The sequence below is a fragment of the Herpailurus yagouaroundi genome, unplaced genomic scaffold (assembly GCF_014898765.1).
Source record: "Herpailurus yagouaroundi ecotype Mexico unplaced genomic scaffold, PumYag 161, whole genome shotgun sequence".
NCBI classification, from domain to species: Eukaryota; Metazoa; Chordata; class Mammalia; order Carnivora; family Felidae; genus Herpailurus; species Herpailurus yagouaroundi.
Genome location: NW_024412402.1, coordinates 13,786,116 through 13,858,204, shown reverse-complemented (window position 1 = coordinate 13,858,204; position 72,089 = coordinate 13,786,116). Strand labels below are relative to the sequence as shown.

The following is a 72,089-nucleotide window of genomic DNA, read 5'->3' as shown; positions in this document are numbered from 1 at the left end:
ATGGAGATTTGGTTTAATTGTTGTTTTAATTTTACATTCTATCGCAGGCACATGGGAAATTAAAAATGTTGGGAAGGCTAGAAAAATAAAGATTGCCAGACAAATACAAGCATGATAAATAAAGCATAGTCGTTGTGCATTTCAACTTTATTAAGAATGTGTTTTTGTGCCTTGAGCTACATTTATCAAGACAAATGAAGCATTGGGAGGAATCTCAATTTTTTAATAAAAAAGTCATTTCCTCGGGATTGTGTTGGCAAAGACCATGCTTTTAAGGAGTCTCCCCCTCCTCCCCCCAACCCCACCTCTGTGTTGTACAAACTTTTTATGCCTTCTCCATCAGGTGATACTTTGAATTGTCTATCCGGGACTAAAAATCAAACAGTTTTATTATTGTTGTTGATTTTTTTTTTAAATCAAATCTCCATAGATGACACTGGACATCCTCAATAAATATAGGGACAGTCAAGAGGTCTTACTTCCAGAGGACTTCGAGCTTCTCAGCTGATTACTTGCCCAACTTACTCTGGCATACACAGGTGAAAAGAATGTGGACATGAGATACCGAATAAGAAGGCAGATGACGAGACCCTGGTATTACCCATGAATTGTGTTCCTAAGCCAACTGGGTAAGCTTCAGGCCATTCGTTACTTTCCGGGGAAGTGTCTGGATGCTGATCCTTTCTGAGAAAAACGGGTAGTAGTGAGGAATTCTGTCTGGGGGCTGGATGATCAGTCCCTTCCATTGTGCTTTCTGCTTCCCCAGTCCTGATTTATCATTTGGAAGTCAGTTCTAGTTCAGCACTGAGGAGAAAGGCCATATAAACACAATGCATTACTCTCCGACAGCCTGTAACTGACTACACAATTGATTAGGTTGCTTATCCTTAAACGAAAGCATTTCTTAAGAGGTGATCATTTTTCTACGGGTTCTCTTCTATAGTATATGCTACAAGTTCCAGTAAGTCACTCCCAGCCCCCCACTGCGTCAAGTGAAGATATCTCTTAGGTCACTCCCACAATAAATTCAACATGAAATGTGGTGTATATTCCTCATCCCGCAGTCTTATGGTTTAAGGGAGAGTATCACTCTCCTGAACATAGCTCATTTTACTAACTTATCTCCGTTTGGTGTCTCATCACATTCTACCATGATTTATCTTTCCTCTCCATTACTTTCATAGCGCATGCTTTGAAATTACCCTAAAACTTAGATCCCCGCTGAGGGCCGTGTTCATGGTCGAAGATGCGTTTGTTTGGACTGTTGGTGTCCTCCGAAGTCTAGCTCAAAGGTCACCTTCTCTCTTTCTGTTTCCCACTCACCTCCCTCAGGCAACCCTTCCTTTTATGCTCAACTAACACTTTGTTCAAACAGTTAGCATACCATTATATGAGTGTTACGCACGTCTGTTTTACTGAGAGCTTTAGTGAATCCTTTGATGGGACAGACACCATTTCAATCACCCTTTTATTCCCAAGCAGACACATAATAGTTGCTTAATAAGTGTTGGCTCACTTGAACCAGATTTTCTTTTAGTAAACAATGTTGATAGGCCCGTGATTTAGGGAGTGGTAAACTCAGCTAACATTGGCACCCCACGTTTCCGTTCTATTTTGCATTCTGGAGCATCTAGGGATTTTTTTTTTTCTTTCATTCTGCTATTGTTTCAGTGCACAAGATTGACCCTGAAATACGTTTAATAGCCAAGTGAAAGTAGGATGCGTTTGAGGCTTGGCTTTTGAAAAGTTTCCTCAGAATATTGGGAGTTCTCAGAAATGTAAGTGTTCAGTAAACTGTGGCTGCATAGAATCAAGCCCAGTGCGAAACATTAATGCTTTTCAGAACGCGATTGACCAAATTTTATTACTTCATTTTTATTTCTGAGGAATCACATGCGATTTCCCTGCAATGGGGTGAAACTTCCAGGGGAGGAAATCTTCCTTGATGAAATCTACCCTTTTCTGCATTGTTTATTGAGTGCAAATAAAACCATCATGGTCATGAAGATGATGAATGGCTTTGCTTTGATGTTACTAACCTTCCACAGTTGTTGTAGCTTCCTACTGAGCCACATTTCTACTATAGTTTTTGAAGTTTTTTAAACTGAGGAATAGATTTTATGATGGTGGTGGTAGTGATAGTGGTGACGGTTATTTGTTTTGTTAGCATTCATTGTCCAAATGGAATAGACAGTAAATACTGAGTTACCTTTTGCACTTACCAAAATTAAAAAGTCTTTCCAATCAAGTGACATTCTGTTACGATGCCAACTGCGTCTAGCAATGTCTATTCAATTTAAGAATTCAGTGAATACATTTTAATACATCTCTCTGTCTGAAAGGATTTCAGTACAGCCCTGCCCAGAGAGTTGTGACGATAGTTAACCACTCATTGGTTTTCCCAACCAATTTCATTTCACTTTATCAAATAATTGTTAATCTACTGATCTTCTGTTCTCTTTTCTTTTATGTCTGTTTCAAGTTTTAATTTATCAATAGTTAATCCGTAATTAGCACCAATAATATGGGCCATTCACAATGTGTTGTATGTGCTCAATCTTCTCTGTTATACATAAGTTACATATATGTATATATGTGTGTGTGTGTGTGTATATATATATATATATATATATATCTCACATTCACTCATTCAGTTATTAAATAGTGCTTTATACTGAGCATTTATGCTAGGTGCTGTGGTAAATGCAAGGTAGATATGATATTTCCTGCCCTCAAAGATCTTGAAATGTAGTGAAGGGAATAATGTAATTACAAAATAATTACTTCACAAATATAAATGCATTACATACAATTCCAAAATGCTGCAGTGAGTCAGAGGAAGAGGATATTTCCAACTGTAGAATCAGTAGGAGGCTGCATGAAAGATACGTATATTGTGCTGGGCTTGACGAAGGGGTCAGATTTTGAGGAACAGAAATTAGGGACAAAATATTCCTGATGGAAAAAAATGTGAAGAAGGGGCTTAATTCGCAAGAAGTGGGACCTATTTGGGAATGGAAAGAGTCCATTTGGGCTTAGACGTAGTAGAAAGAAGAAAAGACTTTACAAGCAATCTGAAATCAGTTCACGGGAGGAGTTGAGTGCCATGTAAAGGTGTTTGGAATTTTGCCAGGTAGCTATAGGGAGCAGGTAGGTTGATTAACTGTCCACTTTAAGATGATTAATTAGCGTATAAAGTGGACAGGACAGGAAGTGGGGAGACTAGTTAAGAGCTTATTACCATAGACTCAGGTGATCCCTGTATCAGTCTGAACTAGAGTGTTGGCAACGTGTACAGAGAGGAGGGAATATTTGGCATATCCTGTCCGTGCAATGGGGATTCAACAGTAGATGAGTAAGAATAAGGATGACAAATACTTGCCAAAGGTTGATTAAGTAAATTAATTTATTTTGGATTTAAACAGTATGGTGTTGTGCATTTTTACAGCAGTATTTGGCAGGCCGGGATAGACGCAGAGGAAACAAATGGCGATACTCAAGATCAGAGTTTGGAAAATGAAAAGGTATAGAAGATCAGAAGATTAAGATCCTGGGGTTCTAGTGAAAGCATCACTGAAATGTCTTCACAAATGTTACTGACTAAATAGAGATAGTTTAAAGTACAGCTAGAAGACAGTGATTAACTGAGGGGATCAGAAGGAATTTTGAGGTTTCTTCTATCACACATAGAAATTAAATACATCCAACACAAGTGAGGAGTGGATGTGCAGTAAGTAAGAGATTTCCTGAGGGTGGGGCCATTCCAGATGATGATGAAGTTCAGGTTATTGCCATGTGTACTGTTGACTGTAGTCATGGAAATGAAAGGGGATAAATATCGTTAGACTTACTGAGGCCAGGGTACTAGAAAGGCCCTCAGACAGCAAGGAGGAAAAGGTAGTAAGCTGAAATAGAACTGAATTATAGAATTAAAACACCCCCAGACAGAATGGAAGTTCAGATAGAAATCTCACGAACTGTCTCCATCTCTAAGAAAATTGTGATGCTCAAACTGGGCAAGTCTTAGTGAAGAAGCCCCATTCTTTCTGCTGGGCTCTGATGATTGAAGAATCCTTAGTTGCTTTCTAATTTTTCAAGAATTCAATTTGTCATTTCAAATGCAACTGTTATACTCATTCTCTTATTCACTTAAGGCAGAGGTACATAAGTTCACAATCACTCGATATGTTTTAGGGTACAGTCGATGCTCACTTATGAATTCCATATTTGCAAGTTTGCCAACTCACTAAAATGTAGTTATTTGTAAACCCAAATTAATTACTAGCAATGCTTCTGTGGTCATTTGCAGACACACACAGAGCATCGAAAATTTATGTCACCCCATTCACATGTTCCAAGCTGAGGTCAAACAAGGTGACCTCCTTCTGCCTTCGTGTTTTGGCTCTCCTACTGTGTCCTTTTTGAGATCTATTTAGTGCCACGCTTTCCCCATTTGTGCACTTTCTGTTGATGATTTCAATGTTTAAAATGGCCCCCCAAGCCGCTGTGTAGGTCCTAAGCACAGAAAAGCTGTCACGTGCCTTTTGGGGAAAATACACGTGTTAGATAAGCTTCATTCAGTCATGAGTTATAGCTGTTGGCTGGGAGTTCAATGTTAATGAATCAACAATATATATTAAATAAGGTGTCTTTAAACAGAAACACACATAAATCAAGGTTATGTATTGATCGGCTGATGAAACCATGACCAGAAGCTTGCAGGAAACGCTCCCCGTACTTCCACTGGGAGCAGTTCTTCAGTATTCACTAATTCAGTGTTTGCGGCACCTCTACAGACATAACTACCGCAAAGAGCGAGAATCAACTGTACCTTGTTTGTGTTAAAGGTAGCGGTTTTAATTGTTTGGATCCCCACTCAAATTCTTTACCACTAATGACCATTTCCTCTTCACAGTGTATAAGCTTTTCATAGATGCTATTCTCTGGTTAATTGGTTGAAGAAAACCAAAATGTGATTTGCTTAAATGTTTTATTTCGAAGGAATTTTAGACTTACTAGACAACTTACAAAATAGTACAGCGTTTAATCTAAATTTCCCTAACGTTAACATTTTTTATAACCATCGTGTAATTGTCAAAACTTGGAAATCAACATTGTTTTAATAGTACTAACTAATCCATAGACTTTATTCGCATTTCTCAACTTTTCCCTTTAACGCCCTTTTCTTGGTCCAGACTCCACACTGCATTTAGTGTCACGTTTCCTCAGTGTCTTTCATGTTGTGAGAGGGGTTCAGTCTTTTCTTTGTCTTCTGTGACCCGGATATTTTTAATGGTTACTACTGGTCAGGTATTTTGTAGACTGTCCCTCAGTTTGGATGTTTTCTGATGATTAGATTGTGGTTACTTCTTTTTGGCAAGAAGTCCGCAGGATAGATGATGACATCATATCAGAGCCAATGATGCCTTCCTAGTCTTTCTAGTGATGTTAATTTTGATCACTTGGTTAAGGGAGTGTCTGCCATGTTTCTCCACTATAAAGTTACTATTTTTCTCTTTGTTACTGTGTTTCTCTTTGTAATAAGACTTTTTTTCTTAATGTTAAAATTTTCTAGAGTACGTTTCACTCAACCAGCAAGCACTCATCAGTTATCACTCATCAGTTCAGTGCCGAGCACAGTGATGAGTGGGTGGCTTAATTTTTAAACGGTATCCTTTTGTTCACTGGGGACTGACGTCTAGTTGGGGAGATAGGTATGGCGCTCATCAAACACACACAATACAAGGAAAGAAATGGAGAACTACATTCTGGCAAATAGTATGGCACAGAATAGAAAGCTGCAAGAGTAGGGGAGGTATCTTGTGGAAAGTGGGAACTCATGCCGGACTTTGAAGGGAGGATTTTCCTAGGTAGAAACTTACAATTGTTAATTCAGTGAAATATATTGAGTACCTTAGTTCCCTGGGAACTGTGCTAGAATCTGGAACTATATAGAACTTCGAGGAGTTCCCAGTCTAGTGAGAAGGACAAGGCAGAGGGAGGTCTGAGCGGAAAGCGTATATGATCAGTGTTGTATAGAGGTGGTGAGCGCAGTTCAGTTTGTTACCAGGGCTAGGGGGGAGCAACACTGCACCTCAGGGGTTAAAAATCTACAAACTTCAGGTTGTCTAGACTCTCCACACTCTAAGAATGTAAAAAAAAAAAAAAAAGTTCCTGCCTTGATGTCACTGTCTACTACTTGAACACCTTTAGTCATAGAAGTTAACTTCCGAAAATACATCTTATTCCACCAGTGGGTCCAGTTCGTCCCTCTGTTGCTGCAGGGAATAATTCTATTCCCTTTTTTAAAAATGTTTATTCCTTTTTGAGAGAGAGAGAGAGAGACCGAGCACCAGCAGGGGAGGGGCGGAAAGAGAGGGAGACACAGAATCTGAAGCAGGCTCCAGGCTCTGAGCTGTCAGCACAGAGCCCGACGCGGGGCTCGAACTCACGGACTGAGAGATCGTGACCTGAGCCGAAGTCGGACGCTTAACTGACTGAGCCACCCAGGCGCCCCCTATTCCCTGTTTTTTTAAGGATAGTCCTAAAAGAAAAGACATTACATCTTTTCTTTTTTTTTTTAAATGTTTTTTTTTTTTTAACGTTTATTTATTTTTGGGACAGAGAGAGACAGAGCATGAACGGGGGAGGAGCAGAGAGAGAGGGAGACACAGAATCGGAAACAGGCTCCAGGCTCTGAGCCATCAGCCCAGAGCCCGACGCGGGGCTCGAACTCACGGACCGCGAGATCGTGACCTGAGCTGAAGTCGGACGCCCAACCGACTGAGCCACCCAGGCGCCCCAGACATTACATCTTTTCTTAATGTCCTCTTTTCAAGAGAAACATGGATAAATCTACATACTCTATGCGATTTCTAGATCCTTCACAACTCAGTGTGTTGGCTGGGTTCGTATTTAAACCAAACCTTAAAAATAATCCATTCTCTTGTACCCTGTTCCTCACGTTCTCACCCTTATGCTGGTCTCCCCTGGAAATATTTTAAAAGAGTCGTTATGTGAGGTCTCCCCCACCCAGTTCAGTTGGAGTTTTGAATCTAGCATTCAAAACTTATTTATTTCTGTCATATTCGGTGCTCTTCATTTTGACCTCTTGCCGGAGTTCTCTTTGAACTTTGATCTTGTTGGCTGGCATAGCTTTTATTTCCCCTCACCTTTCATATCAGAAGATTTGATAAGAATATAATCTTTTTTTTTCCTTCAAGGATTTAATAAAATAAACAAGACAGGGTCAAGAACAGAGCTCATGGGCAAACCATGTATGTCTGGTCATTTCACCATATAAAAAGCTCCCACCTTCATTGTCAGGAAGCTTCCAGGTCTCCCTCTGCAGGGAACACGTGATAAAGGTCATGCTTGTTGGAAGCGTGGAGCCTGACCCAACTAGAGCCCAAGGTAACGTGTTGGCCAGCAGTTTCAAATCAGGTTACACTTCAAGGAAGATAGGTTACATTATGTCATGTCCTAAAAGCCAGGAAGAGTCATTATTGCTAATGACAGTGATTCTCTCGTGCTATGCTGCTTGTGAGGTTTTCTTAGATGCATGGTCTTACAGATACGAGATGGCATAAGTTGCCAATGAAGACTTTGGGTTAGAGAATGACACAATGAAAGCAGAACTTAAATGGAGCTCCAGGTGGACTGGAGGGGGAAGAAACTGGAGAGAGGGAGGCCAGTAGGGAATCGGCTGGAGTTACCCAGGAGGTGAGGAGGCGAAGAACTTGGTCAAAGACAATAGTGCGAAGTGGAGAGGAAGGAACAAATAAAAGACCCAGGTTCACAGAAGAGCGACAGACTTTGTAACTTTCGTAAAAAGCGATTTGGGGGGGGGGGGGGTGGGAGGGGGGGCGGGGGCCAATCGAAGATAACTTTCACACTTTAAATCTGGGAGAATGATGGCTGGAACCAATAAGGAGAATCCTGTTTAGGGGAAAGTTGGGTTTCCTGTTTTTGTGTGACTCAGTGGTGATGAGAGGCAAGAGTATCTCAGACGGGAGCCTAAGACTATAGAGTCATCATCCACTAGCATGGAGAGAAGGGTTTCTGTGGAATGCTTCCTTTGTGGTATGGCAGAATCATAGGACCACAGTAGCTGTCAACTCCCCTTGGTTTTCTGGCTCATCGGTGGATGGTTGCGAAAGCACCAAATACCGTTTCTGATTAAAACAAGGATCCTTTAATTTTGCAGATCCTCTTAATATGTTGCAAATGGTAAATGCGGTTATGAACATCTTGGAAATGGAAGTGTGCGATGATAGATTATGTCCACGTCATAGAATGAGTCCTGGGAATAAAATCTTGGAAATCCTATTCTTTAACCATCAGCAAATATTCTAACAAAGCAATCCACATACTTCCAAATCGAACATTCTGCTTTCTTCTTTCAATGAATGTTCAATTTGTCATCTCTCTACACCCACTGAAGTACGAGTGCCAAGAGAGACTGAAATCATATTAACTTGAAGCCCCATTAATCAGCCTTTAGAGAAGACCCTGTTATTAAGTTCTTGCTCATCATCGTCACCAGACATTCATTAAGCACCTGACTGTGCTTATGCACGGGGCCAAAGTCACATAGGCTTGCCCTCCCTGGAGACCCTACACGCAAGAGCAAGGGAGAAAAAAAGGTAAGCTGGCCCCATAAAAGGGCTAAATGAGCCCTTCGCCAATTATATCAGCAATTCCTCAGCTACCTGATTTTATGAAGGAACAAGGTCTGCCGCGGAAGTAAATTTTTATAAGAATAAAAGCTTACCTACCTGGGCACCACAACACTCTTGCCTGCTTAGCCTTTTAAAGCAGTTTTCTGCCCCTAACCCACTTGGTGGCTAAGGGTCACCCCTTAACAGAATGGGCCATTGTTGAATTCCACACTCTCATCAGGTCTTTCTTCGCTTTTTGCTTTTTAGTCGTCTTAGTATTGACGGTTGGCAGTTGCCCCTCCTGCTCTCTTGTGCTTGCCTTTCAACTGCTTCCCCATGCCACCTGCAGCTCGTTTCTCTGAAACATAGTCGGGCCTGGCGAAACAGTTAACCAAAATGGCGGTACACTATAAGTGAAATGAGTCACCACGCAGTTACGAGGGGGCTCTAAAATCAAGGCGTAGTGTATTGTGGAGACATTCAGCTTGCCACGCTGAGTGTCCAAAAGTGGGTGATTGGCTCACTGCTGTCTCCCAGGGTGGGCGCCAGGAGGTCGAGGTTGACAACATACTGACCGACTCAGAACTGGTGGGCGGGGTGTGTGGCTCTAGGTACAGTATAGATTATTAGGTCACGAGTTAGTATGTGTTTTAGGGATGGAAAGCAAAGTCTCGTGTCTGCAAAGTGGAGAAAGGATAAACTTTTCTGTAATCAAGCAGCGGCAAGAAAAATTTAGCTTACCGTGGGATTATAAAAATAAAAATAAATATTACGCTGCCGTATTGGGTGTCTTCTTCCAAGTATACGCATATACACACACCATTTTGTCAATTTCACTGGTGGCCATTTTATTAAACCAGATAAAGTGTTGTTCGTTCACTGATGGGAATGCCGTTGTTTTCAATGCTTCTGAAGAGTATTGTCCCCGGTAACCATGGAACAGCGCTCTGAGAGCCAAGCACTGAAGAGTACGCTAGACACACAGCCCTAGGGCAGAGACAGAAAAGGGAAACAGTCACTTTGAAGATCACAATCTATATTTTATTATTGAAAGGTTACGAAACAGCACGATTAGCTCAGAGCTTCAGGTTTTGTGTTAAGCTTTTGAGGATTATTTGTGCGTCTTCCTAAGTACCTAGGTGGGGGGCACCTGGGGGGCTCAGTTGGTTAAGTGTCTGACTCCAGCTCAAGTCATGATCTCACAGTCTGTGAGTTTGAGCCCTGCATCAGGCTTCGTGCCCGCAGCCTGGAGCCTGCTTCGGATTCTGTCTCGTTGCTTTCTGCCCCTCCCCCACTCGTGCTCTCTCTCTCTCTCTTTGTCAAAAATAAGTAAACATTAAGAAAAAAATTTAAGTACCAAGGTGGGCTTTGCATATGTCAGGTGATATGTAGCATTCTTTTCTTTCTTTACTATTTTTAGCTTTTTCTAAAAATGAACATGTGGCCATACTCTTCTCTCTCATACTGTTTTAGAGGAAAAGTATTTTAAGTTTCAAATTTATGATAATTTCTGGATTGGCTATTTAAAAAAATTTTTTTTTAATGGTTATTTATTTTTTAGAGAGAGAGAGAGACAGAATGCGAGTGGGTTAGGGGCAGAGAGAGAGGGAGACACAGGATCAGAAGCAGGCTCCAGGCTCCGAGCTGTCAGCACAGAGCCCCACGCGGGGCTTGAACCCTCGATCCGTGAGATCATGACCTGAGCCGAAGTCGGACGTTCAACCGAATGAGCCACCGAGGCGCCCCAAGATTGGCTATTTTTTTAAGTTTATTTATTTTTGAGAGAGAAAGAACTCACAAGGCAGGGAGGAGCAAAGAGAGGAGGAGAGAGAGAATCTCAAGCAGGTTCTGCACCGTCAGTGCAGAGCCTGAAGCGGGGCTCAAACCCACACACTGTGAGATCATGACGTGAGCCAAAACCGAGAGTCAGACCCTTAACTGACTGAGCCACCTGGGCACCCCTAGATTGGCCATTTTAAACTGATGCAGAAATAGTTTGATTACAACCGTCATTTAGATTGCCTTTAGTAATATCAATATTAAGATAATCTGGGGGTGCCTGGGTGGCTCAGTCAGTTAAGCATCCAACTCTTGATTTTGGGTCAGGTCATGATATGACAGTTCCTGAGATTGAGCCCCACGTCTCTCTAACCCTCCCCCGTTCATGCTCTGTCTCTCTCTGTCTCAAAAATAAATAAACGTTAAAAAAAATTTTTTGAAATAAAAAAAAGAGAATCTGTTATGCTTGCAACTTTAGTGTTCGTATCTCCATTAGTGACCTTTCCACTTGTCTTTAGTAGATCTGTGCAGAGAACCTGAAAACATAGCATTCCCATTTTATACATGGTTGAACTGGAACCCAGAGAGGACTAAAGACCCAGGCTCACCCTGGGATATGGATAACATGAGACCGGTGCTGTCTGGAAGGAACCGGAGAAGAAGTTCAAAGAAGCAGGAAGGGTTTTCTGACAGCAGACTAAGGTTCAAGTACAGAGGAGTAATTCACAAAAGACGAACAAGCGGGAGCCAATAGAGTCTCAGGTTCTAAAGGTCAGGTGATAAACGAGGAGAAGTTAAGCAAAAATGAACATCAGTCTGAGGAATGGAAGGTGTCCTCTCTGTCCAGTTTTATGTTGTTTGCTGGCACAGGTGGTTCTGGGGCCTCAGAATTTAGTCATGGCCGGATAGAAGTCCGAGGATAAATCCTGCCCTTCAATGAGACAACAGAGAAACTCACATTGCCTCCTAGTTGGTTCTATGTAAGTGGCACCCTGAAACTGAACTTCTCTTTCTGAGTCCATTGCACAATTCCGTCCATAAACTTATGAGATGGGTGGCAATATTTGAAAAGCCTTCTCTCATCTTAGCAAAATGGTTTCAGGCAAGAGGGGGGAATTCCGTTTTAAAGAGGATCCCACTAACACCGTGAGAAGACAAGACTTTCTAGAGATCCTTTTAGAACAGCTCCCCTATTCTTGATATAACATCGATGCAGATGGTCCAGTATCCAGATCTAACGTTGCATTAGAACAGGAGGCCATCAGACTTTATCTAGATAGGGCCGGAGAGTAAATATTTTGGGCTTTGTTGGCCGTAGGGTCTGTGTTGCAACTACTCAATTCCACCATGGCGGAATCCCGCCATTTTTCATTGTAGTGAAAACCAGCCATATCAAGAGTAAGCAACGGGAGCAAGAAGATTCTAGTGCAACAGGAAGCAGGATGGATTTGGCTCAAAGCCTCTAGTTTGCTCACCCCTAAACTAAAAGAACAAAATTTGTGGGGCACCTGGGTGGCTCAGTCAGCTTAGCGTCCAACTTTGGCTCAAGTCGTGATCTTGAGGTTCATGAGTTCGAGCCCCGTGTGGGGCTCTGTGCTGACAGCTCAGAGCCTGGAGCCTGCTTCGCATTCTGCGTCTCCCTGTCTCCCTGCCCCTCGCCCGCTCGCACTCTGGCTTGCTCTCAAAAATAAATAAACACATAAAGAAAATTTTTTTAAAGAATGAAATTTGCTTACCAACAAAAACGTATTAAAAAGCAACCCACACCTCCCTGTATGTCATGAAGAGTGTACAACAGAACGTGGAGAAATAAAGCTCATCGGAGGTTTTCAATCTCAGAATTTCTCAATGAGTATGACTGCTCTCATCTATAATTTGCCATTTCTGTCAAACGGTCCTATGAATCAACCAGCCTTTGACAGTGTGATTATGTTATCCATTTTATTTTGGGGACAAGGGATGCCTGTATGCTCCTTACTAAAAGAGTCTGGTTACTTCTTAAAGACAATCTCCTAGCAGTTTGCCCCTTCTAAGCAACTGGGTTAAGGAGCCTCCTTCTGCCTTAATTTTCTTTAATCATATGACCTCGCTGTATCTATTATTCTAGTTTCTCCTTGAAACCTTCACACTGGGACCACATTTACCCATGACTTGTTTATCTTTTGTGTGTTTGGTTTTTGTTTAGACAACAGTTTGCTCTCCATTGACTGCAGTACTCAAAGCAGTGGCATAGAAAATCTAGAAACAATGCATAATCCCCAGTCACTTCTATTGTGGAATGCGTTATGTGATTTTTTTTTTTTTTTTTTTAAGGAACACATTTACTTTGGTAATTGTATCCTGCCCAATCTAATATTAAAATCAACTCTAGGGGCGCCTGGGTGGCTCAGTCGGTTAAGCATCCGACTTAAGCTCAGGTCATGATCTCATGGTTTGTGAGTTCAAGCCCTGCATGGGGTGATCTTGAACCCTGCTCCATCCAGGTGAGCCCTGCTTCTCTCTCCCTCTCTCTTTCCCCCTTTCTCTCTGCCCCTCGTGGGATTCTCTCTCTCTTCTCTCTCTCTGCCCCTCGCTCCCCTACACCCTCTCTCTCCCATAAATCAATAGATAGATAGAGAGGTAGAGAGAGAAAATCAAGTCTAATTTCTGGAGTACTTCATTGACCAAAGTGACGTAAAAGTACGTCTCTGACTGGGAGAATCGTTTGACATAGAAAACACGTATGCAGATAATAAGAGATTTGAGTATGTGAACAGGCAAATAACAGTCGGGATGTCAATCAACAAATATGTTTGGAAGCCCCACTGTTTCATGCATATGTAGCATGTACTGGAATATTCCTGGGGACTCTCGTAGGTATTATTTTAATCTTTACAACAACTGTATTGTGGGGATATTGTTACGTTCATTACGCAGGTTTGGCTTTGAGAGGTGAAATGACTTCCGCGGGTCTCAGCAGGATAAAGGACTGGGATTTCTACCTAGTCTTCTGGTAGTCGACCTGTAGCACTCTCAAAACAGCTGCCTGTGGGCATATATTGAATAATTCCATGCAACTCAGATGCATCGTTACCCTCCTTATTTCTGGACACCGAGAGGACCGTGGATAAAATACAAGACAGGGTTGCTGCCTGGAGGGAATGTGTAAACTATTTTCCGAGATAAGGCGTAGATGTCTTCTATGTGCCTTGTTCCTATGCTTCTCTCTGAATGCCCTGTCTTCCCCCCTGTCCAGCTGCTATCTTTCTACTCCGTATGTGTAGCAAATTTATTGAGATATAATTTACACGCAGCAAATTGTATCCATTTAAAATATACAGCCAATGAGTTTTGACAGACTCACATCCACAACACAGCCATGACAATCAAAATCCAGAACATCTTCATCACTTCCAAAAGTTTCTGTGTGTCCCTTTGCGGTCTTTCTCTCACCCTGGCCCTAGGCAAACTCTGATCTGCTTTTTGTCTCTATAGATTAGTTGGCAATGTCTACAATTTTACAGAAATGGAATCAATATAGTATATACTCTTTTGTTTCTGGTTTCTTCCATTCAGTATAAAGATTTTGAGACACACCCATACTGTTACATGTGTAAGTCATTTGTTCCTTCTTATCAGTGAATTTTTTTTTTTAATTTTTTTTTTCAACGTTTATTTATTTTTGGGACAGAGAGAGACAGAGCATGAACGGGCGAGGGGCAGAGAGAGAGGGAGACACAGAATCGGAAACAGGCTCCAGGCTCTGAGCCATCAGCCCAGAGCCCGACGCGGGGCTCGAACTCACGGACCGTGAGATCGTGACCTGGTTGAAGTCGGACGCTTAACCGACTGCGCCACCCAGGCGCCCCTTATCAGTGAATGAATTAATTTCCACACAGAGCCCGATGCAGGGCTCGAACTCACGAACCACAGAGCCCGATGCAGGGCTCGAACTCACGAACCACAGAGCCCGATGCAGGGCTCAAACTCACGAACCACAGAGCCCGATGCAGGGCTCGATCTCACGAACCACAGAGCCCGATGCAGGGCTCGATCTCACGAACCACAGAGCCCGATGCAGGGCTCGAACTCACGAACCGTGAGATCGTGACCTGAGCCAAAGTCAGATGCTTAACCAACTGAGCCACCCAGGTGCCCCCCTTCTGGACTCTTGAAGGGAGAGTCTGTCCTATGCCTAGCTTCTGGAGTCTCCTAGGTGTTCCTCAGCCAACCTTCCTGCCTATGTCTTCACATGGCCGTCTCCTTCTAGGTCTCAGTGCTGTCTCCTTTTCCGTCTCTTATAAGGACTCTGTCATTGGACTTAGGGGACAGCCTGTTGCAGGATGACCTCATCTCAAGATCTTTACCGTAATTACATCTTTAAAGGCCCCTTTTCCAAACTAGGTCACATTCTGAGGTTCCAGGTAGACATATCTTTTGGAAGTCACGATTGAACTCACTCTACGCATATTTTGGAAAATTTCCTCCTAAATATTGTGTTTTATGATGCTGTTATAAATGGTTTAAAATTCTTCGTTTCTAATGATTTGCTGCTAGTGCCTAAAAATATAATTGACTTGGATATGTTAATCTTGTATTTGCTAGATAATAATTTGCCAAATGCAATTATTCTGGGCATTGTTACAGAGATTATTTTAGGATTTCCTACTTAAACGAGCCCACCAATTACAAAAAGTTACATCAGTTACAAAAAAAAAAAAAAAGCCCTGTTGGTTTTTCTAGTTATGCCTTTTCTTTTTCTTGCTTTATTACAATTACTAAGATAGATGTCCAGTGAAATGGTGACTAGAAGTAATTCGAGCAGGCCTTTTCCCAATATTATGGGGAAATGATTTTATAATTAAGCATTAGGGATTTTGTTTATAATAAGTTTTTGTAGGATGTGTTACCAGATTGAAAAAATTCCTTTTTTATTCCTAATATGAGAGGTTTTTTAATAAAAAAAAGAATATGAATTTTTTTCAAATGATTTTTCTGCACCTATGGAAATAATGGTGCTTTTTCCCATATATCCTACTAATAAGATGAATTACTTTGATTATTAGATATAAATCCATCTTATGTTTCTGGAATAAATCCTAGTGGGAGACAATGCTCTTTAATATGTTGCAAGATTGGATTTGTTACAATTTTGTTAAGGATTTTTGCGTTTATGTTGATCAGGTATATTGGTCTGTGATTGCCTTATAATTTATTTGCCCAATTTTGATTTAAAAAAAAAATCAGTGAGGGAAGTATTCCCTGTTCTTCTATTTTCTGGAAGAGTTTTGTAAGATTAGCGTTATTTCTTACTTGGATATTTGATAGGAATCACCAGTCATACCACGTGGACCCGGAATTTTCTCTGTGGGAAAGTTTAGATGATGAATTTAATTGCTCTTAGAGATACGAGGCCATTTAGATTTTCTGTTTCATCGGTGTCCATTTGAGTAAGTTGTATTTTTTAAGGCATTTGTCCATTTTATCGAAGTTCTGACCTCGTTATTTTTAATATGTCTACCCTAGATATCTTCTCCTCTTGAAACTTTCCCTGACCCTCCCAACAGAAGTGATTTCACATTCTTCGTGCCATTACTTTATCTAGTAGCCCTTGTACTCCCCACTTTCCTATGCGGCTGTGTGCCCATATGTCTCTTCTTATGCTAAGTGAAGGGCCTTAAAGTTTCACGATTGCATCCTCTTTATCTCTGAGTCTCTGAGCACCTTGTATGGTGCTTGGCACATAATAGATACCATCTACCGCCAATGTTTCGTCAACCTGTTCCACTTATCCTGGTCTGATTTGTAGCTACACATGCATGTTTCTGACTTCCTCAGTAGATTAGGAGCATCTTTTGCAAAAATGGCAAGTACCAGTCCATGTTCATATTCCTTCCATGTGTTAGATTTAGAATAATTTAACCTCTAAAATAACACTACACTTACAAAACCCTTCCAGAAAATAGAAGAACAAGGAACACTGCCCCACTCACTTAAAAAAAAAAAGTTTATTTATTTTTGAAGGAGAGAGAGACAGAGCATGAACTGAGGAGGGGCAGAGAGAGAGGGAGACACAGAATCTGAAGCGGGCTCCAGGCTTTTAGCTGTCAACACAGAGCCCGACGAAGGCCTTGAACTCATGAACCCCAAGATCATGACCTGAGCCAAAGTTGGACGCTTAACTGACTGAGCCACCCCAGGGTTTCTTCCCTCACTCATTTTTAATCAAAATTGGACTATTAAATCAATCAAACTGTATAGAAAGTCAGTGTTCTATAAATGCACAAAATAGGTTAAATGGAAATCAGGAAAGCATGCATCAAAAAAGAGAGAGGGGGCGCCTGGGTGGCGCAGTCGGTTAAGCGTCCGACTTCAGCCAGGTCACGATCTCGCGGTCCGTGGGTTCGAGCCCCGCGTCAGGCTCTGGGCTGATGGCTCGGAGCCTGGAGCCTGTTTCCGATGCTGTGTCTCCCTCTCTCTCTGCCCCTCCCCCGTTCATGCTCTGTTTCTCTCTGTCCCAAAAATAAAAAAATAAAAAAAATAAAAAAAAAAGAGAGAGAAATAAGGAAACTAACATTGTTGAGTGCTTACTATAAGCCGGACATTGTGATAAACAATTTATATTCCTTATCTCATTTAACCTCAAAATAAATAGGCATAGAAAATCCAGTCATCCCCAATTTTGCACGTCAGGAATCTGAGTTTCCAAAAAGTGAAGTACTTTGCCCAAGTCCACAGAGTTATTAAGTGGCAGATCTGGGCTTCAGATCCAAGCCTGAATGATTCCATTATCCATCTTATTGGTTTCAATTATGCTTTTGCCCATTTGATTTTCTACAAGGCACTTGATGGATTTTTTTCCCAGGTTACCTCTAAATTTTGCCAGAGTAGAATATTATGTGCCCCCCACTTCCAACTGAGTGTTGGAATTACTGTAAGTTTAGAAAAACACCCAAGTATTCCCTGAATACTTGTTCATATATATATATATATATATATATATATATATAAAATTTGTTTAATGTTTATTTATTTTGAGAGAGAGACAGATAGCGTGCAAGCCAAGGAGGGGCAGAGAGAGAGAAGGAAACACAGAATCAGAAGCAGGCTCCAGGCTCTGAGCTGTCAGCACAGAGCCCGACGTGGGGCTCGAACTCACAAACCGTGAGATCGTGACCTGGGCCGAGGTCAGACGCTCAGGAGCCACCCCGGCGCCCGTCTTGTTCAATATATCTTGATAGTAGATATATGAAACACCAGATCCAATCGCATAGCCTCTCTGCTATTGCTAACTAAGATGCTTCTACCTTAAGTCTCTCGGCTCTCAACACAATAGTACTCTACAAATCACCTAACCAGGGTTCTCATGATAATCAGGCTTTTCCCAATTAGAAATAATGACTAATGCACCATTTTCCCGATACACTTTAGCCAAAGAACTAGGAAGGGGAGGCAAGTTTTTCAACGATTCCAGCCTATCAGTCGAAGCAAGATGTTCTGAGGTCTTCCCAGTGTGGAAAACAACAACATAATGGCATTTGTTTATTTATTATTTGTGTACAATACCATGGTCAGGAACTTGCCGTTTCAGCAGGGAAATTATTGCAATACATCTTTGAGGAGATGACTTACTTCACACTGATCATTCCCTGTAGTCTGCCATGGGGAGGTTGATACTTTCATGCATTATAAGCACCAGACAAGGTAGCTGGATAAATTTTCTCTCTTGAAATTCTAGTCTCGGTTGGAATGACTCCCTCAGGCATCCACAGCTCTAGGTTCTTGCTGACTAAGAAATGAAGCAAATACTCCCAGGGCTGTTCACATTTGGGGAAAAAAAAAATCTAAAAAAAAGTATCCCTGCTGTTTAGATGTCAGAGATCAACATGGGGAGATTTCTTACCTTTAGGTAGAAGATGGAGCTTCTTTGTAGTCTGAGCATCAAACTTGAGAGGACATCATCAAGACTTCGTATTAATTAGTAATGTTTATTCACACAAACCTAGATCAAATGATATTCTAGGTGGAGGCAGGTTAGAAGAGGTTGGAATGAATATGTGAACCCTTGGAAGCTATTATCGGCTGAGGATTTTTGATGAGTTGCCACTTGAAATCAAGGAAAATACCAAGGATAGTAGGAATTGAGAAGAAGAGAAGGGCAGGATGTAATCTTTCTTCTTCCACTTAACATTGTGCGTAAGGAGAGCCCAGTCTATATGAGCTGCCCTATAGAAACTTGCTGAATGAATGAATGAATGAATGAGTGTTTGATTCTGAACTTTATTTTTTTTTTTTATTTTTATTTTTCAACGTTTATTTATTTTTGGGACAGGGAGAGACAGAGCATGAACGGGGGAGGGTCAGAGAGAGAGGGAGACAGAGAATCGGAAACAGGCTCCAGGCTCTGAGCCATCAGCCCAAAGCCTGACACGGGGCTCGAACTCACGGACCGCAAGATCGTGACCTGGCTGAAGTCAGACGCTTAACCGACTGCGCCACCCAGGCGCCCCTGATTCTGAACTTTCTTACACTGTAACTTAAAATTATGGTGGATGCGTTGTGTTCCATTTGGGTGTTGCAGGAAGCCAGGAGGGACCTTTCTATTTGATCTTGGAAACTGAGAGTGACTTTGTACTGCCTGGTTAGAACAAGCTTCTGGCCATTATTCCATTTATCCAGAGGCAGAAGGGACCCTCTTGCCTGTCACTAGGACACAGTTGCCAGTTTCAACAAAGAGCCTATATTGTATTGCCTAAGGAAACAGTGTTTCCTCTTACAAGGTACAATCTTGGCTCCTCTGCCACGAGGGGGGGTGTTCTTGAAAATGTGCTCCAGAGACCTTCCTATTTAACCAGGATGCAAATTGCATTGCTACATAATTCCCCCTGCTGAGGCCCTATGAAAGGAGGAAGTTGGGACAGATACAGCAAGATATTAGGGCAGATTTTCCCCCATTCTTCCTGCTCTACTACATAGAAGTGAACTTGATTTCAACAAGATGACCCAATTCTTAGCATGCTTTTCTACCCACTTTTACCCATAACGCTTCCAAATCACTGTCTGATTCACATTGTGCAGAGAAACCAAATGGAAAAGAAAAGATAAACTGGCCACTAAAAAGTAAAATGGCATTTAATTAAAACTAAGCTTCCAAGTTAATGAGGGGGGGGGGGGGAGTGGGAAATGGTATTTTGTTAAAAAAACACACACCCACAAAACAAAACAAAAGCTCTGTGATTAAACCCCAGGACAGCATAGCACATCACTACCCTTTTGTGGTTTTGAGTGCCTTTTATTTGTGCACTGGAGGCAGATATTTGTCATGTTGTTAATAATTGCTCTACTAAATTGTACCCAACAGTGTACATCACTGTAACCTTGTTTATTCGCAGGCCTTTCATTTTCTTCCTGTACTTTCCTTAAGCTTGTTTCTGACGGGTGATGCGTTCACATGCGTTTTCAATTTTAAAGAACACAATCCGTTCATTTCACTAGGCATCTTTATTTGCTTAAAGTGGGGGAGGAATCAGATCGCAGTTACGTTGTAAAGAAGTCCATCCGCTTCCTCCCCTTTGCAGGAAAAGCTGGGGGTGACGGCAAAGAGAGCCCAAAGAAATAGAAATTCTGCTAGGTTTTTATGAACTCAGGCCTTAGAGCAAATAGAACTAAATCTGTGGAGTTGGTGGAGGGAAGTGACAGAAATGCAAACGGTGTTTTGTTAGAGCTTTTACTCTAAGGCATTCCAGTATTTCCCTTCTCTTCCTTCCACTACCCTGACCCCACTCCAGCCCCATGGTCAGAATCGAGGGCACGGGGCGCTTCCGAAGCCAAAAGGACAATAAGAATGAGGCTCTGGGTTCATCTGTCCGGGTCACCGTGAGAGGTGCAAGCAGAAAGGTAGCCGAGAGGGCTTCGTCTTTTGACCTCTCTAAAGCTGCCATCAGAGAAACTCCTAACGAACTTTCTGATTTTTAAAATACTGAATCCTAAAAAAAATTCTTTTTTTCAACTTTTTTTTTTTTTTACTTTTGGGACAGAGAGAGACAGAGCATGAACGGGGGAGGGGCAGAGAGAGAGGGAGACACAGAATCGGAAACAGGCTCCAGGCTCCGAGCCATCAGCCCAGAGCCCGACGCGGGGCTCGAACTCCCGGACCGCGAGATCGTGACCTGGCTGAAGTCGGACGCTTAACCGACTGCGCCACCCAGGCGCCCCCAAAAAATCCTTTTAATTAAATAAGATACTTAATCTTGTTGCGAATCTTTTGAGGTAGGAAAATCTGATGAGAAATAAACGTTCGCTATATTCCTATGCACTGGGTAGGCTCCTGGAAACATTGGAGGGATTGTTCGCCAGAAAGCCTTGGCAGTTTTCAGAGCTGGCTGGCCAAGTCATGAGAGACGAGGAGAAGTGGTTTGTGTAGCATTGAGTCCAGCATTGTGTGCAAAACACAGGTTTCGATGTAAAGAAATCTGTTGCACAAAAACCTTGGAGAACCTAATCCTCCCTTGTCTTTACAAGTACTCTCTCCTTCTTCAAAAAAAATCTTTTTTAGAAAATCTGAAAAAAATATAAGAGAATCAACGTGGTCCTAAAGGAAGCGAATCTCTTTGTTTTAATTTTCTTTTCTTTTTGCTTTTACATTTAAGAGTTAAGACAACATTTCAGCAGAGAAATGTGGAGAAGGGTAAAGGGAAATCAATAAAGTTATTCTGTGACTTTTCCCAGGAGGCGGCTGTGTTAATCGAGAAAGGCCTGCTTGGCTATATATCAAGTCCGAGGAGAGAGCAGGAGTTGATTTTGAAACAGATTTTCCCAGCTAGACTGAAGGAGATATATATATATATAATATACATATATGTACATACATACATGTGTGATGTTTACAAGAATGGCATGTATCTGCATTACACTATTCTATACATTCTAACATATATGAAAAGTAGATTTAAAATTTAATTTAAAAAGTAGATAAAAATAATTGCTTTAGATAATGAGTGATACCGATACCAAAAATTCCTCTAACCATCGTTTCTGCATAGTGATCTAGGATCGTTTTACACTTTATGAGTTTCTCTAGTAAGTTCTTCGACTCCCAAAGAAGGAACGTGATGTACAAAAGCCTAAGGTGACAGATGGAAGGGATGGAAACCGGATAGATTTCCTGACGCAAGGCCAGTGGAAGTGTCGTTGACCGTAGGGAAACTTCTAAAGAGTCTCTCTGGGTTATTCATGTGGTCACTTTCTCTAGTGATCGGTGCTATAGCAGGTGTGATTTCAGCAGAGCTTTTGAAAGCCAAGTTGGCCAGGACAGTACCCAGTTACGCTGGGTCACAGCACCACATTCTCGCGGTCACTGGAAGCAATGGCGGGTTCTTTCTGAACAGATTTGGGCAACATAATTGGGTGGGAGGCAGGATACCTGAGTGTCAGGCCTGACTTCATCTTCACAGTGACCTTGAGTGAATTACCTCTCCTTTCTGGATGTCAGTTTCCCTTTGTATGAAATGGGATGGATAATTCTTGCCTCTTCTGGACAACTTCCTTATTGCCTAAGAATCTTGTCAAAACTTCTTTGATCCAGGCAATGCTCAGGAGATTTGGGAGACCGTTAAATGGGGATCTCCTTTTCATGACCCGATCTGCTGTGATCAATTCCTCCATTCTGAGACTCTTCACGTTTTTCTTCTTTCATTTTGGATGTTCGGATTCTATATTGTTTTTAACATCAGCTGAGATGCTCTATTTATTTTCAAAAGACAAATTCCGTCTGTATCATAACTGTTAAGAAAATAGTTTTGTAAGAAAATGGAATCTAGACAGAGAGAGGGACTGTGCAGTTCTAGAATTTTCCTGGAGGGGATTTAAAAGTTCATCTAGTCTCATCCTCTCATTTTATATTCAAGGAGGAAGCTAATGATCCGAGAGGAAAAATGTCTTGTCCAAGGTTGCTATGACAACATTTTTTTTAACTTTTTAAAAAAATTAATTATTTTTTAATTTACATCTAAATTGGTTAGCATATAGTGAAACAATGATTTCAGGAGTAGATTCCTTAGTGCCCCTTACCCATTTAGCCCATCCCCCCTCCCACACCCCCTCCAGCAACCCTCAGTTTGTTCTCCATATTTATGAGTCTCTTCTGTTCTGTCCCCCTCCCTGTTTTTATATTATTTTTGTTTCCCTTCCCTTATGTTCCTCTGTTTTGCCTCTTAAAGTCCTCGTATGAGTGAAGTCATATGATATTTGTCTTTCTCTGACTGACTAATTTCACTTCACATCATACCCTCCAGTTCCATCCACGTAGTTGCAAATGGCAAGATTTCATTCTTTTGGATTGCTGAGTAATACTCCATTGTATAAACATACCACATCTTTACCTGTTCATCCATGCTGTGACAGAATTAAGCGGAGAACCCACGTCTCTTTAACTTTCAGTTCTATATTGTTTCCATTGGTTCATGTGCCTTGAGACCACTATAATTAGAAATAGTACCTGAAGTTCAAATAAGCAGTCCGGACCAAGATTTGTCAACCTTTGGCTTTCCCCAGGGCCATATTCTAATTCTCTGTGCATAACCTGACCAACATGGCATTAGCATCCTCATGGAGGATGGATTCATGGTTGCCAGAGCCTCTTCTTTGTCCCCTCCTGTCCCATAAGACCCAGCCTAGACTCTGGATCTAATTGAACTCCTACTTTTCCAAGCTTACTGTGGACATGGTTGCATTTGCACTTTATCTGACCGCTCTTAAATTTTATCTTTAAGTTGACTTTACATATTTTTTTAAGTTTTTATGTTTATTTATTTTTGAGAGAGAGAGAGAAACAGAGCATGAGCGGGGGAGGGTCAGAGAGAGAGGGAGACACAGAATCCAAAGCAGGATCCAGGCTCCGAGCTGAACTGTCAGCACAGAGCCCCAGGCAGGGCTCAAACCCACAGACCGTGAGATCATGACCTGAGCCGAAGTCGAATGCTTAATCTACGGAGCCACTCTTGTGCCCCAACTTTACACATTTTTTATTCGACATTTACTGAGAGTTTACTGTGTGCCAGTCATGGGCAGTGGGCCGGAGATACAGAGCTGGATCCCACAGTCTCTTAAGTACAATCACGGTGTAATAGGTCCTGCATGAGATATGCTCATACGAGATGTGCTGTGTGGCGGCGGGAAGCGATGAAGAAGGAGAGCCTGGGGTCATCTGGAGAAGTCCAAGAAGATGTTAGATCTGGTGATAATTGCCTTTACTCTCTCCTCTCCTTCTTTATCAGAGCCAAGAAGCTAATTTTAGACAATAGTGTTTTCCAGAGCCATCTCTGCCTTGTGTTCAGCAAAAGAGAAGTAGCATGTAGGATTTTTCTTTTACTTCCTGTCTTAAATATTCTCACCTTCCTCCATAAATTCTCTGAACAAAGCAGGTTTCCTGATACTTCAGTCAATTCCTCCTGTGCTACAGAAAGCAAGTCCTCTGGGCCCAGGGATGCACACATATGTAGATTCGTTGGGGGAAGAAGATGTTATTCGCCAATCATTTCCTCTCCAACTTTAATTTTTAAATCAGTTTTCTTTATTTACTTTGTTTTTAAAAAGACCTTGACAGGTTGACACCTAGGTGCTTACTAGAAACACCCAACAGCTCTGTTAACGTTTTATAACAGAGCCCTAGCCAGATTTTGTTTGTTTTATTTTCAAAGTGCGTCTCCTCCTTCCTTACCTTAGAGCTGGTCTCATTTTCCCATCAATTTGAAGACATGGATTTGGAGTAATTGAGCACATGGGAGGAGAGGAAAATCTTCAATTGAAGATTGCTTGCCTATGCGTAATCCGTTGGTTGGTCTGTGTTCACAACACTGTGACCCTAGGTTATATTAAATTCCCAGCAGAGGACAGAAAGAACAATAATTTGTAAAGCACCTATCATGCGGCAGGCACAGCGCTAACCATAGTAAAATCATAATCAGCACACTTCACGCAGGAGGTATTAAGTATCACGCAGAGCTAAGAGACCCACGGGCCCATGACCTGAACAATTTTCCAGACTTGCGGTAGGTCGTCATAATATCACGGTGAATCTTTGAAGACTTAAGAATGCCAGAAAGTTCACTTAACCTCCCTTCATTTGGGGGTGCAGGTTGGTTGCAAACTCCAGTTGGTTTACTCTGTACCTGCCTGGATTGGAGAGTGTGCACTCCAACATTCCTGAAGGGCAAAGCATCGGACCCCGGAAGGCTAGCGTGGCTCCCTGTGACGGAGTTCCCTGTGGTCTTCCTGTCATTGCTGTTTGCAGCACGGAGAGACTCTTTGATGAGGGTTGAGTGCGCCACATTTAAAATCTCTGAGTTAGCAGTTTCCACCTTGAGAATATTCCTGGGTTTCTCCCCCAGAGTGCTCCCCATGCATCTATCTCCGTTTGAATCTTAGCGGGAAGTCCAGGGCTGCCTCGGCACCTCAGTCCCCAAAATGTGTCTCAAACAGTGTTTCTGTGTTCTTTGAAGTTTATTAATTCTGCACACTCAGTGCTTTTGAAACTCCTCTATTTCACAAACACTCAAGTAAATGTAATCGTATCTTTTTGAAGCTCTTCCTTACTGTGCTGTCATTAGTAAATAATGGGGGAAACCAGGGGGCATAGGGTATGATTATTAGTAACAATACTTTGGATTTGCACAAACTCACTCTCAATGAACCCTAGGCGGTTCCTACACATAGCTCATTTTTCCTCACCACAGCTGGGCCGGGAGACCTAGATTCTATTCTTGGTGCTTCAACAACCTTCTTGGGAAAAGTATTTAGCCACGAATTGCCTCAGTTCCCAACTATGAAGAGGGAATAATGATATTAGGATATTTGCCTCTCCCTGTCTTTATCCTAGACCTTTAGAACCTAACTAGTAAAAAAAAAAAAATGTTTTTAATCTGAAGAGCCTAAAAAGTCTAAAAGAGAAGGAGTGTGGCTTGACTTTATTTCCATTAATGAAAAGGTGAGATACAGTCTTAGGAGTTTGACTGGAAAGCTTGAAATCTGAATTGTAATCCAGTATCTGCTTCATGATAGACCATTGCCTTGGATACCTCTCTCCTTTATATTGGAAAGCACTTAGCGATCCAGCAATGGTGAATACTATAAAAGGGGACTGATCTTCTAAGGAGCATTAATTTGGTCAGCAAAGATGTCTCTATGAACCATGGCATCAATAAGACTGAATTTAAGATGAGAACACTCTTGGCTTCCAAAGCCTTCCCCTCCCCCCACCTCTCTCCTTCTCCTCACAACCTCCTGGCTGTGTAGCTGTTTCAAATATATAGACAAATAACTCCAGCCCAAGTCCCTGGCCTATATCTTTGGTCTCCTATCATCTCTAGACTCTTGGCCTGGCAATCTCCATCTTCAAAAGTTCCAGGGGCAGAAATAAGCCTTTTTGCTTGCCAGCCTAAACCTAATGACTGAATGGCAGGGAACCTAGACCAAAATAGAACTTGGCTCTTAGATGATATGCGTCAGCCAAGAATAATGCTTCTTTTTTAACGTCAGGCTCCATTCTATTAGTGCACAGGTAATAGGGATCTCATCCTTTAGGAGGCCCTTGATTTTCTCTATTTTTCACTCTCAGTTTACCCATTTATTGTATAGGAGTGAAAGCTTCTCTCTTTTACCTGCCTACATCCAAAAGGCTTTTGAAATGTACTACTTACAAATTGGTCAAGTCAGGCCCCAAGGCAGTGGGCCATAGAGTACCTTCCAGAGGGCTTCGTAGACAACATGGGCTCGTCAGATAAGTGACAGTCCCTTGTATGGAGTTAATCTAGAAGCCAAGAAAAGTCCTCTGAAGCTCACCCAATGAAGCATAAGGAGGCAACAGAATTAGTATACATATTCATATCAAAAAATATTATTAAATAATATGCTGAAGACTTCTCTCACCATTGATTTCCCCCCACTAGCCTAAAAGGCTAAGGAAAGCGAAATAATGTTTTTTTCTTTTTTACTAGGCAAAAATTCAAGTCTTTAGCCTGACATTACTTAACCTGACACTTGGAACTCTTACAGATTTGGGGTATAAAATCTGCCAGATGACTCCTTTGGAGACCACTGGAGCTTCAGACTGCTTGCACCAAACGCTGCTCCCTACTGGCTCAAAGTCTCGTTGCTTCAGGAAAATGGTTTTGCTGATCAATGCAGAAGGAAGCTTCGTCTTCCTCCCCTTCCTGGGAATATCTTTTTGTCAGTTAATGAGGGACTCTTGCTGAGGGAATTTAGATCTTTCCCATCTAAAGTATGTTTAGAGTTTAGGGGCTGGAGTCGGGGGGGACTGTGGTTATGCATCCAGCTGTCCCTTGAGAGTCACGGTCAGCCACCAAGGATGCATCTTTAGAAACTTGAGTGGTGTCAAAACTCTGAATGTGCATCAATGCCTGTCAAAGGACGGATTGAGCGCCATCATATTCTCCCTGCCCGCCCCTATCGCCCGGATGAGGTCTCGGATGGAAGCTAGCCTGCCAAGGATACCACTTGTACACGCTTCAGTGCTCTTTCCTTAGGCAAATAAGGACTTGTGTAACCTTTTTTCAGAATACATATTATGAAACTCTGGAGCCTTTCGGTCATATGGTCACGAACGATTTCTAGCTTCTCAACCTCTTTTTTTCTGAAATGAGGGCATCTGAGCTCGGTTGCTTATCTCAGATCTGGACTTACCCACACACTTTAAAGTGCAAGAGATCTCCCTCCCTCCCTGCGTGTAGCCCAGAATAGGCCTTCACAGCCACGTCATCCTGGACACTTTATCACTTGATATTACCTCCTAATCCACAGATCAGTGAGATTTCAGACAGAATCTGTCTGGCTCTCAAACAGAAACAGCATGACTTCAGAACATTTAGAATGAATTAAGCAGACCAATTTGTTATTTTTCAGAAACACAAAGGTGGCTATAAGTGGGACCTCAGCCAGAGTATGGTCTTAGAAAATAAGGTTGCAGTTCACCCTTTATTAAATGTTATTTTATGTGGCATCGTACTAAGCGTTCTTCCAAGGGTTATTTAGACATGAGCTCTGATCACTCAAAAAGTTACAATCAAAGCCACATCAGCATAAACATTTATTAAAAACTTTTGCTATGGGGGTACCTGGGTGGCTCAGTCCGTTCGTTAGGCATCCAACTTCGGCTCCGGTCATGATCTCATGGTTTGGTTTGTGGGGTCATGCCCCACGTAGGGCTCTGTGCTGATGGCTCAGAGCCTGGAACCTGCTTCGGATTCTGTGTCTTCTTCTCTCTCTGCCCCTCTCCTGCTCGCACTCTGTCTCTCTCTGCCTCTCAAAAATAAATAAATGTTAAAAAAAAAAAACTTTTGCTATATACCAGGTGCTGAGCTATATACCAGAAACACAATAGCAATCATGTGACAACCAAAGCTCCGCATTCATCTTGGAATTTGGAGCTAGAGACAACATAGTCTATGGATAGTGCCAACACCAGAACATCGAGTTCTTTCCTCTAGCTAACGGACTTATACTGCCGAGCACAGTGCCTGACATACAGTCAAGTACTCAATAAATATTCCTTGGCTAAAATGAGCTAATGAAAAGAATGAATACATGTTAAAGTGGAGTAAGTATAGACTGCTATGGAAACCACATCGGAGGAGAAACCAGGCTCGTGGGAGGGGATGAACTGTGTGGAAAGTGTCATTTACACGGAGACAAGAGTCAACACAATGATCTAAAGGAAAGACCGGGCTCATGGAGTTCGATCTGGTTCGGATCCTAGCGCTGCGGTCAGAGCTGGGCAGTTCCAACTATCCCAAACCTTTGAAAACACTGATGATGGCTTTGGAAGACAAAATGAGATATTATTTGCCTGTAAGTGTCTGTCACATCGAAGAACTCAAGAGCAGCTAGTAAAGGAGTAACAGAGAACAGAACTGCAACGTTAAAGCAATAAAGACCTGAGGAGTAAGGTTAAGAGCACAAACACTTTGAGGGATGGATGGCAATGACGAGCTTAATTTAAAGTCACGGTGGCAGCAGGGAGAGGTGCTCCCGAAGTTCTTAGCTTCTAAGCCCAGACAAGGCTGGGGGGAGGGTAGGTGTCTTACGGGATTTATCTTCCTCTTCCAATCCGTCTGAAGGCTTTCAAATTCAGCTTTTAGCTGCAAAACCACGTGGGCCCTGCCCGTCACTGTTTACGGTATGGTAAATGCCCTTTTCAGATCATCAGATCCTCTTAAAATATTGTGACGTGTTGAAGCTCGAGACAGACCATGTATGTGTATATGTTTATATACAGAGACATAGAAATACACACATAAAAATATAACCCTTTTCTCTAGAAGGCCTTGCAATAATTAGCTTCTGTTGCTTTTATCTTAAATACCCACAAATATACCAGACCCCTTTCTTCTGTGCTTCCTTCCCTCCATGTCCATCAGGCCCTTTCCCACTGCGTTCATATAGTTGGATCAGCGCGCGCGCGCACACACACACACACACACACACACACACACACACACCTGTTATCTACCAGCTTCAGCTTGTTTTAGGTGAGCCTTTGGGAAGTGCCCTGATCTGAACTGGATTGTCAAATATGTTAATATGGGGGCGGGGGGGGGAGGGGCAGGAGAAGATGCTGGCAGCGGACTTTGGGTTTGGGTTTTGGGTCCATAACAGGAGATACAACTATAGTTTGACATTCCCCCCCCCCAAAAAAAAAATGTCAGACAAGAGAATGTGAGAGACCAAAGAAAGGGAAAGGTGGGGGCCAAAAATGAAAACAGCTGCTGGACAGGAGAACATTCTAGACCTAACAATTGGAGGAGGGGAGAACTAGAGGTGTTTCGAATGACAATGGGGGAGGGAAAGCAGTTGGTTGGGCCTTTGAAAAGGCGCCAGGAACCAAGAGCCAGGGGCAGTGGCAGAGGGGAAGGCCAGGTAGGACAATTAAAACATAAATCTGGCTCCTCACAGCGCAGCTTGAAGCGGGGCTACAGAATTTGCTGCAGTGGGAGGTGGGGCCAGTCTGGCACAGTCTGCGGGTTTGAAAGGAGCTGGGCGGGTTGGGGAATGCCAGTCAGCCTTTGTAGTTCTGGGCTTGGGGAGGGGGCGCCGAATCCTGGGCTTCAGGTCAGAAGCCTGGCTAGGGTGGCTTTGGAGAAATTTTCCCTCTGCTCCCAAACTCTTAAAATGCGCTCATCACTTCACTGGCCTCCAATCACAGCATAAACACGTGTCCTGGAGGCTGTCCTCCAGGAGAGGTTCCAGCTCTGGTACCTGTTGGCTGACTGATGGGGTCCCTCTCCTTTCCGATTTCCCTAGATACCCTAAACGGGGCTGAATACAATATCTCTACATATGTCCCTTCATCCTGCCCAAACGCTTCACATCTCCCAGACTCCTAGGGTTAATCCCAGGGACAACCTTGCTTTGAAAGAAAAAAATGTGGTGAGCCTACTAGAAGATGTGGAACTCAGAGGCCTCTGTCTGTCCCTGCTTCAGCCAGACCCCAGACAGCCGGCTCAAGGAGATGGACATTTACAGAGAAAGAAGCAGTAAGTTTATGTTTGTTGCTGTTTGTTTTCAAGGCTTGGTCTCTCTCCCCAGAATTAAGGTCCCTGAAAGCATGAGCTTTCTTTTTTCTTTTCTTTTCTTTTCTTTTCTTTTCTTTTCTTTTCTTTTTTCTTTTTTCTTTTCTTTTCTTTTCTTTCTTTTTTCTTTCCTTTCCTTTCCTTTTCTCTTTTTTCACCCCTCTCCTTTCGTTTCTTTTTCTTTTCTTTCTTTCTCAGCAGAAGTAAATGATATCCCCTTCCCATCTTGGGGGATGATTCAGAAAAGCAATCGAATTAGAAAGGGTTTCTTCACTGGTGTTCCTGTCTTGGGTTAAAAATATCTGAAGCTGATTTGTGCGTGCTTATTCTCAACACTGTAATATTTTAATGTATATCTGCATTTGTTCAAGTAATTTGTAGTGATTGTTCTTCTCCAGAATAAATACTATATATCTGGCTGATTGGTTGTAATTAGGATGAATTTGTCCCGGCACTTGCACGGATGTCTTCTTTGAGGATTTTTGCGCATATTTGCTGCTCATCAAAGGGAAGGCTAGAAGGACTTTGGAAGGAGGGTGTGGTCGGGCTGATTCAGCTTCCTTCCAGGCCCATCCCTGACTTCTCTCTGCTCCTCCCTCTCCCCATCTCCTACCCCGGCTCCACACATCTTTCCTGAGCCAGCTGTCAAGGAAATGGCATATACCTTTCTTTTCTATCACCGCCTGTGTTAGACGGCTAGGTAGGCGACCGGTCCCTGCAAACAAACTCACTGCATTTGTTATCTGAGCGTATTTTTCCAAAGCAAGACAGACACGGGACTATTGAATCTACTCCCTAAGCTCCTCTCACCCTGGGATTCTTAGCCAACACAGTAATAACAATAATAATACTGTATTTAGAAACTCTCCAGCACATTTCCTCTCTGAGAGTCTTACAGATGTTAACTAATTAATTTTCACAACGCTCCGTACGAGAGAGGTAAATATTATTAACCAGGATGGAATATACATATGTATATACGCGAAGGACAGCAAAACAGTTCACTTGCTTATCATGGTTCACTTGATATAGTAACTGGTATTTTTAAAACACCCATCATAGATACAATAATTAGAGATGTGCTTTTGTTAACAAAGCCACTACCCACTTCTAGCGTACCCTTGGGTACTAAATAATTACCCACTTTGTGTGGTTATCTAGCTCACTAATTACCCACAGAAATTGGGGTCAGGCGTTAACTGCTTGAAGTAAGGATCCTCCAAAGACATCGCTGAGTTGTGTAGAGAACACGATGTGTTCGTAGCAAAACTTTCGTAACTCATACATTTGTATATCTTTGTAAGCAGAGTGAATACAGACAGGGGCGGATTCGCTGGGCGTGTGACAAACCGCGCTGAACTGCGGCTGCACACAGAGAGAGGTTTAGGGGAGTCTCAGAATTCCATTCTCTGCTTACCTTTCCTTTCTGAAGATGGGGGCACTGACGTGATTCCCATAATCTGGCCTTCGTGTGCAAGCACACTGAGACAATTGACGACTCTGGTTAGGAATGATTCATCTTGGCGTTACAGGGAGGCACCCAGTGAGTCAAAGATTTTTTTCTTTGACAGCTCCACCCTTTATGATTATTCTAGCATGTCTTTTTTTCTCATCAGTCTAGTGCAAACACACTATTAGCCAAATCTGAAAAAGATTCTAACCCAGTCCCCAAGCCTGCCAACCATGTCTTTCTCCTTCCCAATAACGACACACACACACACACAAAGTATTAAAGGGAATCCAATGCTATGATTGTAAGTCTGTCTGGGTTTTTTTGTTTTTTTTTTTTTTTTGCCTCTGTTTGTTCTCCCTCCCCCCCCACCTCTCCCCTCCCCTCCCTTCTCCTCTCCTCTCTTCTCCTTTCCCTTCTTCCTCTCTCTGGGTCTCCTCATGTGTGCTTTTTCTTCTCCTTTTCCTTGGCATCCAGCTGCGTTTCTGCAGGTCTCCCAGTGAGAGACAAAGCACAATGTCTGAGTTGAGCACAAAGAAGCCACCTTTAAAAAACATCGATTAGAGGAAACCTGTGTCCTCAGATATCTCCCTCCCTTCCCTGCTATTTACGGAACCCAGCGTTATACTTAACACAGCACTGCCTGTTGTCTGCATGATTCCGGCCAGCAAACTCGGGTGGAGGTGGCAATATACCCACTGTGTGTGTAGATAGGTAGAGACCCCGATTTTCAGGAGCTACCTGCTTTCCAGGATCGATGTGTAGCCGAGCTCCGAAAACGTGTGCCACCAGAAATGATGGGAGACACTCCCCTACTCAACTCAGGATGTCTTTCATTTTTATCTTCTGCCACTTTTTTGTCATCTGAATTATTACTTATCATTACCAAGGGGCCGTAGGCTGATCAGTGGAGTGTGCGTGGATCTGATGGACATTGGAGGAGAAATACTTCAGAAAGAAGGAAAATGTCTGCGGTAGAAGTAAAGGGGTAGGAGAAGCCGCAGTGAGTGATGAGTCCATTGCAGAAGCCAAGTGGTAAATCAGTGCATATGGCAAAGATAGTCAAGGAGCAAAGCCTGCCGCTGGAAGGAAAGAGATTTTTAGCGTTGTCGTCATCTCATGCCTGAATAGAGTGCGTATTTTAAATAGGGCTTGGAATCTCTGCTCTTCGTGCCTCTAAATGCCGACTGCAAGGAAGTATTTGGGGGCTGTTGACTTTCTGTCCGTAAAGAAAACCCAGCAAGGCTCACAGAATTCTCCACCTGCACGCATACAGGCATAGGTGCCCTAAATGCCCGGTGGGATGCGGAACCATTAGGCGGAGAACTGCGCCCTGGTCTCCTCTTCTTCACTCCTTTCTCTCCCCCCCCCCCCCCCCTCCCCCCCTTTCTTTTACCCCTTCTAGAAAACGTGATACCTGATCTCTGGGTCTAGCAGGCTGAGGGTTGTTTTGTTTGTTTTTTGTTTTTTGTTTTTTGGTTTTTTTTCCTGTATTCGTATAATACAATGTCTGGCCTTCCCCCTGACCTGCTGGTGTATTTTTGGTCTCATTAGCAGTCAGGGAGATGCCTTAGTGCATCCGGGGCTGCGAGTCAGGGATGAGACACTACAACGGAGAGAGCGAGCGAGCGCGAGAGGATATTAGAAGGGAGGCTTGTCTCCAAGATATGGAAGGAAGTGAGAAATGACAGGACCGCAAGCTTTGTATGTAGGAGCCTGGCAGGGCGGGGGAGCGGCGGGGAAAGCCAAGTGGTTTCTCAGAAAAGGAGGGAAGCCGTAGATAGAGCTAACGGTGATTAGAGGGGGGATATTGATTCCTTATTCTGCCAGAGATTTAAGCAGGCATGCGAGGAATCTGCACCATGGTTGGCAAAAGGAGCCTCTGTAACCAGACACTCGGGCTTTCCAGGAGCCCAGGGAGAGAGCTGAGAAGAAAGGGGGCAGTGTGGTCTAGGAAAATTCAACTTGTCGCTGATTTGTGCCTGATGCTTGCTGTCCGTCAGCAGCCTCCCTTACAATCTTTTTTTCTCTCTCTCTCCCTTTTTTTCTTGCCTTCTCCTTCTTCACTGAAGCCTAGGGGAGCCAGCAAAGATTAAATGTGCTTTCTCAAAGGCGGCCACTTCACGCTGCTATGTCGAAAAGGCCATTATTATTATTATTTTTAATAGTAAAAGAAAAAGGGAGAGAGAGGTTGAGACAGGGAGAGAGGAGCAAGGTAGGTTGATGACGGACTGGCCTTTCTGAGAGGAAAAGGAAAGTGAGAGAGAAAGGAGAGACCCTGAACTGAACGGAGGATTGTGCCTGAGAAGAACCTACAGAGGTGAGAAAAAAAAAAAAAGTTGTCTTGGAGATGGGGGGGTGGGGGATGCTGAGTAGACCCTGTACAGAGGGGAAAGAGGCATCATTTAGCTGTCTTGCTGTTATGATTCTATTTTGGAAGAGTGGGGGAGAAGAGGGGAGAGCCTGGAGTTTTAACGGTTTCTAGTTGCATATGGAAACATCTACCAAATATTTAGCATTTTTACTAAATGCCCGGGGCCCCTCCAGTGTCTTCCTTGGAGGGGGCTGCTTTGTCATTCTCTTTGACTAGCCAGCCATCTACCTTGCTTAGGCTGGAATAAAGGAAAAAAAAAAAAAAGAGGAAGGAAGGAAGGGAGGGAGGGAGGGAGGAAGGGAGGAAGGAGAGAAAAAGAGAAAGAAAGAAAGAAAGAAAGAAAGAAAGAAAGAAAAAGAAAGACAGACAAGGAGGAAGAAAAATTTTAAGAGTCTTTCCACCCACTTCCCCTCCCTTTCCTTTCGGTTTTGGAGGCAGCACAAGAACCCCTGGCTTGGGGAAAACTCAGCTTCCAGGCAGATGGGAACAAGCGACTATCTCTCAGGTACAGAACCGGTAGCTTCTGCGACAAGAGAAGGCAATTATGCTTCTGATTCCTCTGAAATATTGGCAAGAGGCTCCAAAGGTTCGGCGGCGGCGGGAGTGGGGCGGGGGAGACGGATCTCCCCAGCCTGCACCCACCCCTTCCCCACCTCGCCTCCCAAATGACAGCCTGGTGCTGGCTCTGGGTGATTTGGCCTTGGCCTCAGCCAAGCAGCTGATGAAGACGAGGCCCCCGTTTGCAGGACTGGCAAAGTGCACGCTAAAGAAAGAAGCAAGGAATTTTTTAAAAGCAGCTCTTGGGAGGTTTCTCATTCTTAAAAAAAAAAAAAAGAGAGAGAGAGAGAGAGGGAAATAAAAAACTTTTTTTTTTCGCTGAATATTTTCAAAATTTGATCAGTCCCAGTCCCTCCCTCCACTTGCACCAAATTGCCTTTTTTTTTCTCCCTCGTCAAAGCATGAGCTACAGAGTTACAGTCTCGAGATTTGGTGTATCGCTTCCTGCCCCCGCCTCCCTCCCCGCCCCGATGTCGGTCCTCTGTTGAAACACCTCGCCCAGGCTAGCGCACTGCGAGCTCCCATTAACCCCCCTTGCTCGGAATGGTGTTGCACGAGGGCTGCAGCCCTGCTCCGCTTCCAATGGGTGAGTTTAAAACGCTATTCGTATTTGTACTTCCACGGCCTCCAAGCCCTGTGCCTTGGGTCTTCTCCCTCCGAAAACCTGATTTTCTATGATTTTGCATGCGGCATGCTTGCCCAGGGGGAAAGAGATGCCTATTTTCTTTACCGTCATTTGTGCTAGTTGTAAGTTAAAGCTCCAAAAGGACATTTGATCCTTCTTTTAGACCTTGGTTTTGAAGACAGGGGCGTTCCTGGGTCTATGCATATGATTTTCCTTGTAAAACTGGATTGCCCAAAGCGTCAAAGAGTTTTTTGTTTTGTTTTGTTTTTTTCTCTGATATGCTCGCGATCGTATGTTCAGGTACGTATATGTGTCCACAGAGAGTGCGTGTGTGCATATGAATGTATCGTATTTACGTGGGCTCTAAATTTTGTGACCTGAGGAAGCTTCGAGAGTGAGGGAATACCCTGCCACCTGTTTGTGGCCTTTTTGGTCATGAACCTGGAACAGAACCTGGCTGTGGTTCTTGCTTTGCCTTGCTTTGTCTCAAGAAAGAACAATTTTCCTGCGCTCCTCTCAATCCCTGAGACCCTAACTTGTGATGTTTACCGTTTAAATCCACGGGTTAGGCTCTTGGGAGCTGTGAGTCGTGCTTGTGCATCCTGGAAATTGGGTGGAACTTCTTTCTTTAAAGCAAAAACAAAAGAAAAGAAAGTTTGTCTGAACTGACGGAGCACGGCTCAGAGGTTTTCATTGTTAGATGGGGTCAGGTGAGCAGAAAGTGGCCGCTCTCCTGGATTTCTGGTGAAGGAGGTATACATTCTGTTAGAGGAGCGTGTTGGCTGCTGTGCGTACGAATGTGTATCGCTGATGCCCAAGGCTTGGGGAACTCATCTACCGTGGTCTGTTTCTTGAGAGCAACACGCAGTACTATCCGAGCGTAACAAGAACAGCTCAGTACCTGGTGCTTGACCTCAGAACATAGCAGCTGAAGTCCCAGCATGCCCCGTGCCTCCAACTTTGAAACTCAACAGTTAATCTGAAAATCACGTCCAATTAAAACGGGCATGTGGACATGTTACACACTCAGTCCTCACACGTATGTGTCACATATACGGCCGGACAGTGAGCACACAGACGCAGATGGGGGCAAACCAGGAGTTTGGGCTAAAATAGTAGTAGGCTAAAAATTCGACTCTTGCTACGCTACAGGGAGGATGAAATTGATGGTGTTCATGAAGATTACATCTGTGGTACTTTGCGAGATTTTAAAAATAAGAGAGACAGAGCCTGCGTGCTTGGCGTCCGTTTTAAAATGTTACACGCTGTGAGTTCAAGGGTAATAGGCATTGGAAATATATTTTCTGAATATGTGAAAGCAAAGAAATAGCAGCATGCACACAATATGCAATTATTGTATCTTTTAGGAGTAATCAAGGGGTGGAAAAATTTATCAGGATTTAAATGTAATCCAACAAAGTTACTTATAACACCAAACTGTACCTTTAAAATAACCTTAAGGTAATTTGTTAGCGTTACCTCGTCTGCAGTTTTCAGAAAAACGGAACTTTCTGTGACAGAATAATTTTAGTGATTTAGATCTATCTCCTAGTTGAAGAAGAGAAACGTTAACTTACCTTTTCTTTGTTGTGAAAAACTCCCATATACAATTTTATTTAGACAGTTTTGGTATTCGTGGGCCAACACTTGTCTTATATTTTTGGGAAACACCTAAATCACCCCTGACTTCAAATGCTTTCTTCTTTTAAAGACTTTGTATTGGCTGTAACCTCATTTTATACGTGTAGTCGAAGATTAAGGAAACTGTTCTTTTCCTGTGTGTGTGTGTGTGTGTGTGTGTGTGTGTGTGTGTATGTATGGGGTTTTTTTTTGAGTGTTTATTGCAATTTCAGTCATTGACTCCAAACTGTAGTCAAGAAACCATTTTGTATCAGAAAACTGAATCGAGAAAATGAAGCGTGCAACAATTGCACTACGTCTTTTGTTGCGACCTCTCGTGCAGTTGTACTATTTAAATATTACTTTCCAGCCTTGGGAAGCCTGAATGGGCTTCAGAGAAAAGAGTTATTTGATTTTCAAGTCACCTTCGGTTTCTCCACAATGGATTAATGATTTTTTTCCCCATCGTAAGCTGGTGTGTATGCATAGGTATTTGGAAATTATGGAAAGGGATCTATTTAACTTATGGATCTATATTACCACATGATGCATATCAAATATTTGCAAAACATTTGGTGCTTTACTAAGTCAAAATCTATCTGCAGTCAGTTCTATAAAGATAGACTCATGGGCCAATAAAAACATGCTGGATATCATTCTTCTATGATTTTAAATGGGAACAGGATAGTAATTTAATACAAGTGATACAGTTTGTATTCCAAGGCTCTCTTTTGGTTTTTGGTTTTTTTTTTTTTTTTTTTTTTTTTAACATGTTTTCAAGTGGATTGCTCATGCCCTGAGGTTGCCATCACAACTGATCACACGGGCATTTAGCAATGCACAACGACGCACAGGATTTTGAATTTCAGCAGGGGACTGCTCGAGTGTAAGGGCAGGTTTCTCAACACCCCTTCTTCCTCACCGAGCCCATCAGCAAAGTTCAGTGAAATGAATAACATAATTGGTGGTTGGTTCAATCACTACCAGTCTAGACTAGCCCAGACGCATCAATTAGAGAGAGCTGTCTTTTAAAGGGGGAGTGCAACCGAAACAAGCCGGGCATTATTGATACCGATCTTTAAAAGTGCAAATCCAGCTTGGCAGATAAAAAAAAAAAAAAATAAGGCGGGGAATTGGGGGGGGGCGGTTTGCGTTGCAGGAAGAAAAGAAAAAGACGTGAAGTGGAGCTTTCGGACACAGAAGGACAGGAAGCTTGAGAGAAAAGGAGCGGATAATGAGTGAAATGCAATGCAACACCTCGTTGGAACACACAGTTACAATTCAGTTCACAGGGCATCCTGGTTCACCATATTTTTAACTAGATTCTCCCCCTCCTCCTTTTTTTATTCCTTTTTTTTTTTTTTTTTTTTTTTTTTTTTTTTGCCTCTGTTTCCAAAGAAATGCCAGCTCTACACCAAGGCAGTTGGAAATTTAACAGCTTTAGGAAGCTCTACTGAGAAGAAGGCCAAGTAATACGAACCAGCCAAAACTCCTTTTGCAACATTTTTCCCCAAAAGAAAAACACACAAGATGTTTATTTTTGAGTCTCTAATTCTACCTTTAAAAAAAAAAAAGAAAAATCAACTGTACTAACGACCAGGACTCATTTTAAATCCTGCACCTGGGAACTAATTTTATGGGCAAGACACCTTTAGGTAAACAGCTCATAGTTTTCTGTTGAATACAGTAAAATGATGAAGAATGTAACAAAAGGCTTTGGTAATTTGGTGGGGGGGGGGGGGGTTGATGGATAAATACCAGATGATTTAGAAAGCGTTAGGAACACATCAAGCCCCAGGGAAAGAAAATGTTTGATTGGTATTAATTAAAACACTGCTAATATATTCTAATAAAATCAAATTTAACATTCTAAACTAATCCGCTTGGTAGGTCAAAGGAAAAGAAAAGTATTCTCTTATTTGCATCTCTGCCATCCAAACCTGCATTTGCTCATTCAGCAGAATTAATTTTTATCACCAGCCTGTTTAATCTCCTCACAGATTTAGTCAAACTTATTCTTTCAAACTAAAAGGGATCAGGGGAGGGAATCCATGGAAGGCATTGGGAAGACTAGCGACTGTATTTAGTACTGGCTTTATATTTTACCACATCCTTTCCTCTTCATTCCCTGTACTGGGGTGTGGAGGAACCCACGATGCTGCAGGGTGGGGAGGGGGGGTGAGGGATGGTTAATTTTCCTCCCTTTCTCTTCTACCTACTGGGTTTACTGGGGAATTTCAGTTGCCAGATTACTTGAGTGGCATTTATTTCCACGACCGATGTTGCTCCGTTGATTAAGATCTCATCTATTTCTAATTTCAGAATCTGTTTTGTTACAAATTCGTGATGCGTTGGGGCGGGGCCCAAAGGGGGGGGTGAGGAGAAAAGGCTTTTGCACTACATGCCAATTTCCTCTTCTCAATTCTTTGCAACTGTAGTCCTCCTAGGAGAAAGTGGGGAGGTGGATGTAAAATTCTATTTACTAAGAGCTGAGTTCTTTGTTTCCTTTTTAAGTCGGAATGTCTGCAGCAAAATGTATATTTTCCGAAACGGCGAGTTTTGTGCTCTTGATTGTTAAACTCTCACAATGGATAAAACTGTCCCCAAATGACATCACGGCCAAAATGTTTCTCCTCTCATTAGCCTCTCATGACTACGATATCCTATGGAAAGATGTGCCCAACACAAAAAAATGAATGAGCCGTAAATATGGAGGGCCGCGTTGGCGTCTTTCAAAAGTGGGGGATTTTGCCCACTTATCAAGGGGATGGAAACTACCAGACGACAGTCCTGATGATGCTGCCTTTTTTGCTCCATTGCCTTTTTCAGTTCTTCAACGCAAAAGAGCAGTCGCAGTTCGGTTTCACATGTATTGTTCTATAATCCAGGCAATAAATGCTAATTAGTAATGCTCAAGGATCCGACCATTCAGAGTAATTATCATAATTTACTTCTTCCTTGTTAAAGACATTCCTTGCTGATTAAAAAAAAAAAAAAAAAAGATTAAATCGTTTTACCATTGCACTGCAGTGGAAATGCAGTGGGGAGAGGTCCAAGGTATAGTAATACCATCCTGGCTGCGTTTGAAGTCGCCGACATGTGCCTTTTAACTTATTCCAAATGGAATTGCAACTTAATTGCTAAAAAGAGATTCATGTAAATGCATAAAGTTTTGCATGGGCACCAGGAATGTATGATTTTATTTTACAAACCCCAGGCTCCTCCTTCCCGGCCCACCCCCTTTCTAAAACCACTTACTGAGTAGAACAAAGGAAACTGGTAACTATAGAGGCATCATTAAGTGTGAACAGCAGTAGCATGATAAAGTATGTGATATGACAACATATTTCATTGCACAAAAGTGCAGATAATTAAATAATTCAATAGTAACCCTGACTAATTAGCAGAAAGATCTTCAAGGAGGAATCAAGAAAATGGATCCAATCAACTTGAATAATACGCTCCACTCTCCAAGATCACAAATGTATATTTGGTTATTCGATAACTGATTGATTCATACAGAAAGATGAGGACAAAAGCCTGTTCCTCAAAATGGAGCTTTGATCTGGCCTCCTTTTTCGGACAGATTAATCGTATGTTCTATAAGAGCGGAATTTAACGGAGGGCCCTCTGTTTTCAATCAAAGATATAATCCGCCATTCAGTTGCGTATTTCTCTTTTATCAGGTGTTCTAAAAAATCGTCACAGCCCCTTAGCTTTTTATATCATTGCCTCAGACTCTACATGGGAAACCTCCCCCACGTTTTGTAATGAGGATTGTGTTTAAGTTTGTTTCTTCTTGCTGGAAGCAAATAAGGATCCTATGCACAGAAGGCAGAGGATAAATAACCATGCTGAATATTATATTTGGTGGAATCTCCCCCCTCCCTTGCCTAATCTATCAAGGTAATATTCCCAGTTTCATTGTTCATTGGTCCTTTCAGGGAGAGCTTCAGCTTTTACTTGAGGGTTGTAAGCACATTAGAGGAATAATTCTCTCTGGATACTATGGAGAAGGAGCCACCTGCAAGATGTTGATGCTGTTATTGAAATCTCAAGTGGAGTCAGCTTTCAAAAAATTAGATATTAGATACATCCGATATAATTTGCAATGTGTAATTATACTAATGTGCGTATAGTTGTGTGTGGCTTTACATGTTGCCTACTTGAGATTCCCGCCTCCCCCCCCCCTTGGGTATTGCTCATCATTTGAAATGGCTCCTGACTAGAATGTTCTTAAAATCAGCTTTAAAAAAAATTCCTCGCTAATTGATCTAAGAGAAAAAGGGCTCCACGGTCTGTGTTCCCATGCAAGAATGAATGGATGTGTGTGACCTTGATGTTGGAAAGTAATGGTCTCTAAGAGGGTTATCATTGTGGACATTGGGACTAGTTGTAAAATATTTGCTACCCTTTACTGATTTACTCTTCATCCAGACTGTGGACAATTTGTGAAGTGAATGGAGAATATTAGAATGGTAAATCTTACTCGTAGGAAATCCATTTCCTTTACTGGGATGAGATAAAATGCCAGGGAAATGGCTTTAGGCAGAGATAATAATTTATTGATTTAATCAGAGTAACCAAAATCATAACGATAATAACTTCTTTTCCATTTTTCCTCCATTTTGCATGGCACACGATGCATAACTAAAACTCTGCCTTCGGTCATTTATGCACTAACCTCAACTTCCCTTTTGGTGTCTCGACGTGGTCTTCCGTTGGACTGAAGACCCCCTCCCCACCAAGGAGCTGACCCCCGAAGATCTAGCCATTAAGGAAAAAGCCAGACAGTGCAACAGTGAGTTTGGTCAGCCTGGTGCGAGGCACTTGCTCTACGCTCTGTAGGTGAAGGTGCTCTTGATGCAAATTTGGAGAATCATTACCATCAGATCACGGAGGGACCCTGAGCGAGGCTACGCAAACGTCCCGATTTATGCTTATATGTTCGGGAGACAAAAAGGAGTCCGAGGGAGGCTCATGTTGAGATGATACAAGAGATTACTCATTCCAATTAAGTAGGCAGAGGCCCCAAAGAAGGCTGATTTGTTAAACATTTGACTCATACTGGACACCAAAATACGGTGGCTCATATTTTTATACCATTTGTTCCTCAACAGTCATTTTAATAATGGGGCCCATATCATGAAGGAGGCACTCTGCATGGGCCATATCTATACAACACCAAAGCGATGCATTGTTTTACTTCTCGTTTGCTCATGTATACAAGGACTTGCCCTTATTAGCTACCCCCAAAACTGTGCCAAGCGTCCTTCTTGACTCTAATAGCGTTTTAATGTATTCACAAGTGAGTCCTGCACACGTGTGTCAGGGGCTTTGTGACCCCCGTCCCCAACGATGTTCACAAAACACTGAGTTCTAAAATACCTCTGTAAGATACATTTTTAATTACTCTTCCGGGATCAGTTGCATGCTTGCTCAGCACAGAAAAATACCTGTTAACAATATTTCATACAGGGTTATATTTCAGGTTTTAGGGGGAAAAAATATCGTCCCTGCTATCTAGAGACCCATCATCAACATATCCAAAGTGTTTAGGGCAGATATGTGGCAGTATATCAGCGATACGTGTTAGTGCATCTCTTTTGCCGTGCCTAACTCATTATGCACCTTCATTGTGCTGGCATAATGAAAAGGCTGACAGTAAGGGCTTTCGTTACATCAAAATCCACCTGCAAAGTATATCTCATTCATAATAACTTTTGCAGAATAAGAGAAACACGAATACAGCTCTTCCCGAATATCCTTATCTGCAAAATGAGTGGGTTGGATGAGTTGGTCTCTAAATGTTTTTGCAGCCTTAAGGATTTTTGAAGTTGCTCTAAAGTATAGAAATAGAAGAACAACCATTCCAGGACCCTGGAATCCGGAGTCTGTTTTTACCAACAGTTGTCCTTTAAAGTTATATTTGATTCCACCTCCAGGTACTTTATTTACTAACATCTTTTGCCTTGCTGCTAAAACAGTAAAGTCTGAAGTTCATTTTCAGGAAGGGCAGAGACAAAAAAGAGGAACAGCTGAAGAATGAAAAAAGCTACACAGTGGGAGAAGGAAATTCTTGATCTGACTTCTAAGCCCATGTCCTTCAGCATTAACACAGAAGAAACCCAGACAAGCACCTGTCTTTCTATTTTAAGACCATAGTCTTTGGTCCTTCTGCCGTCATTTAATTTCTTGCAGCATGGTTTTGTTTTACCCCATTGGGTTGACGGCTTTGAGTTTCACATTTCCCTTTCCATTCGATTTATCTGAATCATGTTAATGTTCCCTTCAAAACCCACAAAGTCACATTAACGCGCCACGTTTCCCAAATTAAATCTTAACATGTTCAGGACCTCCTGAAAATTGCCCTGCCCTATTTTCTAAAGCCACTCCGAATGTATAATCTCTCCTTGAATTAAGCAAGCCTGCTCTTCCTGGCTTCCTGGTCTTTGAATGAGCTCGCACACTGCTATTCCTCCCCGCACACTCTGCTCTCCACCACTGGTACCTTTCAGCAACCTTTCTCTTCTTTCTTTCTCTTTCTTTCTTTCTTTTTCTTTCTTTCTTTCTTTCTTTCTCTTTCCCTCCCTCCCTCCACCCTTTTTCTCTCTCTCTCCCTTCCTTCCTTCCCTCCTTCCTTCCTTCTTTTCTTCCTCCCTCCCTCCCTTCCTTCCTCCTTCCCTTCCTTCCTCCTTCCCTTCCTTCCTCCCTCCCTCCCTCCCTTCCTTCTTCAGTCTCCCCCTTCCTCCCTCCCTTTTGTTCTTCCTTTCCTCCTTTCTTTCAGTGGGCACCGTATGTCGTCCTCTGAGCCAGGCCCTAGAAATACAACCACAAGAAACTGACATTAACTCCTAACAATTTTCAGTGACTTCATTCACCCCTGCGTTGCTAAGCACTTGTGTATCCACAATTATTTTATTTTGCCTTTGGTCTTTAGATTTATTTGAATTTGTCCTTAATGTCCTGTGTTCTTTTGTTGTTTTCCTATGTGTCCTATTTCAGTAAGTTGCCTGTTGGATAACCCTGAAGCTTTTCTGACGGAGCTTTTTCTCCCAGAGTGATTAGCGTGGGGTTGCTCACACGCTCAAGCAATGCTGTTGCTTGACTGGTCCTTGAGCGACGTGAAGAGCGAGAAAGTGCTACGTCTTTCTGGTGATGCAGCATTTCACGTGGAGTTAGAAATAGCACGGCCCCTAAAGTATCGTTACGTTTACTTATTTTTATCGAAGAGTCAATGTGATAACTTTCTGTGACATGTTCTGTTACTTTTTTAGTTGTGTCGATGTTCCTTTCAGCTGGTCCTATAGCCCCCCTCCTCAGGAAGGTCTCCCCAGGAAAAGGACAAAAACTTCAGAGACACAGCTGCACTGATGGACGCTCAAGCCAACAATGGAGTTGAAACAAAGAAAGAGATCACCTGAAGACACCTTCCCTGCTAAGCAGCACACCCCAAATGGCGCAGTTGCAGGCAATAGAACTCTCAGAACAGGAGACCATGTTTTCAAGAACCAGACAAAATTTAACAGTGACATCTAGATTTCTAAAGAGCCAAGGACTTTCCCTTCCTTGTGTGTATTCCTCTGTTTGTATTTAAAATTCAGTGTGACATGCCTTTCTAAAATATTTTCCCGGGATGAGTATGCTCGTGAAGGCATTGATGTTTTTACAACAGAAAATTGCACACAGGTGTTCATGGGGTAAGGAACAAAATTAGTGCTATAAGAACATCGATTTTTAGCCACACACCGTTTGATCTTAAGAGTGACCTGAAGGAACATAAAGTACTTTCGAAATACCAAAGTAGTCAGAGGCAATCCAAAGGATAACATAGTGGACATTATCCCACCTGACACAGACCAGTCAACCATTCTTTTAATCCAGCAAAATAGGTTCGCTGAGACATGATCCCTGCCTCTAAAGAGTTTAAATTTAATGAGACCAAGAAACACAAACTTTTGAAAAGATAGTAACCAATCAGGTGCATGGATGTTAAGACCACAGTAAAACTCAAGAGATAATAAGCAAAGAGTTCAGAGGAGGTCACCATAGTCTGGGCAAACCTGGCCTGTTTAGGGAAGAAAGTTTCCAAAGGAGGAAAACACAAGATGAATCTTAAAGGATAGTAAGATTTAGGGGCACCTGGTTGGCTCCGTTGGTAGAGCATGCGACTCTTAATCTCAGGGTTGTGAGTTCAAGCCCCACATTGGGCGTGGAGCCTACTTACAAAAAAAGGGGGGAGAGGTATTAAATATTTAGATGAATGGAAAGGAAAGAGAGAATAGATTGCTTTAAATGAATGCAATGTGAGCAAAGCCATGGAGGAAGGAATCTATGTGGTGAATATTGGGAATTATGAGTATACGTGTCTAGTTGACATTGAATGCCAGCATACATAGACATATACGGTAAGGACTTCCCACACACACGTCCCCTCTCTCACCTTGGGTGTCACCTGGAAATACCATCTTATTTTCCACAAAAGCAAGTGGGAGTGATTGGTGGTAATATGAGAACTTACGATTTTTCTTTTCACTTAATAACAATTAGTATTTATCGAGGTCTTAATGTATGTTAAGCATTTGACGTATGAACGCGCTTAAGCCTACAGCTCAGAACAGCCCTGCAAGATAGGTACGATTATCCCTGTTTGGAAGCTAACAGTTAATGAGATTAAGTAACTTGCCAAACGCACAGGGTCCGCACTCAGAACTGTGACCGTAAATCTCATGATCTGAAGCACGAAGTCCCAATATTGTGGTCAGTGTTGCAGTGTTAGCACTTCCGTATTCCCCGATAGTTCTTTATGGTGAACAAATAGCTATGACATTCAGTTATCCCCTCAAATTTTTCAGTTTTCTGCTTAAATGACATTAGAACGATCGAAAGACTTTTCATAGGAGAAAACTGACAGAATTGGGGAAGAGAGCTTCTCAGCATTTTAGGCTTTTGTTTGTTTTTTTGCCAGACGTTGAGGAAACGGTTCGCCTTGTTCTGCACAAAATCTAAAATTCCTGAGGATTAATAAAGGAGGGGGGAAACTCAAAGGTCATCTGTTGCAACGTGCTTTTCTACAGACGGCAAATCAAAGTGTGAGTGGCTTACAGGAAGCTCACACATTTGAGTGTGGCAGAGCTAGGTCCAGAAACCAGGCTGCCCAGTCTCCTCTCTGAGGCTCTTGAACTACCCCACCCTGCCTACATGAAGTATGAACTTGAATTTGATCAAGGAAAGTGTTCTGTCTGGGTGATTCGGGGGGGGGGGGGGGACTGCGCCTAGCAGGTTGTTTCCACTTTGCACCTGTTTTGCTTCCCACCTCAACGTGAAAACTAGCCAGTTATGAACTGACATCTTCTGATGTAGACATTGTCAATGGTCCACCCCCAAAGAACACATAATGGCTCAAATTATGTGCACCATGTCTCCAATGCTATTCTTAAGTTATTTGGAATTCTTAGTTCACCTAAACCAATCGGGTCTTCTAATGAGCATTTCCTTACCCGATTTTATGCACAGTATGTATTTGTCAGTGCTTCTGCATGAATATTTATACACGACTGTTTCGATAGTCCTTATGTTTTTGAAAATATCAATGGTTATTTGCTATTTTAATCCTCACTTATCCATGTAACGAACTCAAGAATACTTCAGCCATAAAAAGCTAGAAGTGAGGAAATCTCACTCTTTTTCACCGGATCCTTCGCATTTAATTGGCATTTAGTAATGATTAATAAAGTGGTCAGCTGGATGACACAGTTCCCAAATGCAATTCTGTCTCGAAGGAGTCAGTTAAGCTGCATCTACTTAAGGACACACATCTAGACATTTGGAAGCACCTGAATATTTGTTGTAAATTTCCACTTCAAAATCTGGCATTGTCAGACCTAGACCTCCTTGTGGCTCAGGCCGTCCTGTTTTCAAAATGATGATTATTGGCCATATCCCACACAGTTCTCATTAAGTGAGTAGCCAAGCACAAAATGTGACTTTGTTGACATTTTCTGAGACTTTGTCGTATGTCCCTTGAATCCCCAAATAAAAGCAACGTTGCATCAACTGTGAACTCGTGTTGATTTCTTGGAAGAGCGTGCTCTCATAATTTGTTTGTTTTCACTAGTGTTTATCAAAGCTAGTTTCAGGATCCACGAGGAGCAATTAATCTGATGCGATGGGAAAACGTAAATTTAGAGACTGTTGCTAACAATCCCTTATTGCCTTTCAATAAACAGCCCTGTCATCTATCCAGGTCAGAAAGCAAGGTGTGGTCCTTGTCTTTTCTCCTTTCAACTGTCATGGCTAATCAATCAGGAAAGACATGTACCTTTTCCCTTCTTCTGTTTCCAAGTCCGTCTGCTTCTCTTCATCTTCTGCGCGACTGTAGTTAAGACAGCTCTCGTGTTTCACCTGGACGATGGCGGCATGCCTCCAGTTTTTCCCTCCACACCGCCAAGCAGCCGCCAGGGAAATCTCTCTAAACCACAAATATGGTCATATCACGCCACGGTTTCAAACTTTTCACGGCCTTCCCATTGCTCTTGGAATAGCGTGATACCTAAAGCCCTTCATGTTCTAGATCCTGGCCCCAACATTCCTCTCTGAACTCATTGAGTGACTGTCTCCCACTACTGTTCTAGGTTCTTGCCATACCTCTTTGCCATTTCTTAACATTCTCTTTACCTTCAGGGCTTCTCAAACACCTAAACCTTCTGCGTAGTACTTTTTCCGCTACACTTTCCAGATCCATCTCTTGTCCTGCTGGTCTCGTTCTGGAGGTCATTTCTTCTTGGAAATCTCCACCCCTGTCATCCACTCCCCTGACCTAGGGTGAGCGTCCTCAGGTAGGAGATTTCATAGCATTCTGTGCTCACTTCACCCAGATTATGATCATTTATGTGCCAGTCTCCTCCCTTTGGATGTGAAATGCTAGACCTGCCTTGTTGGGTAGTTGGATGCGGTAGCCGCTTGCCACATGTGGGCTACATCAATTTAAATGAACTAGCATTGAAGAAAATTCAAAATTAAAAATTCGGTTTCTCAGTTGCACTGGCCATATCTCAAGTGCTCGATAGTCAGATGTGGCCAGTGGCTACCCTGTTGAGCAGCACATATAGAACAGTTCAATCATTGATAAAGTTCTATTGGACAGTATGGTTCTGAAAGACAAGTATTGGGTTTTGTTTGTCATTTCATCGCCTAGACTTGCAGCCTTTTTAAACTTGTATTTGTTTAGGGGCGCCTGGTTGGCCCAGTAGGTTGAGTGTCCAACCTAGGCTCAGATCATGATCTCGCAGTTCGTGAGTTCCAGCCCCGTGTTGGCTCTGTGCTGACAGCTCAGAGCCTGGAGCCTGCTTCGGATTCTGTGTCTCCCTTTCTCTCTGCCCTTCCCCCCCTGCCCCCCCCGCCTCTGTCTCTATCTCTCTCTCTTTCTCAAAAATAAATAAACGTTAAAAAAAATAAACTTGAATTTGTTTAAAATTCATCTGAACCACAGAGCAAAAAATTGAGTGACTGTTTTTTCCCCAATTTTCCCAAGGATGATATGTAACTAAAATGATACTATATGCATAGGAGGGAAATTAATTCATGACATGTTAAGATGACCAGGATATAGAGATTTAATTCTAGCATAAAATCCTCATCGAGAAAGTTGATGACGGGCTATCCTAGTGCGTGGCGCAATGTAAGTACTTCATAAACATCTGTTGAATGAATGCATGACACATTTGGATTTTTAGACATCTCAATCTTACTCATTTTCACCTAGCTGCATGGACTCATGTAAGAGACACGTCTTTAGATTCCGGAGGGCCACTTCTCAGGAGGATGTGGTGATAGATGAGGTCCTCACTTTCATCTCAAGGAGAGTTGAACTGTAGCAGGGCCATGGGATTGCCCGTTATTTCGCTTTCCTTCATTGTTTACACCGGCAACCAGTAGTAAAGAATTGAGTTCCTAGTCAGTGAATAAGATCAAAGTGAAAATGCTCAAAGTAGATACCAAATTTGATAAGCCCTCTTTCTCTTAGGGATTGGCCAAAGGGCACTAAAAATGTTGATCCTTTCCTGAGCACCTACTATGTCTGAGACATTTTGTGAGGTCCCGAGGATACAGGAAGTGACAAGACAGACACCGTTCCTATGCTCAGAGTGAAGCATTAACGTTATTTCAGTTCCTCTCCCTGCCTTGTACCCAAAGCAGGAGTTCTCAACATTGACTGCGTATTGTAACCCCCTGGGGGGGGGGGTTTAAAAAATACCGATACCAGCGTCTTTCCCCCAAAAGGCTCTGAAATAACTGGTGTGGGGATGGCCTGGGAACCGGGAATTTCGTAGAGCTTCCCGGGTGACTGTCACGTGCAACCAAAGTTGAGAACTATTGATTTATCGGGACATAATCTTGGAGTGAGCTCAGAGATTAAGAGCTTTTGGTATTGATAATTAAAAGCCTATTTGAATCAAAAAGGGAAACTGTAAAGTCTTCTGCCTAACATATCTACATTCTACCTTTTATTGCTCAGAATATAAGCTGGTACTTAAGAGTCACTAAGTTGTCTGGGTCAAACAGCCAGTTTATGACTTAGGTAAGACCCGATCCCGTGCTCTTTGATAACACCATGCTCTTTCTGCTCCGCTGAGCTCTCTCAGGGAAACAGAAAATACCATCATCTTCAAGTCAAGAGACAACCAGCATCCACCACGGCCATAATTTTTTAAAGCAAGAATTGGAGTTGGACCAATTTGATCCCATGGACTCACAGCTTTCTGCTAATCAAAAGTCAGCACCATAGATTCATTTTGTTAGAGTGCAACATCTTTTTGGGGGGAAAGCATACAACATTCTATATATAATTGTAAAGAGAGAGTTCAGGTTCCCAGGGGCCATAACCACAGTCTCACAAATTCAGAAAATCAATATGCATGCGTTCAACTCCACATGTAACCAGGAAAGACATTTTGCCTTTAAACTTGAACTACTTAATGGCAAAAATGGTAGTAGGAGGAGAAAATAAGAGTGCATTGTGCTCCCACATTTTCTGTCTCCACCCACCTTGTCACAGGACATTCCACTGAGTTGAACGTTTCACAGCACAGGTAAAAACTTCCAGTCCGTCCCCATGAGAAAAGCTGACTTTAAGAAATAAGTACCATTAAAAAAAAAGTTACCCCTCTTAGCTACCACCCGGTTTTAGATTCGGCTCCCAGATCAAGAGAATCCAGGAACCAGAGTCCCCTCTTCTTCGTCCGTGGAAGACCACAGAGTGAAAAATGTGCCTCTCCATTTTTTAAGGTTGTCAAAATAAAACTCACGTTCCCATACATCCTTCGAAACATACTTCAGTGTTTGAGAGCCTACACAGTTGGGAAATTCTCTTTTATTTCGATCCCAAATCCCTCACGCTGTAGTTTAATCCCATTTTCTGTTGTTCCCTGTGGAGAGAAAGAACGGCTGGTCTCCGTTCTCTCTAAACTCAATTCCTTCAAGTCCTTAAAGACACCTACCACCCAGCCTTCTCTTCTCTGGAATAAATAATAACAGTTCCCATCAGGAAAATGTCTCTCTCGGATTGTGCATATTCGCTGCCATATCACATATATTCATGCTTCTCACATAATGTTCATAACCAAAACAAGCCAAGGCCAAGAGCAGAAACAAGCTAATGTATCATTGTTTTCATGAATGAAGTTACAGATCCAATAATAGATGATGAATACATAGCTGCGAACGATAATCTTGCAATAATTATGTGCCCAAATTATCATAATTTCTTTTAGAAAGTATTGGCGATCTGTTGCTTTTGGAGAGGTGAATTAAAAATTCGGTGATTAGGTTTCAATTTCTTTCATGCAAGTTCTCCCCATGCCCTGCAATGGAATATTCCATTCAGCATTCCACAGCAGGAGCCACCATTGCTTTGACAAAAATAGATACAGTATTGGAACGTTCAGTCAATGGAGTAATCCAATTGTCTGAACATTCTTTTCTGCTTTGTCATTTACATTTTAATAAATCCCAGAATATGTCAAGCCGTGTCGAGTTGTACCAAGTGTAGCTAATAACATGCAGTTACCAGATGCAATGAGGAAATCGTAACATGCAAGCCCTGAAATGCATCAACATTTGGTTTGTGTATATTTTTAGGTTCCGACATTTAAATAGGGACACTCTTAAAAATAAAAATGGATATTTAGCAAAATCCTTGCTATTATCAACATTCTGTTAGTATATTCACTTTTCATAAAGGAAGCTATAGGGAGGGGATGCTGTACTTAATTGATCTCGGAATGTTGGCATCTGTTAACCACAAGGGTGACCCCATATCACCAGCAGAATCTGGAATGTTAAATCGTCATCTTATGCCTATTTTTCTCCATTCAGGAGGCTCTCCATTCACTGCCTCTCCATTCAGGAGGCTCAAATAATCACATTTTAAAGTCACTTGACATTCCACAAGGCCAAGATTTGAGGCAAACCAGTCCTGAGAAAGATTGTGTGTGTGGGGGGGCGATTAGTATTATTGTCGATCACACCTAACTTATCCCATACCTATATTGACCACTGACTATTTCAACACTTTGAGAGATTTATTATCCTGACAGAACCCCCTGAATTTTATAATAGGGCAGAGCTGTAACGATAGCGGAGTGGGTCTCAGCATATTAGGGATCCCTAGACTGGTATGTGCCTGGAGAGGAGGGTTCTTCAAGGATGAGATGTGTGGAGTCATGTAAGAGACACGTCATTATTCAGATTATTCCGTACTAGCAAAAACTCATGTGGGCTATGAGGCTAAAATTCAGCTCTGGTTATCTCCTTTGTATCTAATTCCCTAAGTCACTCAAATTAGCACATCACAAAACTCTCATGTGAAGCCTCTTCTCTCAAACTTCTGATACATACCTTGGGTTGTCAGTTGCCAAAGGGCCAGTGTTATTTTCGGACATCAGGTAAATCTGATTAGTGTTATACTTCTAATAAACTCAACAGTTAAAAGGAACCAGTTGGTTTTTGCTGATGTATAGAGCAGATTATATGCTTGCCGTAGGGACTGTGAGCAGTACACCCCCATTACCACATGGGGTCAACTATGGTGTTGAGGAGAATGATATCATAGCTTAGAGCAGTGCAAGGGAGAAAACGAAAATGTGTTGGCATTGCATCGCCCAAGTGAGGTCATCAGCATTTCCTGAGTCCCGGAGTTTTCTCTTACTCTGCCCACAGTGCGATGACTGATAGATTCAGGGGAAAAGTATGACCTAGCCAATAGTAGAATGATCACCATACCTTGAAGACCCCTAGACAAGGATCCTTTACAACTTTCCCATTCACTTAGAATATGACCGAACACTTGCTCTCATAAAATACTACATGATTATAGAATAATGGTTTACAGCTTTGGATTGCACTGGATTGAATCTATCAACTAATGATCTCAGCCAACATTAGGGAGAATTTTAGAAGGTATGCCAGAGAGTGAAGGTTGAAGGGTGCAGCTGACAGTTTTATTTTCTTGAATAAAGGTCCCTGTTCTAGATCGAACTCAGTCAGTAATTATTTCCTTCAAAATATCTGGAGATGACTTAGCTCTTCTTAGTTGACTTGTTCTTGCTTTGCAAGATCTTGAAAGTAAATGTGGTAAAGTGTTTTAAGAAGTCCTTTCTACTTTTAATATTCTCTCCTTCTCTATTAACTTTTGACACTGTAACTACAATGTGTCTTGACGAGGGTCTCTTTGGTGTCATCTTATTTGGAACTCTCTGGGATTCCTGGATCTGGATATGGGTTTCCTTTCCAACTTAGGGACATTTTTAGCTATTATTTCTTCAAACACAACTTCTGGCCCTTTTCCCCTCTCTTCTCCTCTGGGACCCCTCTAATGTGAATATTAGTCCATTTGATATTGTCCCATCGGCCCCTTAAGCTATCTCCACTTTTTTTCGTTCTTTTTTTCTTTTTTGCTGCTCTGATTGGGTGAGTCCCACTGCCTTGTCTTTGAGTTGACTGATTCTTTCTTCTGCTTTGCCCAGTGTGGTGTTAACCACCCCCCGAGTCAGTTTAGTTACTGTCTTTTCAGCTCTGTAACTTCTGTTTGATACTTCCTTATATTTTTCATCTCTTTGTTGAAGTTTTCTTTTTAAAAATTTTTTTTTTCAACGTTTATTTATTTTGGGGACAGAGAGAGACAGAGCATGAACGGGGGAGGGGCAGAGAGAAAGGGAGACACAGAATCGGAAACAGGCTCCAGGCTCTGAGCCATCAGCCCAGAGCCTGACGCGGGGCTCAAACTCACGGACCGCGAGATCGTGACCTGGCTGAAGTCGGCCGCTTAACCGACTGCGCCACCCAGGCGCCCCTCTTTGTTGAAGTTTTCATTGCGTTTGTCTATTCTTCTCTTCAGCTCAGTGGGCATCTTTATGACCAATACTTTGAACTCTTCATCAGGCAAATTACTTATCTCTGTTTCATTAGCGTTTTTTTTTTTCCTGCAGTTTTATCTTGTTCTTTCATTTGGAACACATTTCTGCTTCTTTATTTTGCTGGTCTCCCTGCACTGGTTTCTCTGCCGTAGATGAAACAGCCACCTTCCAGTCTTGAAGGAGTGGCCTCATATAGGAGGTAAACCTTGTTGTTCAACCCTACCTGGCTCTTTGTTGTCTCTCAAAACTTTGTGCTTGTCCGGGAGCCTACTATATTTTTAATAGCTCCAGAGGCCTCCTTTACAGAAAGACTGGGGAGAGAGGGGTGGTATACCTTAGTCTGCTGTAGGCACAGTGCCTGGGGATGGCATTCTGCCAAGAACCATCTCTCTGACTGCCACAGTCCTATGGGACCTAGGAATGCAAATCCCCTTGGCCACCAGCACCAGGCAATCAAGATTACATCCCACTGGCTTTTAACTCCCCAGGCTAATAGAGGAGAACAGGGATGCACATGTTATTTAAAAATTAATATGGTTTTACACGATGCACTTTTGATGCTTTCTTGGGCCAAATGTCCTTTTGGAATCAAGCTCTATAGGCTTTCAATGATAAAGAAGCCACAAGGGCCATCTTGTCTATCTGTTGCTTAAATTGTCTCTGTTAGCCTATCACGGACTACTTTGTGGATCAGCAGTCCCACCTGTGGACAACTCAGATCGTTTAAGTACCTTCTCCTTACACTGAATCACAGGACACTCGTCCGTCTTTCTTGGACCCATGGATCATAGAGTGCAAGTCCAGTTCTCTTCCGCCTGATTCATCTAGGTATCTTCTACTACAGACACCGAAGGGAAGAAATCCTGTGCTTTCTAGAATCTTCTTTTCTCCAGGCCACATGGCCCTAGCACCTTCCCTTAGCCCTTCCGTGGCATTATTTCCAACATCTTCATCATTCTTGTCAGTCTCCACCCTCCCGTTTGTCTATCCGCCATTTAAAAGGAAGGACTGAATGCAATTTTCTAGCCGCGCGCTGACCAATGGAGAGCAGAATGTGGTGATCGCTTTCCGAAAAATGATTTTTCCCCCAAGTACGAGGTTTCTATGAATAAAGCTTCATATTAATCTTCCTGGCAACCATGTAGCAGTGTTGACCCATATCATCTCACTCTCTGTTAAAACACTTACGTCTATTCTGTACGTGCTGCTGTCAAACACCATTTTTCTCATCCTTCGGTTCAGCCCATTATTCTGTCTCATGGTATCTTTTTTTGATCTCAATTAAGATATCTGCTATGTTAGATATTTCTCTGAAAGTCATCGTACTCGCATTTTTGACTCAAACTTTCCCAAAGGAGATCTCAGGAAGCCTTGTCGAGCGACTTGTGGAAGTTAGAATTCCCAGTGTCATCTCCCAAAACTATCAGTCTAATAAGTGTCAAAGAAACACGTGGAGTTAATCGGGCACCCTTTAAACATGTTGTTGTTGTTGTTGTTTGGTCTCATATTTCCATTATTACCTTTACATGTTTTCTTAACAACTAGTGATGCTGGGAAGTAGCTATCTGGATGAATGATGAAAGGGAAAGGGAAAGTTGGTTTGGGATCAATATTTTGCATCAGGCCATCAAAAGAGGGACCTTTTGTATGTGAAAATTTGAGCGCACTAATGCACGTGTTGATGTTTTAAATAACTGGCTTTTCTTTGTTCTTGCTCTCTTTGGGTTGATAGACAACCTTCCTTGAGAGAGGAGCTTTTGGGTAAAAGGAATTGGAAATCTTTTGTCCGTAGTATATCAAGATATAAATATGTCAACTCATCTTTGCCCTTATGTCTTCCACATAATAAAGTAAAAGTAAATGTGACCAAAAAATACTTGGTCCCTCATTGTAGTAACAATTCTCTGTAAGACGAGAGGGAGTTATACAAGGTGAGTCTGGCCTGGCACTTATTCAGGAGTTTGGCTACCAAAGTGCCTAAAGATCCATAACCAGGCATTTCAACTCAATTCAAACTGTTCAAATGAATTGAAACTCATGATAAAGCAGTTCCACAATCTGGCCCCAGAGGACAGAATTTTTAGCAAGGCTCCAGTACACTGTGCTGTTGGATGGTAATGTTATCCAGAAACACTGGAAGTCTTCATTCTTTTTCTCTTTCCTTCTGTGTGGAGACTGGGAATTCTTTCTCTGTGCTCCATTTTCTTTCCCTGTTTCCTTTTTTCTCTCCCCTTCCTTCCTCTTCCATCTGTCCTTTTCTCTGTGTGTCTTTTTCTTTCCTGTTTTTTGGTTGGCATTTCTCTCTCTCTCTCTCTCTGCCTCAAACTGATTTTCTAAAAAGTTATGGCTCTTTCCACTAATTGTGGACTATTTCAGAATCAGTACTACTTGAGTTTGGTGTACGTATGGTGGCTTTATTTCTCAGGCTACTGTTCCCTTGGGACTCCATCTTTGAATAAACATATGTTAACATTTAATCTAAGGATACCACCACATGTAGTTGTCAGGGGTCTGAACTTTCCATGAAAGAGAAGGAAAGAGAAAGAAAGAAAGAAAGAAAGAAAGAAAGAAAGAAAGAAAGAGAAAAGAAAGAAAAAAAAAGAAAGAAGGAAAGACAGAAAAGAAAGGAGCCCTCTCCGAATGGCTTCCGTGCTGTCTTGCCCCCAAGTTACTTTCTTATTTTCATCTATCACTATCTGGTAGCTTTGACCAGGGAAGGATCCACTCATCCCTTCTTTCCTGTTCCAAGGCTGACATCACTCATTTTCATTACTCGCCTTGAGACGACTACTCCGATTCTCTAAACGGTTCTTACCCTGCAATGCGCATCAGAATCATCTCGAAGGGCTGTTGAACCACAGATTGCTGGGTCCCATCCCCAGAGTTTCTGGCTCTGTAGGTCTGGGGCAGAGACCCAGGACTTGCATTTCTATCAAGTCCTCAGGTGCTGCAGATACTATTAGTCCTGGGACCACACTTTGAGAACCACGGCTCTAATCCTAAACCATCATTTCACTCTCCTTTGACCGTTTCTCTAACGGGATAAATAATACCAGTTCCTTTCATCTTCCTTAGTAGCATCTACTTCTAGAACTTTTAATTATCAAGTGGCTCTTCTTTCAACTATTTCCAAGTCCATATTTTGCTGGATGGCCAGAACCGGATGCAGACTCTAGCTGATCGGGACATAATAAAAATAACAACCCTTTATATTCCGATGATGGATTTCTCCCAAAGGGTTGGAGCCGTACTTTCTCATCTGTTATCTTGTGCGTTTGCATACTATCCATGCATTCTTATCTCATTTTGGTAAAAGAGCCATTTGAGGGAACATATATTGGGCAATTCCTTATGAAAATATGTAGGACAAGACTTGAACTCAGCTTTCCTGACTCCTCGGTCACAGCTCTCTTTGAATTCGTGAAGGATTTGTTTAATTCCTAAAATCTAAAATCCACTTCAGCTCGTGGGATCAAGATGCCTATTTGATCTATTAACACACTGTCCAAAAAAATGAGAAAATTGCTTCATTTTGAGCAAAAGTTGTCATTGGCTGTTCGTACACCAACCAAGCCTAATTTAGAGAGTTGTATTCAACATGAACATTTAAAACCCTTTGACCTGGAGTTTAATTTTTGTGTTCACAAATAAAAGCATTTAACTGCGAACCACCTTTGGCTTTCGGTTCACTAAACTTACTAATTTTGGCGTAGTCTGTCGCCCAGTTTTTCCTGTGGTAGCCAAATAGCCTTCTGCCTGGTTCTGCAAATGGGTTATGACATTGTGTCATCGTTACGATCTTGCTATTCACAAGAAGATTGGGAATTTTTACTTTTGTCACTGATCTGGTTCTATGCGCTACATGTTTCCAAAACAAACGTGGGAAAGAGATTAGAGGGAAAGCAGTTCTTCAACACACCAATTTCATTATTTACATTATCTCAAAGTCCTGTAGCTCGTGAAGCCCCATGGTCTTCTCTCGGCCCTGCTTACATCCTTTCCCATCTTCCCATCCTGACAAAGAAAATGAAGAGTCTCACTGTTTATGAAACAATAAAGCTGGATTAGATGGGTTTTTAAGGGTCCTATTGTTTGCCCCTAAACCATTGTTGCAAAAGTGAAAGGCTCCAACTGTTCGTCTGACGCACAAATGGCCATCAGCAAGGTATTAGAAGGAATCTCATTTACTACCACCAAGGAAATAAATAACACCAATGGACCGAGTGTCTTTCATCCGAATTAGACTAACCAAATCAAGTCAAATCATTAGAATACATTGTTCCCAATTATATATAAATCTGCCTTGTAAACAGCCACTTACCGGCATGCCCAGAGCGATGTAACGCTTTATGCTACACCCACCGTTTAAAAAATTGTAGAATTGACTGGCAAAACATTTTAATGGGCTGTTACATATTTTGTACTTAATGCACTCAATAAACGTTAATTGTGGACCTACTACATTTTGGGAATACAGGGATGAATAAACACTGAGCTTGGTCCTCAAAGTGCTCACCTAGTAAGGGGAAAGAGACGTGTAAAGAAATGAATGCCCTTCTCTGGTTCTAAACTGCACTCAATTCCAGGAAAATCAATGGTCTGAGTTTCAGCCTGATTTATGCGTGGGTGAAAAAAAGATGAAGAGACTAGAGAAAATATCCAGAGGAAAGTAATAGATGAAAATTTACATAAAGGTTCATGTCCATCGCCATCCAGTGACTTTCTCCAGTAAGTGCAGGTTTTGGGGTAAGCAAAATATAATAGGGAAGATGGGGCCATGCAGGTGAACATTGTATTCCAAAGTCAAATAGAAATGGTTTTTAGACTATCTAGAATGTCATAGAATCTAGACTATCTAGAATTGTGATCCCATTCTGTCTGTTCTTATGGATAATTATGTACATTAAAAGTATTTGCAGGGGAATCCCTAGCAATGGGGAAACATTTATTCTTCGAATTATGTTTCTATCTCAAGAGAGTCCATTTCCTTAGGTAATAATACATTCTTTCCTCTATACAGCAAGATGGTTTGACTGACTCACATTTAGCTGAACACATGTCAAGGATACACATGGATCCACCCACACTTTCTTTAAACAATGTGCTCATCTCCTTTAAACAGTGGCATTTGCCAACTGGACCTAGGCTGGACTGAGATCATGGTACTGATGAAGGTGGACAAGAATTTGTGGAGTAAAACGAAGTGGTGTATTTAGAGATTGAATTTACAACCTTATGAATACAAAGTCCAATCCAGCTGATTGTAGAGCCTGATAATGAATAAGATTATCTTCTCAGTTTTCATTTTCCAATATCTTCTTTAAAAAGGCACAACCCAGGGTGCCTGGGTGGCTCAGTCGTTAAGCATCTGATCATAAGGTGATGATCTCATGGTTCGTGAGTTCGAGTCCCACATTGGGTGAACATGAGCCCCACTTTGGGTGAGCCCTGCTTCTCTCTCTCTCTCTCTCTCTCTGCCCCTCGCTCACTTGCGCCCTCTCTCTCTCCACCCTCACACAACACACTAATTGAGATGAAATGCTGATTTTAAGACCCCCAAGGTGGATCAAAGAGACCGTCTTCAGACCTTTAAGCGAGAAGAGACTGTGGGTGTCAAGTCTATTACATGTTCAGCTGGGGGACTCTGGAAAGGAAATGATAACCCTCTCTTTCTCCTGAAGTTTATTTATTTTTGAGAGAGGGGGAGGGGCAGAGAGAGAGAGCGGGACAGGGGTCCCAAGTGGGCTCTGTGCTGATGGCAGAGAGGCCAATGTCAGGCTGTCAGGTTCACAGGAACCTTGAGATCATGACCTGAGCTGAGGTCAGATGCTTAACCGACTGAGCCACCCAGGTGCCCTGAAATGATAACCGTCTTAATGCTAGTGCTGAGAAAAACTTCAGAGGTAGCTTTTGAACCCTAAAAGGGAGCCATACAGTAAACCAAGTCGCCTTTTCCCAAAGTGACTCATTTTTGCCTTTTTAAACGTATAACTCGTTTCCATTTCCAGCCTTACTCATCATCTTACATTCTCCAAGATTTTTTGCAATCATGATTGTCATAATCATCTTTTTATTAGCTAATAACCACAAGTAATTCACCTTTCCTACTGATGGTTTTTGTTTAAAAGTTATGGTATCAGGAACTTTTACAGATTTGGTATCAGGCTCCGAAAATTGGCATTTCTTATGTGTGGGATCAGTTTGGGATCAAGGCATTGCTGAGTTCTGATTGGCCAATTTGCTTATGGTCTGATTGCCACTCAGTAATGCCCATTCACAAAAGCATGGGATGAGTTAATCATGCCCGCAGCGAGGCATGCTTGCGTGCTTTTTATTTTCTGTGTAGCTTATAATCACTTTTTCCTACATCTGGCTAAATATCGGACCATGGAAGCTCTGCGTATGCCAAAGAGCAAATGCTCCAAATATGTGCACATTTATCTTCATTGCCTAATTGCCCCTTTATGAATAAAGCATTTGCATATATAGTGACTTTGTGTGAGACCAAGCACTGTTTATTGGGAGCCAGTAGAGCTCTGATAGAATTGCAAGCATCGTTTGTGACGTTGGGTAGAATTTTGTCCAGTATTATCCCACTTAGTAGGGCCTGTGCCTGGCCCTTAGCTTTGTCACATGTCTCCTCTCTTTGGGACCTCAGGTTCAGCTCTCTGTACCTATCTAAAAAATAACTGATATATTACTGCTTCTTTAAGGTATTATTTAATAAGGTGGGTTCTTCCCCTGGGCTTTAGTGCTCTAATAAAGGAACCTCGGACACGGAAATGACTTAACATCGCAGAGAAGAGTTCTCCCATGATAGGCTTTCTGGCACCAAGGCAGACTCGTGGGGTGAAGGGGGGAACTAGGCAGGCTAAGTCACTTGCAATCATGTCTCCCACCACCATTTGCCTGAGAATAACTGCTGAGCAGCTAAGCTTATGTCTTCCGTACCCACGGCTTTGACTTTCTACACTCTTTGTTCTCAGTAATCTGAACACTCTGTTTCTTCCACCTGCCTTCAAATTCAAAGCCACTGAAGTTTAAATAGTGCTGTCCCTAGAAACGGGGCCCTTCACTCCCGTTAGGCGTTTCCATCGTTGGGTCAGAAGAGCCACACGAGGTCGTTAAGCCCACACAGAGAGGTGGAAAAAAGTTTGCTACTTGTTGGGAATGTACAGGACGTCTCTCAGAACCCAAGGATGCCATTCTGGGCCTTAAAATGTTCCCTGTGGATATTGACTAGTCAATGCAGCGTCCTAGAAGTTCTCGATGCACCTTCTCCCTTTGCGTTTTCAATTTTTTTTAAAGTTTTTATTTATTTATTTTGAAAGAGAGATCAGGGGAGGAGCAGAGAGAGAGGTAATGAGAGAGAGAAGCCCAAGCAGGTTCCACACCGTCAGCTACGAGCCCCATGTGGGGCTCAAACTCCCCAACCATGAGATCATGACCTGAACCAAAGTCGAGAGGCAGACACTTCACCGAGTGAGCCACCCAGGCGCCCCTGCCTTTTCAGTTCTGAAGAGCTTCGACTTCAGGCATGGACCACCCAAGTCGGCCATACAACTCCACCTGTCTTCTCCCAGAACCTTTAGCTATCCCATTTTCTTTCATAAGTTCACCTGGAAGTATGTTTGTACATGAATATCCAGCCAGAGCCAGAGGCCACAGGCAAACCAACATGAACGCCTCACATGTAAGTCCATCCAGCCCTTACTCTTCTTTGCTTCTGTCACCTTGAGAAGGGTGACCACATTCAGGAGGGTGACATCATACCAGTCCAGGACCTAGGCACGGACACATGCAGTCTCATGAAAGGCCATGTCAGGATTGCCTTTGGTCACACCGGTTCAACTTCTAAATGCAAGTTGTGTAACTGCAAACCAAAAATGCTTGTTGGTCGAAGATTTGTAGAATTTATTTGAGACATCCAGGATGGCGATTGATGGTAGACTCATCATTTCCTCCTTTTTGCCTTGTGTTTGTATTTCGCTACTTGTTCAGGTTTATTATTTATTCATTGAGCTATTTTTCTCCCCCTCTCAGCCATCTCTCTCTCCTCTTTTATCATGTGCTTCTCTGGACCATTCTTCTTACTGTCTGCCTACTTTGCCGCATACGCTCAAAATTATTAGCGCTGATGCTAGACCACTTGCCATCCTCATGCAGGCTGGAAACATCTGATTGCAGGGTAGAAATGCCTTTAAATGGCCATTCTATTCAGTCCCCGGCTGTCAAGTCACTACTCTGTCCACGGTCAACTGCTATCATCATTCACATCTGAATAGAAACACCGATTCCTCAAGGAAGGCTTTCCTGACCTCCCCCCAATTAGATCTTGTCCCTTTGTTTGTGTTCTCATAACTGGCTTTAATGTTTTGCTTTATAATATTCATGGCTCACGATTATATCTTTGGGCAATGATTTGACCACGTATGTCCTTTCCATAGGACTATGAGCCTCAGAGAGGAGAGATGTGTATGTCTCTCTCACCACAGCATCCTTCCGTCTTTGTTCGACACGTAGCCCATTATAGGCGTCGATACGTGTTAATTCGTAGTTATTATTATTATTAATACTAAAGTCTATGGTAAGCCCTGGAAAACAAAAGCTGGCTATAGGTAAAGGATTGATAAATTTACCTACCTTTTCCATCAATCATCCATTCATCCATTTGTTCACTCATTCATTCAGTACAGGTGTCAAAGAAATAACACAAATATATATTGCTTGACCACTCTGTTTAAGTACCTTTTCAAGCAAGTAAGGGTAAAAGTTTTAAAAACCCTTCCCGTTGAATGTACCTGTAATTGCACAGGAAAGACAGGAAGACACAGAAAGGATTCTAATACAGAGGAGAGACTGCTAAATGCCCAAGAGCTTAAGAGCCGTAACGTGGAGGCCTCGGGACAGCTTCACAGAGGACGCTGCCTTTAGCTGAGCCTCGAAGGCCATGAACAACTTGCACAAGTAGAGGTGGAAAGAAATCGTGCTCTAGAGGGAGAGAAGGGTGAGACCAAAGTTTGTGACTCTATCCTTCGAATGCCATGAGCGTGTACAGGCAACAGCTGGTACCTTAGTGATCTTGAAAGAGACGTAAAGTAGAAAGTGGATTTTGAAAGAAAGTCCTGGAAGGACCTGTATGCTCAGCACAGGGGCTTAGATTTTATTCTTGGGCCAGTGGGAGCGGTTGGAGGCACGTGGGCTTGATGATCTCATCCGAACGGTGTGTTGGGAAAATTAATTGGGTATCACTGTGTCTCGTGGTTAAGTTGGCTGTTGTGCTTATCTGGGCAACTTCCTCTTCAATGCTTGGGTCCCTGTCCCTGTGTTTCAGTCTCCGGGGGCCTGGGCTCCAACTCCTGCTGCCCGTGGGTCAGCTGCTGAGTTTCCCTGGTGCTGGTTACCTGCGGTCTGAAACTCTGCTTATCACCTGCAGGGGCTCAACTGACCCATTTAGCCTTGGTCTCTCAATAGATGGACTTCTCGTGACACATCTTATGAGCCGGATCTTATTTCCATGGTCAGATGAGGAATCCGAGGCTTCTAAGTGGCTGAACTGATTTTCCAACCCAGGTCTCCTGATCCCCGCTCTGTAGCTCTTCCCGGTCACAAGTTCCTAATCTCTCTTAACTTTAATGAAAAGGCTGAGTACAAATCAAACCACGACAGCTAAAATTTATTGAGATTTGATTTTACCTTCTATGGGCAGACACTGTTCTAAGAGCTTTAGAATCCTTTAATGACCACACACACACACAAAAAATCTTTGCGAGGTAGATACACCATTGTTCGTTTTACAGATGAGGCAACGGTAATAAGAGAATTTAAGTAACGTGCCTAGTTATGAAGCTACTAAGCAGAAGAGTCTGGACGGAAGCCCTGACAGTCTTGACTCTCAAGCCTGGGCTTTACGGCTGTGTTGTTGCCTCCAAAGTTAACAGATATACACACACCCCTGAACGCACAGAGCCATTGTCCCTTATACAGTAGGTGCTGCATAAATGCTGCTATCAGTTTGCTCTCAGAACTCAGCTGATGCTGTGCGCCCCCCACTGGCACCAATTTTGTGGTCTGTGATTTGTTCTCCGGATGCTCACACACAAGTGGCTATCCCGAGATTAATGGCCCTACAGCTGTGCATTCGTGTTAGTCCCTCACCTGCTGCCCTCGCTAAGGGTCTGTCCTCACTTCCCAACCCGGCCTTCCCGAATTCAGTCTTTCTTGCTGCGGTGAATTGTGGACGGCCTTTGCTCTTCTACTCTCGCAACTGACGTGGTCTTTGGAAGAGGTCCGCGAAACCAGTTTCTGGAGAAGGAACCTTTCAGGAACCCCTACCTTTCTTAGCAGCATCATATGGCTTCCGAGAAGTCCCTTAAAAATTCAACAGAAAGTATCGCACGAAAAAGGGGAAGAGAAGTGGCTATTGCATACCTGCTGGAGTGTGCTGGGGACTTTGCATTTTTACCCACGTGTCTTGGAAAAGGAAAGACGCCCACAGTCACAGCGAGTAGGCAGAGCTGCAGCAAAAGCCTAGGTGCGTCTGACTGCAAAGCTCATCCGTTTGATCACCGAATATGTCTTAAGGGCCTCCTCTGGGTGAAACACTCTGTTAGGCCAGGGAGATGGGTTAAGCGAGCAAGATGGGCTCGACCCCTGCCTGACAGGAGCGCTCCGTCCGGCAAGGAGAACAGATCATCGAATGAATAACAGCACGGGTGTGTGCGAGCTACCGGGGCGGAGGAAATGCAGTCGACGTGCCCCTTCTCCGTATTCCACAGGTGGGGAAAACGCAAGCCTTACACTTAACACGTGGGTATCACATCAAAAAAAAAAAAGCATTTTCTCCCCTCCAATCTCCATTCCTCCCCTTTTTACTCCAAGTTGCCAAGGAGTCTATTTGAACAACCGAGTCTCCTCATGGTTTTGCAAAAGCACCATGACATCTACTGTTGGAAATTTTAAAACTATGAACGGGTTGTAGTCCCAGGATGATAGAAGCTTGGGAAGAAGGTCGATGGCAGTCGGCAAAGTAGATGATGCTAGAAAATTCCAGGCCAAGCTTGCAAAGAGGGTCAGTTTCAATACACCAAGCTCCCTCTGCATGAGTGGCCAGGGAGAGCCAGCAAGCATGGGGCGGTGCCTTGGTGAGGGCAGCGTCGAGCCGCGGGCCGTGAGAGGGGTTTGCGCCCTGGTCCTGTTTACAATTTGTCTGAAGCTTCTTGAGCTCAGCCCAGCCAGATGGACTCTTCCTCTCAAATATCAGACCTGATCTTTTCAAATAAAACGGTACAAAGCACATTAAAAGCTTTGATCCAAATGTTTACTTTGCATTTGTATGTGTTGGGGGAAACGGGGACAAAGGAAGGATTTATTAGGCCTTGCTGTGGGTGGCCACACAGCCACTGGGCATGTCAGAGGGAAATGGAGAGTGCTCTGAGCTGACACGTACTGGGTACACGTCAGTGCTCAGATACTCTGATGCCCCAGCTAAAGTCCCTGGACTTGCTCTGTGGGCCTCAAACATTTCAATCTTCTTGTCCACAAGGGGGGAGGTCTTGAGTTAGGAGCCCTTGGGGTATAGCTGGTCAGCCCCTCCCTCTGCCTTAGGGCAGGTCAGAGCCAGACACCTTTCTTGAGATGCTTCTAGAAGTTTCTCAACATCTGGGTGGCACCCCCTTTCTTTTGCATGAACATCTCATGCTTTAAAAGTATTTCACATAGGGGCGCCTGGGTGGCTCAGTCGGTTGAGCGTCCGACTTCGGCTCAGGTCCCGATCTCACGGTTCGTGGGTTCGAGCCCCGCTTCGCGCTCTGTACTGACGGCTCAGAGCCTGGAGCCTGTTTCGGATTCTGTGTCTTCCTCTCTCTGTCCCACCCGTTTGCACTCTCTCTGTGTCTCTCAAAAATGAATAAACGTTAAAACAAATTAAAAAAAAAAGCATTTCACATAAATTCACTTACTTGACCTACAGCCTTCTGAAACAGGTGGTTAGGACACATAGCTTCTCTCCCCCTCTTCCTCCTTCCCTCTCTCGCTTTCTCTCTCTCTCTCACACACACACACATACACCAGACAGATATTTCTGCTACACAGATTAGAAAGCTGGCAGTTTTGACTGCAGGGAGGAGGACCACTTTCAACAAGTGATCTCATTAATCTTCTTAAAAGTCCCATGAAGTAGGTAAGAAGTGCCCATTTTATTTTATTTTATTTTTTTTTAAACTTTTTTTTTTCAACGTTTATTTATTTTGGGGACAGAGAGAGACAGAGCATGAACGGGGGAGGGGCAGAGAGAGAGGGAATGGGGGAGGGGCAGAGAGAGAGGGAGACACAGAATCGGAAACAGGCTCCAGGCTCTGAGCCATCAGCCCAGAGCCTGATGCGGGGCTCGAACTCACCGACCGCGAGATCGTGACCTGGCTGAAGTCGGACGCTTAACCGACTGCGCCGCCCAGGCGCCCCTTATTTTATTTTTTAACGTTTATTTATTTTTGAGACAGAGAGAGACAGAGCATGAACGGGGGAGGGGCAGAGAGAGAGGGAGACACAGAATCGGAAACAGGCTCCAGGCTCCGAGCCATCAGCCCAGAGCCCGACGCGGGGCTCGAACTCACGGACCGCGAGATCGTGACCCGAGCTGAAGTCGGACGCTTAGCCGACTGCGCCACCCAGGCGCCCCAAAAGTGCCCATTTTAGAGATGAAAAATACTGAAGCTCAGAGAAGTTAAAAACTCTAGGGTTCATTCCTCATCGATATGGATACCTATTGTCATATCACCAAAGGGGTAGAGCTAGGATTCAAATCAAGGCCTATTTGTTTGTTCTCTCCCCACCCCCGCCCTGGGCTAGCCAACCCCAGGTGGCAAAGCTGAGAGCCTCACAGGACTCCTGTCTTCTGTTTCCAGCTCAGTGTTCTTTGCTTCCACCAATATCCACTGCAAAGGGGCTACTGCTCTCAGAACATCCTCCTTTATATCTGTTTTCTGTTACACATGCATACAGCAGAGACACAGACCGTCTAAAAGGAAATCATATGGGCAGAATAATATACAGTGTTCTGAATGGGAGTTCAGGAACCTTCTAATGTGAGGAATGAGAATATAGCAAAGCATGGCAGCTTCATTTTAGCTCAACAGAAGAACAACTATGACTCCTTAGCAAATGCAGTAGATGGAGTATGTAAGACCACCGTCAGATAAAACTGTTGCACGCCAAGCCCTTAGTCGCTGCATAGTTCGGGGGTAGGCACTAGAGAGGAGAGGAATCGAGAAATTCCAGTACAAACGCCGTGCATCAGGCTTAATAAAATGCGGTGCGTGGTGAAATTAAATGCCTCTTTGAAAAAATATCAGCTATTCCTAGGTTTCAAAACAAACGAGGCATTTTGAAAAATAAAGATAAGACATGATTGTTGCATGTTTATCAAATAGCATTTTAAAATATCTGGTCGGGGTGTGTGTGCTTGCGTGTGTGTGTGTGTGTGTGTGTGTGTGTGTGAGAGAGAGAGAGAGAGACAGACAGACAGAGAGACAGAGACAGAAAGAGGGAGAGAGGGAGAGGGAGAGGGAGAAAGGGAGACTAGGTACTGTAATTTTAATTGCTTGTAATCTAACTTGCCTTTTTGTTCCTTTTTTCCTTTCTTTCTTTCTTTCTTTTCTTTTTTTGTATCAGTTAATCTGTTGGTTACATTTTCAGCTTTTCTTTGCTTCTGGTTTCATTTTCAGATGAAAAAATGCTAGGCACACAGCGCTGCTGTCTGGTTGCCATGGCGACCACAGCCTATTATCCTGCCTTGTCATTCATCAAGAAAGAATTGCACTTGACAGAGGGAGAGGGAAATGCCTGCAGTCTGCAGCATAGGAGGAAAAAAAGGCTTTCTTTTCTTCTATGTATGTAAAAGGTCTTTAATGCCCGTTTAGTTACATGTTTTATTTAGCATTATTTATTACTTGTAACGACAATAATTGATACCTGTAAAAATACGTCCCCTCCCCCAAAAGTATTTAACTTGCAATTTGTTCCTTTGCCTGGCTTTCCCATTTTCAAACCTATCCCTGGTGTTGTACCCCTGCCCCCACCCCTACAAACATCGCTTCCACTTTCCTAACAGAAACGGCCAAAAGATTATATTCTCCATGGAGAACGATCATTGTAAGGGTAGCTAAACATACCACTTCTTCCGAAAATTGTGTTTCATAACCAACAGTTCTCTTGTGCTGCTCTTCTGAAAATGAATTCGTCTGATACGCAATCAATCAGGACGTGAAGATTACTTCTGATTAAACAAATTCTCCAAGTGTGCCGTGCCTATGAAATAGAGTGTTAGCAAAAATAATACGAAAGTACAGCGCTGTTTCCATTACATAACCAACTATCAAATCATGACTGCTCTTGATACATTTGGATCCATCCCAAATTCATTGTTCTTCAAGGCAAGAAAAAGTAATTACTTGTTATTTGACTACTCCTCGTCGTGGCCATTTGAATTAACTCTGCATTACTTCCCCAAATAAATGGTCTAAGAAGTTCTATATGCTCAAATACCTAGGCTCTCATTTATCATTTTTTTTTTTAAGTCTGGTATTTTCCACCTCGCCATTCCACCTCCTAAGATATCTGTAGCCAGTGGGCCATTGCAAACAACTTTGCTCTGCTGGTTGCTTGGCCGTTCTGGAAATTGTTTGATTTCCTTCTTAAGGTGGAGAAAGTGGTTGTAAAAGAGGCAGTATGTTAAGCGGGTATCTTCTGAGCTTGGTGTTTGACTATCTGGTCGATCTTTTGTCTCGGGGGTCAGAGAGAAGCTGGACAATGGTCGTACTCCATCCTGAGCTGTTTCAACAGCGGCATTAAGCACCACTGATGCTGGCTGTGGTGGAACCACGTCACCTTGAGTATAAACGGGCAACTCGGCGGAGAAATAAAGAACTTCTGAAGTTCAAGTTTTATTCTGTCGGGAGACAACTTCCCTACTAGAGGCTTTGCTCCGCTGGCTGACACGGAGACGCCGAAATCCTATTTCTACATTGTAAGTGAGGCAGAGAGTTGGATAATTATCTGGCCAGTTTTGGTATGGAGATGGTTGAGATTCTAACCTTCCCACCACTTCCTTAATTATCTGGATAATTCTGGCAAGAGGAGGTTTGGGGGTGGAGAGGGAGACTTCTAAAAGAATTAAACAACTACAGCTGTCAGGAAATTTGTCCGGGGTTTTAGATATTGCTACATAAGCATTCAAAACCCCTTGATTGTCAGCACATCGAAGGTAACCTCCATTAACACAGACTTCCCAGCATCCTTTGTGTACCTTGGCCATGTAAAACTGTAGAAACCATGGAATGTTTTTCTTTAATCTTGACATTTGGGAGAGCAAAAGGAAACAACGAGAAAGAGGAAAGATGTATTAAGTTTAGAATTGTGGCTATTTTCTATTGGTCCTAAACTTTTGCTTTAATAATGCAGCAACACCACTGTTCATTTCCTGTTAAACTTCAAGCCTACCTTTTGATTTTCAAATGTCCCTTAGGCTAATGTTTTCACTGAAGAATGAAATGAACAGGCAGAAACAATTAAGCGAGCAGATACAGTGAAAACGAACACCGCACTGCACTTTCACAGCAGAAATGGACGGGTATGAAGGAATTCTGCTTGGAATTTGATCCTACAGGAGCAAAGTGCTTGCTTCTTGTCATTTTTCTTTTGCCCACCCCCAATACACACCACTTCCCCTTTATGAGGGTGGGGGGGGGTGGGGGGGCGGAGATCTAGGCACACAAAGAACTCCTAAATACTCACAGGCATGGGAAATATTTTCTCTGCCTGTTACTCGTACAGGATAATCTCCAAGAAAAAAAAATAAAAGAATTCATCTAGATATTTTACACTGCAAATGTCTCCCAAAGCCTGTTAAATGTTCACATATGTCTTTATGAAACTTGTAATATAGATTGTTTATACACTCTTGATTAAGGGCACGAACATCATTAAAAAGGATCAAGTCAGTTTCAAGATGGAAAATTATAAAACCAGATAGAATTGTAACCTACAAGGATAAGTGTGCACTAAAAAAAAAAAACACCTTAATAATCTGTGACTCTTTACCTAAAGAGATAAATCAATAGCCAAAAGTGAGCTGTGAGAGAGCCTTCTACGTTCTATCAGGAATTAACAAGGGAGTAATTAACTCTACCTCAAACAAATCTGCCATCACATGTTTATAGCAATTCTGTCACTCTATGAAAGCTATATCTTCTTTTTTAGCACTAAACTGAGAAATTTTACATGGCCGGAGCTTGGCATTCCTAATTTTGGATTTACTTTATTAAAACAGAACTAAGTCATACACTGTGATACGTAAGAGACTGATTATAAGAAAGGTAAGGGGGCTAAGAATGGGGTAGCATTGCATACACTTTGGAAGACTCTGTCTTAGCATCTGACAAAAGGCCTGTGTGACAGCTTCAAGGCTGGTTCCCATTTAAATTCAAACATTATTTCTAAGATGGTATGCAATGGGAAATTGCCTTGTGAGAGGATCAGCACACCAACAACACAAACGAAATTTAAACCTGTGGGTGTCCTTTGTCGGGTAAAACAACACCTCAAGAACGAATCTGGACGAGGAAGGTCATCCATAAGATTTTACCCAGTGGAAGGCGTGGTTTTCTGTTTTATTGAATGCATCCCTCAGTATTTTCCCAATGAAACACCTCTCGTAAACCAGGGACTTTGTATTTTTGTTGTTGTTATAGGTTTTTGTGTTTTTTTTAATACCAGTAAAATTAGTTTTACTCTGCAGTAATGAAGATCTGAAGATGGCCGCTCTAAACATAAAACCAGCTACAGAAGGGCATTAACGTGGATTTTTTTTATCTGAGATTCCAAGATGGGATAGATTTGTTACCCTAACAAACGGCGGGTTGTGTGGGAATTGACTTCATATACTAGGGAAAAGGAGGCAACTTACGTTGGTTAAAATCCCAAACACTGACATACTCCCTCTTCTTTGTTACTTATAAACACGATAACAACCACAAAACCCCCACCTGTGTGGTGTCCTGACATGAGAATTGTTCCAGTAAACCATTCTGCTCGGTGCTGTAATACTAATCCTAGAGAGCTTACAAAAGCGCAGATGACTTTCCAGCTAGCTACGGAAGCCATTAGTGGGATAGGACATTTCCTTAACCTTATCTACAGCTATATGTCGCTAACAGCATTCGAACTTAGCAGACTGAGATCACCTGGTCATCTTTCTCGTCTTTGTAACACAGGAAAAGAAAAGGAAATGTTTTACGGCACAGTGTTATTTTTTACATTGCGGTGTTGTGTTTGTTAAATGTCCAAATGACCTTACAGAAAAAAAAAAAATGTGGGCAGTGGTGACAGGTGGGGAAAGTATAATTAAACGTACGAAAGAATTTATGGAGGTGGTTATCACTACATTTTGAAACTAATTGCTATCATTTGGGATTCTCTTTGTCCGGAGGTTCATATCAGCCTCCCGCAAAGTCATGTCCACCCAGAATCTGTGAAGGTGGCCTTATTTGCAAAAAGGGACTTTGCAGACATAATTAAGCTGAGGAGATCATCTGCCTATGGATGGCCTCTAAGTCCAATGACAAGTTTCCTTGTAAGAGAAAAGACCAGGAGGAACACATAGAGACACACAGAGAGAGGTCACGTGAAGACAGAGGGAGATAAGGTGGAAGGAGTGATGAGTTGACAAGGCACGTGATACCAAGGACTGCCAGCAGCCAGTAGAAGCCAGGAGATAGAGGGGCACCTGGGTGGCTCCGTCGGTTGAGCATCCGACTTCAGCTCAGATCATGATCTCACAGTTCGTGAGTTCGAGCCCCACTTCGGGCTCTGTGCTCACAGCTCAGAGCCTGGAGCCTGCCTTGGATTCTGTGTCTCCCTCTCTCTCTGCCCCCACCCCCCTTGCTCATACCCTGTCTGTCTGTCTGTCTCTCTCTCTCTCTCTCTCTCTCAAAAATAAAAGTAAACATAAAGAAAACATATTTAAAGAAGCCAGGAGATCAACGTGAAACAACTTCTGTCGGCCTCGAGAAGGAGCCAAGCTGGCCACCACCTTGATTCTGGACTTCTGGCCTCCAGAACTGTGACACAATATGTTTCAGTTGTTTTGAGTCCATCAGTTTGGGGTAATTTGTGGCAGCAGTTCTAGGAAACTAATACAAGGTCATTCAACAGTTAAAGCAAGAAGAGGACGTATTAGCCCACGGAATGCAAGGGAGGACAGAACAACTGAGCCGTTCGAAGGCCAAGGGTGCAACCGGACCTCACGAACGACCAAAACTCAGGATCCAAATTCCTCCAGGACGCTCCATCTTTCCCCTCTGCTTCATCGTCTCACGTTGACAAGGGGCTTTCTTCACTTGCAGGAGACATGGCTGCTAATATTTCCCGAGTTTCCCATTTGATGGCCTTAACTACCTCAGACAGACCAATGTTGTCGCACATGTCCAAATTCTGTGGCAAGAGCCTACTTTCCACATTTCGTTCGTGCCTATCTCTGAGCTAACCAACCAAGACTAAGCTTCCAAGATCTTATAAAATATGGCAGTTCCTGACGCGGAAGTGTTGGCACCCAGGTGTCCAACTCACAGAATCTTTTCTTTTCTGTGTGTGATGCTATAGCCATTATTCTTAACTGCAACAGTGTGGTATTTGCAAAGACATTTGTTCTGTGGATGAGATCTGGAGGTGAGTCCGGCTCTGCCATTTACTAGAGGTGTGATGTGAGCAAGTCACTTCACTTTTCTGAGCTTCTTTATCTCCTTTTGAAAAATAAGGATAGAGTCCCTGTACAAATAGAAGGATTCCAATCATGTTGGTTAAGGACAATAATAGAAGAATAGAACTTGAATGGGCCTTAAAGTCAGACAAGGTCAATCACTTCATTTTTGTAGATGAGGTTTCAGAAGTTAAGTTGGTAAGAAAACCGGGGCAAGAATTTAGGTTACTCAACTACCAAGTTAGTACTCTTTTGTTATTTTATAGGACCTGTCCCCATTCCTGTGGATATA

General features: G+C 42.7%; 1 protein-coding gene and 1 long non-coding RNA gene across 2 annotated transcripts; both read left to right on the top strand.

The window, feature by feature from the left end:
* Positions 1-19,060: 19,060 nt before the first annotated feature.
* Positions 19,061-19,323, top strand: BLID (BH3-like motif containing, cell death inducer; the record flags this gene model as incomplete). The annotated part of the gene is given in 3 exon segments (XM_040482843.1): positions 19,061-19,126; positions 19,129-19,161; positions 19,164-19,323. Coding segments are annotated over 3 exon segments (246 nt in total), but the record flags the coding sequence as incomplete, so codon positions are not given.
* Positions 19,324-31,855: 12,532 nt separating this feature from the next.
* Positions 31,856-46,691, top strand: LOC121035546 (uncharacterized). The gene is made up of 3 exons (XR_005792945.1): positions 31,856-33,771; positions 34,784-34,969; positions 43,906-46,691. It is a non-coding gene; the product is annotated as an uncharacterized LOC121035546 (long non-coding RNA).
* Positions 46,692-72,089: the final 25,398 nt, after the last annotated feature.